The sequence below is a fragment of the Pinus tabuliformis genome, chromosome 9 (genome assembly GCF_031772625.1).
Source record: "Pinus tabuliformis cultivar Carrire ecotype Pingquan chromosome 9, CPIR1, whole genome shotgun sequence".
Classification (NCBI taxonomy): domain Eukaryota; kingdom Viridiplantae; phylum Streptophyta; class Pinopsida; order Pinales; family Pinaceae; genus Pinus; species Pinus tabuliformis.
The window spans coordinates 408,385,262-408,457,350 of NC_142307.1; positions in this window are offsets into that span (position 1 = coordinate 408,385,262).

A 72,089-nucleotide genomic window follows, 5' to 3' on the forward strand; every position below is an offset into this window, starting at 1 on the left:
CCATTCGTCAAATTCTGACACCATCAAAATATGAGCCTTTGGGAATCTTGAAGATTCCCTCAAAGATTCATCTCCATTGAGGGATTGGAGATATGTTGCTCAAATTACAAATCTGATCTCACCATCACAATCCTTGCGAAATTCTAAGTAGAATGAGTATAAAGTCGACTACATTCCGACACTAGAAAAATTTAGCCTCCAAGGGAATCTAAAGATTCCTCAAGACTCTCTAAAGATTCTCTAAAGATTTTGTGTTATAGGACACCTGCAATTTTGTTGCTCATATGGTGAATTTTTCTTTGCCATCACACTGCCTACAAAATTCTAATAAAAATGGCTATAAACTTGATAGTATTTTGACAATGTGAAATTTTACCTTTGAGGGAATCTTTTAGATTCCTTTCCGCATCAGGGAATAATCTTTGCAAAGATTATGTCTCAAAATCCATGCTGGCATAGTTCTACCTTAGCATCCGTGTCAAGGTTCCGCTCTTGGTTCTATTTCTCACGTCTCACTCAGCTGCCTTCATTCGGCCCTCTACCGCTTGCTCTCCCCCGTGCATCTACGAAAATGTTGGTTTAAATCGCATTTTGGGTGGATATTACAAAGTGACCATATGAAGTAATAGTAACGGAGTAAACTAGGTGTGTGGAGGTTCAGGTTTCAAATCCCCACGATATAATATTTTGTTTTTTTATACATATAAATAGTGTTGCAGTTGGAACCACCATTTGAAAGTGGAAAACAGTTAGCAACTTGGCGCAGCGGTTAATGATTATGGTTCCACCGGCATGTTTACATGATCACATATGGCGGGTTTGTTGTGGAATGCTGCCACTTGGAGCCACCCGAGTAGCGGGAGGGGTGGGTTCAAACCCCGCCGACTCCACACTTATTATATTTTCATTTATATTAGTTCAAGGACTAGGGGTGGTAGGGTTTGACCACCTACCACCCCATATATAATATTAATATATCGCTGGTGGGGTGGAAAGGTCTGACAGGACTGTCCCGCCCTATTTTTTAATATATTTTTTTCATTTTTTTAGAAACAAGTCATTTTTAAATTTGCCAAAAATAAGGGTCATCGGGAAAATTATGTAGGAAACAATTTTTCCCGCTCGGTGGCCGGGTCTCGGTCAATTTGTTGGATCATTAAACATGCCACTTGCCCAACTTTGACTAGCTCTATCTTCTTCATACGAACTCAAATTTGAGTGTCATTTGCACTGTTGGAATCAAGGCGATGAGCACTATGATCTTGTCGTAGTTTCACATGAATCTGACAACTTTGATTTTTGAGCTATTATAAGCCCTCTTTGACCTTTGAGTGTCTCTGGAGCCACTTGGATCATTACTATTATTTTCATTTGTACTGTTGAAATATGATTTATGTGCATCTGACATTATTGATCTACAACAAAGTCTTAGATCTTTAGCTTCTAGGCAGCTAAATATGCTCCCATGCTAACCTGAAGGGAGCATCTGGGGGTTTAACTACAATTGACCATCATTTGAATCTTTCTAAAGTTGTGGAAATAAGGCTTTTGTGATCCATATTAGGATTTTTAAGACAAGTTTTCGGTGATAATCACATCAAAATTCATTTGTCGACACGTTTCAAACCAGCAAGTGTGGTTCATCGTCAGGACAAGATGAAGAACCAGATCAAGGCAACAAGTTAAATAGAGAGATCGATCAGTCAAATGGCTAGAAAGGAACAAATACTTTTGACCAAAGGAAACAGTGACAATTGACTGGGAAACAACTATATTTGACTAGACTAAGAGTTAGGTAAAATCTAGTTAATTAATTAAATAATTAGTTAATTTGTTAGATCTATTTAGCTCCATTTAAATTTATATGTAACTAAACATATCTACTTATAATTAATTAAAGAATTTTGAACTAAGAACTATTAAATTTAATACGTAATTTAATATCATCTTTTTTATTTATAATTTAAAACTAAATTAACTTATAATATTATAGGATAAAATCTTATTATTTATTAATTAAATAACTAATTAGTTAATTAATTTTGATTACTAAGGCTATTTATATGTAACCAAATATGTATTATTTTCTTTTAAAAACTAAAAATATATAAATTCATATTAATACTTATATATGAGGTATTATGAGATAAATTGGGATAAAATTATATATAAAAGTTTATTAGTTAATAAATTAATTACTTAATAAGTTGGTTAAAATTATTTAATTTCATTTAAATGAAAGAAATATATAATGGGATAAATAAGGAATTGATTGATTAATTGATTATATGTGCATGTATGGGGGTATAAGGAATTGATTAATTAATTGATTGATTAATTGAGTATATGTGCATGTATGGGGGTATATTGAGTGTATAGGAATTATCTCCCACCTTTTCTAGTTTCTCAAAGGGACCATACCACAAATCCTTCATTTTATTACCAAGACCATGTAGCCTCTCCTTGTTCATCTATAACCATACCCTGTCTCCCACCTTGAATGACTTCTTTATTCTATGTTGATCATTATTGACCTTATATTATTGTTGTGAATTTAATAGTGTATCCTCTACTTGTATGTGGATTTTTCGAATATTCTCAACAAATTTTTCATCCCTTAAGTCTCCCCTTGTAATATCCTCCCTCTCTCCTCCTTGCTATGCATATGCAATATCCAAAGGTGAAGGTGGAAAATATCTAAAACAAGTTTCAAATGGGGACCTACCAGTATAAGTGTGGACTAATCTATTATAATAATATTTTATATATACCATATTTTCATCCCAGGTATTCATATTCTCTTGATTATAACCCATCAAAAGCAACACCAAATTATTTTTGGCTATTTTTTTTGCCCATTTATCTTTGGATGGAATGTTGTAGACCTCTTTAAATTCATGTCCATCTTCTCCCAAAATGTAGTCCAAAGTGCACTAAGAAATCTTATGTCCCTTTCTAAAGTGATGCTCCTCAGTATCCCAGAGTTCACCCAAACCTGTCTAAAGAAAAAGTTTGTTACTTCTTTCCCACTGATGGTATTTTTACAGGGAATCAAAACACACATCTTGATGAACTTATCAATTACCATGAACAAATAGTTGTTTCCCTTCCTGATTGTTGGTAAACCGCCCACAAAGTCCATGGGAATGATTTCCCAAAGACAAGTAGGTATAAGTAAGGGATGATAGAGACCACGTTTCTTGTATCCAGGATTGTTAGTACAACAAATCATGCATCCTCTTATGAACCTAGCTATTTGTTATTGCATCTTGGGCCAATATGCATACCTCTGCAAGTTGGTCATTATCTTCCCTACACCAAAATTCCTTGCAACCTTGGAGGTGTGAGCCTCTCTAATCAACTGGAATCACTCCCCTATAGGAACACATAACTTATCCAACCTATAGAGTAACTCATCCCAGGGATGGTAGTCAATGGTGTTGTCACCATCGTGTACATGACTCTGGCTCTACAACAAGTAAAACACCTCCTTGAAGTCCTCATCCTATCAATTGCCTCTTTGTATACAGCATGGGTGAATTGTTCCATGTGCATTAGAGTTCCCAAAGCTGTGAACTTTAATGTAGGTGGCCTTGAAATCTTATCGAAAAATGTATTTATGATGTTATTATTATACTTGATCACTAAATGAAACTATTGTAGAAACCCTATCCACTTGTAATGACCATTTTTTGTAGCTTACTTTTGGCCTATAGATACTATATAGGTTGGTGATCTGTGTGGACTATTATCTCCTTTCTCATAAAATAGTGTTTCTACTTCTTCACGGCTCGTACCAGTGCATAGAGATCCTTATCGTAGGTGGGGTAGTTAATAACAACCCCATGAAATACTTCAGAATAGTAGCATGCATGCCTTCCTCCTTACATAGAACATATATCTGTGTTCCTTTAACAACTCTTCAATTTGTTTTTTGTATTTCTTAATACACCCATCCAAGGATGCATTTTCTCTCATTGACTCTTCTACAAACTATTTTTCTCTTAAAAATAATAAAACATACTTCTTACTAGAACTGATCAATTTCTTGGCTTGGTTGGCACTTACCAAAGAAAATTTTGACTTGCCTTTGTGTGCATTGATGGTGAATGATTTTCCATCCTTGACGAACTGGTATTGATTGGACCTTCACATGAATATTACATCCTACATGTACATGTAGGGACTTCCAAAGATGACTCCACATACATCAAGGGGAACTACATATAGTTCTACTTCATCAGTAAAATCAACCCCAATAACAAATCTAATTTTCCACTATTTGGTTACCTTTATTTATTCATCTTTATTTACCCAACCTAATGGATATGGAATTGGATGATCACAAATTTCCAATCCAAATTTTTTCACCATCTCTGTTGCAATGAGATTTGTCTCTGATACTGATTCAAACAAAGCATCAACCTTGGTATTTGTAACCTTTATATTTATATCGAAGAGCTTGGTCATTTCGTTCTCTTACTATTTTTGAAGGCTACTTAGATTCACTTCGTTTTGAACTAATATATAGATAATATTCTCATCCATGTCTAAGCTACTTTCAACCTTGTTGCTCGAATCTGTGACCATGATATTTTTCTTCTTATGATATTTCTTTTTTTCTTCTTTAGGTTAAGCTATAAATGCAACTTCTAACACTTCACCTTTGTATGAATATCAATGTTACAATGGTTTAAATGGTTGTTTGGGTCTTTACACTAGTGTGATGTGGTTGTCGTCTTCTTCAGGCCTGTTTTCTCAAGGTAATATGCCTGTACAGAAGCCTCACCCATCGTTTTTGGCTTTAACGACATCACTTACTTCTGTAGGTGGTTGTGTAGACTTATAGCCATATTTATAAATTTTGTGCTATACTCTTATACACTTTTCCCCTGCTTCTGCCTAAAGTAGTGCCACTAGATCCATTGGTCCTCTACATACCCGATATGGTAAAATTGTGACTTTATGAGGGTTTTAAATTCCTCCCTCTTAGTCATTGGAGCATATATCTCCAACCTCAAGGTATCCACGTTGATTTCCTACCAAGTTAGTGTTGGAAAATACTGAGAGGGGGGTGAATCAGTATTCCTTAGCAATTAGCACTTTTAAATATTTTCAGAGCATTAGTTAATATTCAATTATTATTAACATTTATGCCATAATAATAGTAAATAAAAGAACCTAGAAGGCACAAACACTTTAGGTGGAAAACCCCCTCCAGTTCAAAAACCACCAAACACTTTTCTAATAAATTCTTTAATCTTCAGCCCCAACTGAAATGAAAGCAACAACTTCCTAGAATTCTAGAAAAGCATTCTTCTCCATCTCCCACTGGATGGATGCTCCAACGCTCGAGATTCTTCAATAGTCAACTAAATGGATGCCCCAACACCAATGAGCTACAACTCACCCTAGCACCACCCCACCACCCTAAATGTTTCACAGGCTTGAACCTGTTAGTGACTTCATGCACCAGCCTAGCACCACCCTACCACCCTATAGAAGAATAAAATAAGAATGGACTCCTGTACCAAGGAAAATGGTCCACTTTACAATGATACAGAATGATGTAGAAGAAGAAGACACACTAGACCATAACCCCAACTATGACACAAACACCTAATGATGATCCTAGACATCCCAACACTGCCTCTTCAACTCTTGGCAGATAGACACTTGTACAACTTTTACAACGATGCTTTTACAATGACTCTATACAATGATACTTTTACAATGATTGTATGCAGTGCTTCCCACTTGAAGACTTCATATGGTGAACTTCTTGTTGTTGTTCTACACCTTGATTTTTTCACTTTTCATGCTACCCTTTCTCACTCTTCAGAACATTAGATTATGCATTGAGTCTTCTCTTGATGAATATATAATACCTGCAAAAAGTCTTCAAGGAAATACCCATGACATGATAATAGCAAAACTTACCTCATCCTGCAAAGCATACGTCAGTGCTAAACAAAAACAACAAATTAGAATACAAATAACCTAATGCAATTAAGAAATGAACATGCATATACAGAAGATACTTACCTGTAGCTTACCTCTGCTGCATCATTTTGCTGCACCTTGCTCTTTGCTGCCCTAGAAAGTCTAGTCCTTTGCACCCCTTGACAGCGCTTGATCTAGTTTTTCTCGCCTTCTAGGATCACGATATTTAATCTGATGTATCTCTATGATTTCAGATCCCCAATATGTGATCTTTGGTCTTATAGTATCCCTCTGAGTCTTCTTTCCAATACCACAAGTCTGACCCGATTTGGACTCTTCAAGATAAAGTTATGCCCAATCTCTCACAATGACCTAATTATGGACTAGTTCAGTAGAGCGAACTTGCACGGCGTGCCACGTGTTACTATTTCCTCCTTCGGCTCTAAAATTGATACACAGAAAACTACAGTCTATTCACTATCTACCACATTTTACAGAATTCCAATCCTCTTCTCAAAGAGCAAGTTATGATGATTTTCCCAGGGTCACTTCTTTGATATGAAATTCAGGAACCTGCAAAAACCCTAACTTCCACAGATCATATCTCTGAACATATAGTGAACCAAGATTGGAAATTTGGTCACGACATTCATCAGGATTGTGAATCAAATGGGATTTCATTTTAGAACCTAAGACTTTGCAAAAATGAAGTTATAGCGAAAATGTCACGATCACATCATTTGGAGGATATATGAGATTTATTTGTATAGAGTTGAGAGGGGCTTCTATAGAGAATGTTGAAGGGATTTTAGGAGCTTAAAAAATTATTAATTATTGACTATTCAATGACCAAAACCAATTATGAGTGCCATGCCACAACCCCATATGGTTTTAGCCCACTAACTGGGGTTACTAACTTCAAATATGAATATCTCTCAAACCGTGAAGAATTACTTGGCGTGCCATATATCAATGGAAACATCTCGACAAGTAGAATCCATATAGAATATCCTTGACTCAAAATAGAGTAAGTTGTCAAGTCAAAATTCCCTTGAAATATCAAGGTAGCCACTGGTGCTACTTGGGTTGACATTAATGACAACCTCAAATCATCTTTAGATCAATAATCTCCTCCTTTGGCATTAATGGCAACACAAGTACTCCCCCTGCGATCAGGGCACCTCTTCCTATTGCCTTATCTCCCCCTTTGACATAAATGGCAAAGGGTAACTCCCCCTGAAACAAAACCATCTTGCAGACCTGTACACACTTCCACTCCCCCTTTATTTTCTAAATAAGGAAAATCTAATGAGAACTTGGGAGAATCCCAAGCTTTTGGCGAAGATATTCAAATGCTTCACGAGGTAAAGGTTTAGTGAAGATATCAGTGATTTTTTCTTTTGTACCAACATATTCAAGCTTGATATTGTTTTCGACAACTTGCTCTCTAACAAAATGATATTTAATCAGAATGTGCTTCGTTTTGGAATGCATCACAGGATTCTTGGAGATACTAACGACGCTGGTGTTATCGCAAAATATGGGAATAGGCTCATCAAACTTGACCTAAAGATCTTGAAAAGTTTTCATCATCTAGAGAACTTGAGTACAACAAGCTGCTACAACGATATATTCTACTTCTATTATGGATAACGAGATTGAGGTTTTCTTTTTTCTCAACCATGATACGAGACAACCACCTAGATAGAATGTTTCTCCACTAGTACTCTTACGATCATCAACGCTTCCTGCCCAATCTGCATCTGTAAAGGCTTGAATAATGAGATTGTTTCCCTTGGGATACCACAAGCCATATTCTATTATGCCCTTTAGATATCGAAGAATTCTTTTCACGGCAATAATATGTGATTCTTTTGGTGTTGCTTGGAATCTTGCTACTTGTCCAACTGCTTGCATAACATCTGTCCGAGAGGCTGTTACAAATAGAAGACTACCAATCATAGATCTGTACAACCTCTGATCCACATCCTTAGATGTGTTGTCTATGCTCAATTTGCAACCTGTTACCATCGGAGTAAGGACGGGTTTGCAATCTTCCATTTTAAATTTCTTGAGCATTTCCTTGATGTACTTGGCTTGACATATAAATATTCCTTTCTCTTGCTAAGATATTTGAAGCCTTAAGAAGTATGCCAACTCACTAAGTAAAGACATATCAAACTCACTTTGCATCTTTGTAGCAAAGTTCTTACTTAGTCGATCATCATTGCTACCAAAGATTATATCATCCACATATACCTCAACGATTGTTAAATTATATTTATCTATTTGTACATAAATATTGCTATCAGAAATACCTTTCTTGAACCCTTGTTGACGTAGATATCCGTCAAGACAAGCATACCATGCTCTGGGAGCTTGCTTGAGACCATACAGATCCTTCTTTAACCTGTAAACATAGTCTTGTTTTTCTGATAGTAGAAAACATTTAGGTTGTTCGATGTAAACTTATTCTTCTAATTCTCCATTCAGAAATGTTGACTTAATATCCATTTGGTAGACTTTTATTTTTCTTGAACATGCATAGGCAAGAAACATCCGGATGGCTTCCATTCTGGAAACTGCTGTAAATGTTTCGTTGAGATAAATTCCTTCCACTTGTGCACATCCTTTGCAGATTAATCTTGTCTTGTTCTTGGTAACCTGTAATCCTTCAACTGTTTTTCTCCTCCTGAACCTTTAATGAAACTACCATCTTCTTCAAACTACCTTCATGTCAATCGTAGACTTGTGCCATATACTGCGGCATAGACTCCTCTTATACAAATATTAAGGAGTCAATAAACCAGTTTGTTCAAAATAGTGAGTCACCTAATGGGCCATCTTGACTTGAGTCATTATCTGAAGCAACTGCTAATTCCTCATGACCTTTTGCTTTTACAAATCCTGAAAGCATAACTGCTGAAACCTTGTTATCTGCTTTGTCTTCCTGTACCTATTTCCTTTTCCAGACCTTCTTATTCCTGCAATCTCGAGCCATGTGCCCATAGTTATGACACTTGAAGCATTCAATGTTGTCCATAGGCGATTCCATATGATATCTGCAACCACGAGTGCTATGGCCATAGTTATGGCATTTGAAACATTCAATATTTGGCCCATCTAGCACGTATTCTCTTCTGACAAAATCATTGTGGAACCTGTCTCGTGATCCTACAAACTTGCTTCTAGGGTTTTGCAGATAATGATTGTACCTGTCAAAAACTTCACAATCCCTAGCCATATGTCCATAGTTAGCACATAAAAAGCAATAACCATTAAATAAACGAACATACCTCAAAGATTCTTCATTCTTCTTTGGAGGTGGTGTTGTATTTTCTTGTTGTCCTTTGTTCTTGATTGCTTTGGTCTTGTTCTTTGGAGTTGCAACATTCTTCTTTGGCTTTTCACTTTGATCAACTTCCTTCTTAGAATCATCCTGCGAAGCTGTGGAGCTTGTACCTTCATCAACTGGAGCTTTACCATCTTTAATTGCCTTCATTTTCACTTCTTCATCTGTCTTATATTATAAGTATTCTTTTTGTGATCCCTTGAGTTTGTTGATCTCATCACGAGTTGCATCAAGTTCTTCTTGCTTTTGGAAAAGATCTTCTTGAAACCATATTTTCAAGATCTTCCTTCTTTTTTCTACCTCCTCAACCTGTAGCTTGAGAAGAGTGGTCTTCTCTACTTCTCTGTTGAGGACCTATATCTGTTCCTTCTGCTTCTCATTTTCAATCCTAAACCTGCTTATTTCTATTGAATATGTTTCTAATTCCTTTTGCTTTTGGTCAACAATGGATATGCATGTTTGATCAGATTCCTTCCTTTCAATTTTTGCTTCTTGCATCTGTTGTGTGATCTTGCTAATATCTGCAAATGTTGTGTCGAGTTCTTGTTGCTTCTGTTGGACTTCTCTCTTGAGGTCTTGTGTCATTGTATTATTGATTTCTTCCAACTTATTTTTAAGTGACTCTTCAATACATTTGTGTTCTTCAACTTCAATTTTGAGACATTAAACTTGTTCTTCAAGAGTATTGGAACGGATCTTCTCAGCCTTGAGCTCTTTTATAAGTTAAGAGCCTCATAAATGGATGATTATATGGGATCATTTTACCTCCTAACCTAGTGAAATCAACCATTCTCTTCGCTTATTGTACGATTTTATGATTATATTTATGCTTATAGGGTGAGTTGAGTTAGTTATTATGCCATGTGGTCTAACATGTATTTAATGCAGACTATTGATGGATTTCGAGGTCAAAGTCAAGGATCTAGTGGTCAAACTGTAGCAATAACTCAAAGTAGATAGAGGAGAGGACTTATAGGAGGGAATCCCCCTCATTTTCTGCTCCTCACTTCAAATTCCCCTTCATTCATCTCGAAGTACAAGCAGCCAAATCATGCACTAGAAGGCAGCCGAGCAAGTGGAAGATGATTGATAGTTATCTCGATTTTTGGGAGAAAAGCCTCCCTGATTTTAAGGAAGTTGTTGGTAGCTTCAAATGTATAAGTAGAGAGGCTTAGGGCCTCACTAGGGTCGACTTTTTTTTTTTGCTTATGTAAACTCTGCTCAAATTTTGAGAATACTATTTTATGACAGTTTTATGTAATCTTTCTAATTTTTGATAATGAAGATGGAATCCTTCTTGAGCTAGCACTGAGTTACCTCAAAGGGCTGAAGCTCTTGGGTTAAGGCCCAATCCAAGCAGCCAAGCTTCTCTTTACTTGTATTTGTATGCTTTACTTCAGTTTGTAGATTAGTTTGTTGTTAGATGTATTTCTCTTATGGTTAAGAATAGGTTGCATTTGATGATTTAGTAGCTTTCTTTCATTTGTGCTTTCTATAGTAGGTTAAGCAGTGATCAAAGAAGATTCAAAAGGTTAGCAACAGTTCCTTGGCCTCTCTTCCTCCCTTTGGGACCATGATTTGAGGTAAAGACTCTCTTGCTGCCCCAAAAACACAGATTTTCCTCATTCCTAAGACTTCTAGTGTTTGCAGCTCTCTAATAAGTTGATAGTCCAATTTTGCTTTACTTTAGATCTTCTTTATCATGTTCACTTCCTGATTTGAAATAGTCCTTTTGCATGCTTTCCTTTCTTACAACATTTCCTTCTATACATCATATTTTAGGCCATTTTAATGCAAAACTCTGTTTTTCCTAGGATGCACTCATTTCATTGGTTGCTTGATTTTCTTGGTTGATTGTCATTTTCTATGCAGCAGATCTCTTCCAATATTAGGCCAGCTTACCAACAATCATACCCTCCATCTGATCCATGCCCTATAGGTCTCCCAAACCTCACCTCAATTCTGCCCTAGTTTCCTTCATTTTTCATAGAACTTCTTCCTCTCTCCTTGAGCAAACCCAGTCATCTTTCTCTCTCCTGGTGATTCATGGTAGACCTTAGGCACCCTAACACCTCATTCCAACCTTCATCCACCTTTTCCACCCACTCTCACACCCTCAAAATAGCAAAAATTTCTCTTGGCCTCCTCCTGTAGGCCTCCTGTAGTTTCCCTGTTTTCCTCTTGTAGTTTTCCTGTGTCCTCCTGTAGGTTTTCTTTTGAAGGCCGAGCATGGGAAATCCTCCAGAAGGCCACCTAAGACCCCCTAGGACCCATACACACTATACTACATCTTCCCAAGCTCCAAAATCACCCTCTAATGCCACATGTTCGCTGCCACACTCACACACAATAAATTAGATGCATGTTAAATTCACATCAAAACACATAAAAATCCAAAAATATGTTTTTTTCTTATTTACTTCTAGAAATAGCATGGTTAGATTTTTTTTACTTCCTTGAGTATGTAATGGAATTTCTTTCATGGTTTTCATAGTATTTTTTGCAAAAGTAGAATTAGCTTCTTAATTAGGGTTTACTAGGTTTTACTTTACATTCCAGTCTTTCTCCTTTCTACAGTTAGAATAGCATCTGTAGATAATCTTTCTTTCCTTTCATCACACATAGAGCTTCTTCTGAAATCTATAGAATTTGGCTTGAGCTCCTAGTGATCTCGCGCCGACTAACCAAGTGACAACTTGCAGTGAGAACTAGTACTTGTGCATATTGCACCGACGCTTCCAAGTTTGTTACGAATTACCAGGTTGATAAAAGTAAAGTTAGCAGCCTAGGAGTTGCAACATTCTTGCTGCAATACTGGCACTCACCACTTTTTGGCACCATTGGCGGGAAGCATCAGAGTATTCTGTGATTACTGCTTTCTTCTATTTCCTATTGCAACATTCTGCTAATAGTTTATTTCGGCAAAAGTAGACTAGTCATTTCTTTCCTTTCAGTTTTGCATTTCCTTGCTTTCCTTTTCAATTCTACAAATTTCCATTTAGCAAGTTCATTTCAGCTAGTTGCAATTTGTTTTTTTTAATCACAATTTCAGTTTCTGCAGGTACTTTCTATGTGGGGAAAAAGAAACAAAAAACTAACCAAAAATATTTCCTTTCATGCCTCGTAGGAGTAGAGATAACCTAGGAAATTTTTTTCCCAACACCCCCACTGCTTCACACAGCCAACCTTCTCTATTCTTCAGTGGCTACAATCAAGAAGAACCCTTAGGTGAACATCTAGACATATTTGAAGAACCTATAGGGGAAGAAGAAAAAGAAATTATTCCGAGAGAGTTGGTCACAGACCAAGGCAGTCAGTTCACTTCCAACCTGATTGAAGACCTACTCACACATCATAAGATCAAGCACAGGACTTCCACTCCTTACCATCCACAAGCCAATGGGAAAGTGGAGGTCACTAACAAAGCATTGGAAGGGATCCTAACCAAGGTAGTGAGCAGCAGAAGAAAAGACTGGGCAGACAGATTAGTTGAGGCCACTTGGGCCTACAACACAACATGGAAGACCACCATCGGGTTCACACCCTATGAATTAGTCTATGGGAAGAAGGCTTTACTATTAATAGAGTTTGAATTCAATACCCTATGGATGGTAGCTTAGCAGGACCTAAACCTCAGCCATGCACAGAAGGAGAGATTACTTCAGCTCAATGGATTGGATGAATACAGATTGCAAGACCTTCTCCATACAGAGGTAGTTCAGCTTCAGAGAAAGATATGGCATGACATAAATATCAGGGAGAAGCAATTCCAAGAGGGATATTGGGAACTACTTTATGATTCAAAATACAAGGATGTCAAAGGCAAGCTGAGGACAAGATGGCTGGGACCCTACACTGTGGAGAAATGCAATGACAATGGTTCAATTCTGATCAAAACCATTGATGATGAAGCCATCCCCATGCTTGTCAATGGACATTGGTTGAAAGTCTACAAGAAACCCCTCTCCAAGTGAGAGTTTATTGAAGATTTGAATAAAATAGTGATGGTAGTGGAGCATGTCTTAGCTTCCACTTCACCCACTCACTGAAGAAAAAAGAGAAAAAATAAGGACTCAAGTGAAAACCTCCATGAGGTGCTTGAGTCCCATCATTGGGTTGAAAACCTCTTCTGAGGCGGCCCAGTGATGTCAAAAAAAAAAAAAAAGGGAAAATAATAAGATCCTTGGGTGAAAACCTCCCTTGGAGACACCCAAGGTAGGCAATTAAGGTGAAAACCTCTATGAGGCACCCTAGTTGTTTTCAAAAAAAAAACAGAGAAAAAGAAAAAATGAATTTTTATTGCATTGCAGGTTTGCAGGAGGACTATAGGGAGCAGAAGAAGGTGCGAAGGGGACCCTGACATTCATAACAACATCCATCTCATCTTCTCCACACCTTCCTCCATCATTTTTGGCATCTCTTTCACCCCACTGTACCTCTTCTTCCAAAACTGTGTTTTCTACAGGAGGCTCTGTTTTTTCTACAGAAGGCTCCTGTAGGAATTACAGAGAGCCAAAAGTGTCTACAAGAGGCAATTTGAGGGACAAGAAAAGCTTCATGAGGAACCTATAATCCCTCTTACCATCTTCAAACCTCCTTGCCATCATTTCCAAGCCTGCATCACACTCCAAGCATCATTATTATTTTTTTCCTTTCCAAGAAAAAAACACAGAAAAATAGTTTTTCAGTTTTGAAAAAAAAACAAAAATAAAAGGAAGAAAAGGCACCATTAACTTTACCTGAAGCTTACCTACTATTCCTCCATCATTCATCTCCACCTCTAGCATCATTCTCGAGCTCCAAGCACAGAGAAATAGTTGAAGTTTCAAGGGGAGAAGCAGCTATAAGAGCTCCTGTAGGAATTCCTGTAGCAACTGATCCCATAAAAGTCCAGCACCAACAGTAAGGGACAGCACATCTAAAGGTTGAAAATGCACATGTAGCTCAGCTCCAGCAAAAGAAGAACCTACAAAAACACACAACAACACATCAGCAAGAAAAGACAGCATGCATGAAGGAAAATGAAGGCATGCAGCAGAGAAAGCCATAGCGCCTCACAGTGGATGGTAGCAAATACACTCGGATTACAGGTAAGTAGCTAAGTCACTCCTCTATCTACATTTGTGTAATTAGGAATCATAGAAATGAAATGAGATGGTTGGAATCGAAATAGGGAAAGGTGGCCAGTTAACTTGGCCACCTTCATTTAGTTGACTCCACTTAACCAAGATATCAGCCACACGTGTGCACAGTCAACTCAAGCAAAAGATACGAAGGACAGGTAGTGGGAGGAAGAGTTAACTCCAATGCAGTAATGAGGGAATGATTATGAGGGGGGTCATGATGACCAAGCAGGTGGGGACCAACAGCGCTAATCTGGGCAATGTACACCTTGCCAGCTCAGCACTCATAACCGAAAACAACCATAAAAGGTAATGAGCACTCCTCCCTGCGCATTCTCACCACATTTTCTTCAGTTTCTCCTCGTAACTCAGCCACATAGCAGTCTTCTTATGCCCCCACAGCCTCATATCCACCATCCTCCATCGATTTCCTCCATATTTTTTCTCTCGGCATTTTCTACAGGAGCACCTACAGGAAATCTACAGGAGGGACAACGGGCTTCTACAGGAGGGGCAGTGAGTCATTTTGAAGGGAGGAAACATGATTTTTGGCACAAATTTCAGTTTGAAGAGGTAGGTTTCATGAATTCCCTCTATTGAATATCAAAATGTGAAAGAGTTGGTCTCAAATTGAAGATAAGATGAGTCTTTAAGAGGGTAGAAATACATAAAATAAAATAAAATAAAAATAAAATAAAATAATAATAATAATAATAAAATAAAAATTTGTTTGTTTTTTTTTTTTTTTTAACACAGTCCCCTCTGTTTTTCGATTTCACTAAAAATTCTTTGTCTCCAACTCCATATCTAGTTTTTCAAAAGAAGTACAGGTAGTATGACAAGGGGGTTTATGAGAAAAGAGCCCACTAACTACACTAGACTCCATGCACATCCTCAAGTGGTGGAAATATTTACAAGGGCAAACTGGATGAATTTCTTTGAGAAGTTTAGGGGGTTTGATGATGAAATTTCCCATGAATTTTCTCTCTCTCTGGTCCCTTACACAAGAACTCATGCTACTTTAACCATTAGAGGCATCTCCATTGAAATAACCTTGGAATTCATCAGTAGGGTCACTACCCTTCCTCTTGGGCTGCCTTAGAGTAAAGATGAGAAAATAATTGGCCAAGCTGCCAAGAGGAAATTTTTCCAAGATAATGAAACCCCTGTTGAAGACAAAAATGGAATTAGGAGGGCTAGTGTACCATATCCCTGGGATGAGGTTAGCTACCAAGTGATAAAATACATTTCTTGTGAGGGGAGGCACAACATTGTTTATGGATATCATTTCAGAATCCTCCAAGAATTGAGATATGGCATGGATACCCCAACACATCAAAAGCTCAGTATCCCTTACTTTCTCCTTTAGTCCCTCATTGACTCCAACACCAAGGTACAAGAAGGAAATTCACAGCAGCTAGCTCACCATGGCCTAATCAAGATCCTAGTAGAAGAAGCCCTCCATACCCTTACAATCCCTATAGCATGGGAAGTTTTCAAAAATATGACAGCTGAGGATGACTTCAAGGCATTAACCTATGATGTCAGCCCTACTATCAGTGAGGAAGGAGAACAGAAAGTAGGAGAAGATGAAGCCAGTGGTGACATCATAGAGCAAGAGACGAAGGAAAAAAGAAAAGAAATAGAGGAGGGGAGAGTTGAAGAGACAGAATAGGAGGTAGAAAAAGAGACAGAGCAGGAGGAGGCAAAAGAGACAGAAGAGGGAGAAAAGGAGACAGAGAGGGCAGAGAAAAGAGAAGAGTCCCCTGAAACTTTGGAAAGAGAAGCAGTAGTTGCCCTCACTACCCTCAGTACATCAGTCAAGAAGACACAGAAGAGGAAAAAAAAAACCTCCATGTATTTCAGGGCAAGGAAGAGTACCAGAATTAAAACAGGCAAACCTCAGCCCTCATCAAAGACTCCCATTAACATTGAAGATTCACCATCTACCAAGGTGAAAGAATCTCCTTCCAAGACACCCATAACCTATGAAAGGAGGACTACAAGATCTTCTACATGGAAGGGAAAGGAAATTCTATAGGACCCCAAACCAGACCTACAGGAGGCTAAAACAGTCCTACATGAGACACTATCCAAACTACAGGAGACACAAAAACTTGAGGAAAAGATAGGAGGACAGCCAGAGGTGAAAGAGGAAGCACAAGAGTTACAAGAACCTGACCCCTAGCCTAATCTTGACTCCTATTACAGACTACTTGAGGGAGGCAAGATAATCCCACAGAAATTTGCAATTCCACTGTTTTTCGAATTGGAAAAAGAGAGAGTGAGAACGCATAGGTGGATGCAGATAGCCAAGTCCAAAGGAGTTGAGGATATTGGCCACATGGAAGACAAACTCAGGGAAATGGGCAGGGAATTGAGTGCTCTCAGAGACAGAGAAGCCATTACAAGAAGCCACCTTGAGAATGAGAATGAATTACTAAGGAGGCAGCTGTAGGAGAAAGAGACTCATTTGGCATACATGGCCAACTTATCCATAGAAGCATTACAATGCAGAACACCAGCCAAATCTTATGGCCTCTATCTGAAGGATCAATGGCTTCAATTCCAAATAAAAACTTTGGCACAAAGAGGCATAATGCCTTTCCAAGACTACAGGCAGTTCATGGATTTGTGTGACCAAAGCACCTCCGAGGACAAAGCAAAGATGGTAGATTTCTATCTACACAACATGGCCCTCACAGACCTGAATGTGTGGGACCCCAATGCCAAGCTAGGGGATCTGCAATTAATGGCCATGGCATCATGGATGAACCATGAAGAATTGAGGGCATCAAAAATGAAAAGATTTTTAATAAAAGAGTAGAATGAACCATTGATGATAAGAGCTGAGCCATTAGATCCTATGGCACTCATCAGCACACACAACCTACTTGCCAATGACCCTCAGATTGCCCCTAAATATCTAGCCAATCAGGCACAAGCCATTGCACACTTTGAAGATATTCTTAGGCTACTTGGGGATGATTGTGTGCATGCATGCATGAGAAGATGGAACACCCTACCCCACAACTTGCAAATCAAAGAATATCATTCCCCCATGAGGCTGAAGGAGGCATTGAAAAGAGTGCCAATGTACAAGTGCTCCATGCAAAGGCTGAAGGTCAACTGGATTGGCCTCAAACTGAGTCCTCCACTCATATTAGGCATGCTGGAAGGCAGAAGAGAAGAAGAAGAGAAGGAGCAGTGGAAGGACATAGACAGAAAGGCAGGATTTTATGGAGAACATGAGCAGACCACATCAGAAGCCTAGAATGCTAGGGAGGCCACCAGGGCCATGAAAGACCAAGAGATTGACTAGGTTGCTCAGAGGATGAGCAACACCTTCAGTAGGGGGGTGATGATGAGCCTCATAAATGGGTAATTATATGGGCTTATTTTACCTCCTAACCTAGTCAAATCAACCATTCTCTTAGCTTATTGCATGATTTTCTGATTATATTTATGCTTATAGGGTGATTTGAGTTAGTTATTATGCCATTTGGTCTAACATGTATTTAATGCAGATTATTGATGGATTTCGAGGTCAAAGTCAAGGATCTAGGGGTCAAACTATAGAAATAACTCGAAGTAGACAGAGGAGAGGACTTATAGCAAGGAATCCCCCTCATTTATTGCTCCTCACTTCAAATTCCCCTTCATTCAGCTCAAAGTACAAGCAGCCGAATCATGCACTAGAAGGCAGCCGAGCAAGTGGAAGATGATTGATAGTTATCTCGAGTTTTGGGAGCCAAACCTCCATGATTTTTAGGAAGCTATTGGTAGCTTCAGATGTATAATTAGAGAGGCCTAGGGCCTCACTAGGGTCAATTTTTTTTTTGCTTGTGTAAACTCTGCTTAAATTTCAAGCTTACTATTTTATGACAGTTTTATGTAATCTTGCTATTTTTTGATAATGAAGATGGAATCATTTTTGAGCTAACATTGAGTTACCTCAGAGGTCTAAATCTCTTGGGTTAGGGCCCAATCCAAGCAGCCAATCTTCTCTTTACTTGTATTTGTATGCTTTACTTAAGTTTGTAGATTAGTTTGTTGTTAGATGTATTTCTCTTATGGTTAAGAATAGGTTGCTTTTGATGATTTAGTAGCTTGCTTCCATTTGTGCTTTCTGTAGTAGGTTAAGAAGTGATCAAAGAAGATTCAAAAGGCTAGAAATAGTTTCTTGGCCTCTCTTCCTCCCTCTGGGACCATGATTTGAGGCAAAGACTCTCTTGCTACCCCAAAAACACAGATTTTCCTCATTCCTAGGACTTCTAGTGTTTGCAGCTCTCTAGTAGGTTGATAGTCCAAGTTTGCTTTACTTTAGATCTTATTTATCATGTTCACTTCCTAATTTTCAATATTCCTTTTGCATGATTTCCTTTCTTACAGTATTTCCCAGCATTTCCCTCTATACATCATAGTTTAGGCCATTTTAATGCAAAACTCTGTTTTTCCTAGGATGCATTCATTTCATTGGTTGCTTGATTTTCTTGGTTGAGTGTCAGTTTCTATGTAGCATATCTCTTGTAGCAGTAGGCCAAATTACCAACAATCACACCCTCCATATGATCCATGCCCTATAGGTCTCCCAAACCTCACCTCAATTCTGCCCTAGTTTCCTTCATTTTTCATAGAACTTCTTCCTTGCTCCTTGAGAAAACCCAATCATCTTTCTCTCTCCTGGTGATTCATGGTAGACCTTAGGCACCCTAACACCTCATTCCAACCTTCATCCACCTTTTCCACCCACTCTCACACCCTCAAAACAACGAAAATTTCTCTCGACTTCCTCTTGTAGGCCTCCTGTAGTTTCCCTGTTTTCCTCCTGTAGTTTTCCTGTGTCCTCCTATAATTTTTCCTGTAGGCTTTCTTTTGAAGGTAGAGTGTGGGAAAAGCCTCTAGAAGGCCACCTAAGACCTCCTAGGACCCATCCACACTATCCTACATCCTCCCAAGCTCTGAAACTGCCCTCTAACGCCACTTGTTCGTTGCCACACTCACACACAATAAATTAGATGCCTGTTAAATTCACATAAAAACACATAAAAATCCAAAAATATGTTTTTTTTCTTAGTTACTTCCAGAAATAGCATGGTTAGATGTTGTTTACTTCCTTGAGTAGGTAATGGCATTTCTTTCATGGTTTTCATAGTGTTTTTGGCAAAAGTAAAATTAGCTTGTTAATTAGGGTTTACTAGGTTTTGCTTTACATTCCAATCTTTCTCCTTTCTGCAGTTAGAATAGCATCTGTAGAGTAATCTTTCTTTCCTTTCATCACACATAGAGCTTCTTCTAAAATCTATAGAAGTTGGCTTGAGCTCCTAGTGACCTCGCATCAGCTGACCAAGTGACAACCTGTAGTGAGAACTAGTACTTGTGCATATAGCACCGACGCTTCCAAGTTTGTTACAAACTACCAAGTTGATAAAAGTAAAGTTGGCAGCCCAGGAGTTGCATCATTCTTACTGCAATACAGGTGCTCACAAATAAGCTTGATTGCCTCCTTAGAAAATTATTATATGGTCAACCCTTCTTCATCATACTCAGAAGGATCCGAGTTTTCAATAACATCTTGACCTGATTTCTTTGTTGAATAGAGATTATGAAGCTTTTTCCAAAGAGCTTTAGCCATTAAACATTGACCAACTTTTGTTTCCACAGAATTTGGCAAAACATTCAAAATTACATTCATGGCCTTTGAATTGTACCTTTTAGCTTCATCGATAGATGTGTCTCTAGAAACAATTGATTCCCATACTCCAAGTGCCTGCAAAGATACTTCCATCTTGGATTCCCATATCTAGTAATTATCTGCATCAAAATCAAGGGTTGTTACACAATACTCACTTTCTTTATATTTGTTGTACCTATACTTTACTTTGAAATCCTTGTAACCTACTTCTTTGACTTTCCCATCTCTATGCTCTGAAAACTGACTTCCAGCGGTTAAGCTGTTACTGAAGCAACCAAGCTCTTATACCAATTGTTGGAAAATATTGAGGGGGGGGGGCTGAATCAGTATTCGTTAGAAATTGGCACTTTTAAATCTTTTCAGAGCATTAGTTAATCTTCAATTATTATTAGCATTTATGCAGTAATAACAGTAAATAAAAGAACCTAGGAGGCACAAAGATTTTAGGTGGAAAACCCCCTCCGGGTCAAAAACCATCGAACGCTTTTCTAATAAATTCTTTAATCTTCAGCCCCAACTGAAATGAAAGCAACAAATTCCTAGAATTCTAGAAAATCATTCTTCTCCAGCTCCCACTAGATGGACGCTCCAATGCCCAAGATTCTTCTGTAGTCAACTGAATGGATGCCCCAACACCCAATGAGCTACAACTCACCCTAGCATCACCCTACCACCCTGAAGTTTTCACAGGATTGAACCTGTTGGTGACTTCATGCACCAACCTAGCACCACCCTACCACCCTATAGAAGAATAAAATAAGAATGGACTCCTGTAGCAGGGAAAATGGTCCACTTTACAATGATATAGAATGATGTAGAAGAAGAAGACACACTAGACCATAACCCCAACTATGACACAACCACCTAATGATGATCCTGGACCTCCCAACACTGCTTATTCAACTCTTGGAATATAGACACTTGTACAACTTTTAAAATGATGCTTTTACAATGACTCTGTACAATGATACTTTTACAATGATTGTATGCAGTGCTTCCCACTTGAAGACTTCATATGGTGAGCTTCTTATTGTTGTTCTGCACCTTGATTGCTGCTCTTTTCATGCTACCCTTTCTCACTCTTCAGAACATTAGATTATGCATTGAGTCTTCTCTTGATGAATATATAATACCTGCAAAAAGTCTTCAAGGAAATACCCATGACATGATAATAGCAAAACTTACCTCATCTTGCAAAGCATATGTCAGTACTAAACAAAAACAACAAATTAGAATAAAAAGAACCTAATGCAATTAAGAAATGAACATGCATATACAGAAGATAATTACCTGTAGCTTACCTCTGCTGCATCATTTTGTTGCACCTTGCTCTTTGCTGCCCTAGAAAGTCTGGTCCTTTGCACCCCTTGACAACACTTGATCTAGTTTTTCTCGCCTTCTAGGAGCACAATATTTAATATGATGTATCTCTGTGATTTTAGATCCCCAATATGTGATCTTTGGTCCTATAGTATCCCTCTGAGTCTTCTTTCCAATTCCACAAGTCTGACCCGATTTGGACTCTTCAAGACAAAGTTATGCCCAATCTCTCACAATGACCTAATTATGGACTAGTTCAGTAGAGCGAACTTGTACGGCGTGCCACATGTCATTGTTTCCTCCTTAGGCTCTAAATTTGATACAAAAAAAACTACAGTCTGTGCACTAGCCTCCATTGTTTACCAAATTCCAATCCTCTTCTCAGAGAGAGAGTTATGACAATTTTCCCAAGGTCACTTATTTGAGATAAAATTCGGGAGCCTACAAAAATCCTAACTTCCACAGATCATATCTCTGAAAATATAGCAAAACAAGATATGAAATTTGGTCACGACGTTCATCAGGATTTCAAATCAAATGGGTTTTAATTTCAGAATCTAAGACTTTGTAGAAATGAAGTTATAGCGAAAATACCACGATCACATCATTTGGAGGATATATGAGATTTATTTTTATATAGTTGAGAGGGGATTCTATAGAGAATGTTGAAGGGATTTTAGGAGCTTAAAAAATTATTAATTATTGACTATTCAATGACCAAAACCAATTATGAGTGCCATGTCACAACCCCATAGGGTTTGAGCCCACTAACTGGGGTTACTAACTTCAAACATGAACATCTCTCAAACCGTGAAGAATTACTTGGCGTGCCATATATCAAAAAAAACATCTCGACAAGTAGAATCCATATAGAAGATCCTTGACTCAAAATAGAGTAATTTTTCAAGTCAAAATTCCCTTGCAAGATTAGGGTAGCCCTTGGTGGTTCTTGGGTTGACATCAATGACAACCTTAGATCATCTTTAGATCAACAGTTAGGGCATGGCCCTCAAATTTCAGCAGCACAAATGAAATCTTTTGTTCTTACTCTATATGATGAACATTGAAATAAGATCCTAATTGTTGCAACCAGTGATTTAGCTTTAGAGAATTGATATTGCCTTGATAGGTTTTGATATCGACCTTTTCTTACATTTAAAATAGGGACTATGAATGGTTCATGACACTCAAACTGAGTTGATCTTTTTCAGGTCCTTTCTTCGTCCCACTCTCTATTTCATCCCATTCTCCTAATATCCCGTCTAATCAAACCTTTGTGTTAGAACCCATGTCTTCTTTGAATAACCAAGTATTATTAGTAAATTTCACCATGAGGATATTCACGTTATGTTTTATATCTATAACTTGTGCTTTCAGCCGCGAAAACCTCTCATCTGCAAAATCACGAGGATTATTCACATATTCATTGGCCATGACTAGGGTTTTATGACTTTTGGCTTAATCAGACACTATCCCCTACAAATCTCCATAATATACCTAAATAAACTTTCTACGATACCAATATGATCCATAAACGTCCATGTATATTCCATTGTATAGCTCATCACAACATATTTGATAAATTATACTTAAAAATCCAAAATATACACTATGAGGGTTTATTTCTTTTTATATTTCTAGAAATATAGATTACTCAATTTATTGAATATGCATGCAAATTATAATTATGCATAAAATGGATAAGAATTAAATAAAAATTCACAAATCAATATTTATAAAAGAGACAATCTAGGAAACCCTTTTGGTATAAAACCCAATTATAAGGTGAGGTTGGTTTGCTCTCTTTCCCTCAATAGAAAATTGTTGCAAGTACAAAGAATTAAGGCTTGTGACCTGTGGGCTACTACAATGCACAAATACTCTCTGTATTATTTTCCCATATCCCTCTCGATTACTCAGCTCATCTATGGAACAAAATTCACTCAAAAAGAATGGAACCCTTTTTCCTCCTAGTGGCTTGGTTATAACACTACTCGATAGCCTACTAGTGGTTAGGTTTTACTCCTTCAACTCTTAACTAGAGTCACAATATGGAATCTTAAAGAGTAATGTTTATCATTAGCACATGGCTAGCACCTTTTCCATGAGTAATGGGGGTTGATGTGGCATCCTCTTGAATTATGCTAGTCAATTTCAATAGCTCAACTTTCAAGAGGCATAACTTTCTCATACAAACTCTAATTGAGATGATTCTTGTTGTTAGAAACTCATCGGCACATGTATTATGGAATATATATCCATCGTAAGGTCTTAACCATAAAAATTGTTAAATTAAGGCCTAAAAATGGTTCTTGAATTTTTTGACCCAAATTTTCCGAACTAGGAATGCTAGTAAAAATGGTCGTATGAACTGATTCCTCCACTTTTTTCACTCCAAAAGCATCAAGATGGATGAAAAAAAATATAATTGTAACCACCCCTCCCACATTTACCCACCTTAACTGGTAGGTTAGGGTAAACATGAGTTTATGGATACTATGACAAAACCCAACCTCCTAAGCATAGTTAAAGAAGTGGAATCGATAAACTGGAACTTTACTGACCTTCCTTAGGGGCTATAGGACACCCAGGAGATAAACAACTACTCCAAGTGCCCAAAACCTTAGATATATTACTTTTTTAGTGACATGGGCCCACAATTGCATGCATGACAAGGCCTCCATATGGTTATAGGCCTCTAACCGCAAGCATAAGCCTGCAAGGGTGTGGTTATAACCCAAAACTTCTAGTTCAGAGGGTGCGGTCCTGGATTCTGAGCCACCTTTTCAGATTAGCCTCCATACCACTACCCAAAACTCAATGATACTTTCCAAAATGATAAATAACATCATAAAAAATCCATTCATAGAAAACTTGATCAAGTACTTGAACTAACCAAGCCTAACCATGACAATCATTTCGTCAAACATATGTTGAACATATAATCTACAGGTCATGAATGCGTATCTCAACATAGGGGTCTGAAAAAAATTTGACAATCACCAAGAAGGTCTAATGCCCTCTCGTAATAGTTGTAATAAAAAAATTTAGCTCATGCATTCATTAACCATTCATCAACTAATCAAAACATATGAAGAACTGTAGCTAGAACCTGTTATGGAACTAGGCTTATAACTAGCATATAACCATGATAGAACAACCATCAAAACCACATAATAAAAAGTACAAGTACTCACATAATAAAATAGGAAAAAATCCCTTATTAACATATGAAAAATCCAATCAACTCAGGGACTTCCATGTACCACCCGAACATAGATTAAGCAGAACCAAATCTTTCTTTCATCCAATCACCCCTATGCCATATTCTAAGCATGATTGTATGATCTAAAGACATAAACAACCAGGGATTCCTGGAGAATAAACCACCTCCACCCTCATGCTCTTGTGATCTCTCCAAAACATATCAGTATATCACATAAGAAAACTAAAACAAAAACAAACAGGGCTTCCCGAAGATTAAACCACCTCCAACCTCAGGCTACCGCAATCCCGCCAAAACCAGTAAATAGATCACAATGCCCAAAACAAGCTTGGATTACTCAGAATTTATTCACAAATACCTTGAGGAATTTTCTTGTCTCGACCCTCCTGTCAAGGGATTCCAAGGGACTAAACTACCTCCACCCCCAACACTTGGGAATTTTCCTCAGACCACCTCACCTAGTTCCAAAATCTTCCAAAAATCCAAAGCTCAACCAAATAAAAGAACCCCGTCACACACCATGGCTATCCAAAAATGGAAAGGAAAGGTTGAAACCACTGTCACACCTAGAAAATCCCATGTCAATAATAGCAAGAGAACCAAATACACAAATTCATGTACCATGCACTCACAAACTAGCTAGGAAATCACACATGCAACCTATTACCTGCAATTGTTCCTACTGAAGCTACTTGATCCAACCTTCCTTATTTTTCCTTTTCTTTCATTGTATTTCCTTTGCCTTCCTTTTCTTGCTTTATTTCTTCCTCTTCTTGGTGCTCTTCTCTCTATAAAATTAGTTCCAAAGCCAATCTGACAAAAAGTTGTGAATTGATCCTCAGAAGCCTTTTTATCATTTAGGCCTCTATTTTCTTCAATTTCCTTTATTTTTCCGTAAATGTCCCTCTCATGCAAACATGTTCCCTTTCGTCTCCATTTTCTTCTATTTTCTTTTATTTTCATAAATAAAATTCTAACTAGTGGCTCTTTTCCTTTGCCAATTTCCTTATCTATAATAAAAAAACAAGTGATGACCACTAAGATGTTTTTCCCAACATTCAACTTACAATATGTGTCCCATGACCTTGGTCTTATTTCAACTTTATTAACTTTATTACATGAACTTTTAACCCCGGGATGTTACAGACCCCTCCTGCTTAGGGGAACATCGTCCTCGGTGTTCTATGACACCTATAACTAGCAAGACTGCTGAAAACAAAAACATACAGCACATGTAGCTTTGTAACTTAGCTCAATGCAGTATTTACAATGAACAACCTATTGAAAAGCAAAACGAACATGACAATCATACTGCTTATTGGAGATTTATAACATAGCTCATTGCAATATTTACAATTAAAACCATACATAGATATGTAAATATACCAAAACTCCTTTACCTCAACTGGAAAAAAATGAAGGATACATAGCCTACATTTGATTTGACATCTCACATGTAGCTTCATCAGGCCCAAAGTGTTTCCACTTACACTTTAACTTGCTCGATTGCTTGGTTCTAGAGCATGAGTTTTTTCTGCTACAATATGCACTAAGGTTATGGCTGGTATTCTCCTTCTAGCTCCACCTACAATACATACCAGTCAATCACATGATCAATATCCTCCACATATCTTTTAAGCAATGAACCATGGAAAACATCATGGACTTTCACTGTCGAAGGCAATGAAAGTCTATAGGCCACTGGTCTAATCCTCTCAAGGATCTCGAAAGGCCCGTAATACTGAGGTGCCAACTTGGAACATGATCCAATCCTCAAGGAGCTCCTCTTGGGCTTGATGCACAACTACACATGTTCCCCAACCTAAAACTCCTTAAATACCCTATGTTAATCTACATAACTCTTATGTCTATCATGTACTTCCTTTATATTCTTCTTGATAACCTTAATTTCCTATTCCATCTATGCCAACAATATGTTTGGTCCTATCAGTACCCTGTTCACTGGATCACTCTAGCTGATGTGAGCGTTATAACTCTTACCATAAAGTGCCTCAAGCAGACTCATGCTTAGTGACTCCTAATACCCATTATTGTAAGCAAACTAGACTAATGGAAGATACTCCTCCCACCTCCTCTGCTGGTGCATAACATACATTCTCAACATGTCCTCAAGAATCTTGTTGACCCTCTTTGTTTGTCCATCTGTCTACAAATGATAAGTTGTACTAAAGGTCAACTTTATACCCAAACTTGAAAATAACACCTCCTAAAACCTGGAAGTTTACTTGGCATCTTTGACGGATACAATATTCTTAGGAATACCATACAATCTCACTATCTCCCTCATGAATACCTTTGTTGCCTCACTAGTTGAATTAGTAGAGTTCACTAGAATGAAGTGAGCTACCTTGGTCAACTTGTCAACCATGACCATAACATAATCATGCCATCTAGATGTCCTCAGCAATCCTGTGATGAAATCCATGGAAATTCCCTCCCATTACCACTTCAAAATTGCAATCGGCTACAATATACCACCTGGATGGTTACACTCTGCTTTTACTTGTTGACAATCCAAATACCTAGCAACAAACTCAACTACTTCTTTCTTTATATTCGACCAATAATAGAACTTATTCACATTTTTTCAAATCTTATGATATCATGGATGACATGAATATGACTTAACATGAAATTCCCTCAAGATAAGCTTCTTGATTTCACTATTGTCCTGCACAAAGATCCTATCCCTAAATCTCACCAAACCATCTAACGTGAGATGATAATCCACATCATGTTCACATATACCCTATTATTGTAACATCTGCTTAAGATGTTGGTACATGTCATCCTATTTTCCTACCTGTAAGATCTGATGTTGTAAATTTATCCCATATGAACTCATAGTTACAATGTGATTTACCTGCACTCTTATGCTAATAGAATCTGCAGTCCTATTCTCCTTACCCTTAATGTACCTGATCTCAAAGTCAAACTCACTGAGCATGGCTAACCATCTAGTTTGCCTTACATTCAGATTAGGTTGGTTAAAAAGGTATCTCAGCCCACTACGATCACTCATCAACACAAACCTCTTGCCAAAAACATAGTGCCTCCACATCTTCAATGTATGAATGACCACTTCCAACTCAATATCATGAGTCAAATAATTCTACTTATGCTCATTCACTTCCCTTGACTCGTAACATACCACATGTTCCTCCACCAAGTCCTCTCTTGTAAGCATTTGTACACACCAAAAACTCTTTATGTGGATCTGCAATCTTTAGAACTAGAGTGTTTGTAAGAAACTACTTCAACTACTTAAAACTAGTTTCACATTCCTCTGTCCATTCAAATTTATTTCCTTTCCTCTGTAATGACGTAATAGGATAGTAAATCCATGAGAATTTCCTAATGAACCTCCTGTAATAACTTGCTAACCACATGAATGATCTAACATAATCCACATTTCTAAGAGTTTCCTATTCAATGATAGCTTTGATCTTTTCTGGGTCCACTACTATGCCTTCCTTGGAAACAACATGTCCCAAGTAATGTACCTCTATCTGAAAGAAAATTCACTTTCTAAGCTTGGCGTACAAATGATGCTCCCTTATCAACCTCAACATTGTTGCTAGGTGTTTTGTATGCTCTTCCTCATTCTTAGAATATATCATCAATGAATATTATCAGAAACTTGCCTAGATAAGGACACAACACACTATTCATCAAACACATGAAAGTAGTTGGAGCATTAGTCAAACCAAAAGGAACCACAACAAACTCACAATGCTCATACCTAGCCCGGAAATCAATCTTGTAGATGTCATATTCTTTGATGTGTACCTGATGATATTTTCATCTCAGATAAATCTTCGAGAACATTATTGCTCCCTTCAACTAATCAAGTAAATCATCGATCCTCAGTAATGGGTACATGGTCTTGATCGTCAACTTGTTCAGCTGCCTGTAATCAATACACAACCTGAGAGTACAATCCTTCTTTACAAACAACATTGGTGCAAGCCAAGGCGATACACTTGGCCTAATGTATCTCTTGTCAAGCATTTTCTTCAATTGCAACTTCAATTCCACTAATTCTAGAGTGCTCATCATGTAAGGTGCCTTTGATGTTGGTGCTTCTCTTGGTACCAACTCAATAGAGAAATTCACTTCCCTATGAGGAGGAAACTCTGAAATATCTACTGAAAACGCATCCTAAAATTTCTACAAAACCATATACCTCTTCAAGACTTCCACATCCTCAACATCCTTACCTTTTTCACTAGAAACATTTACTACAAATAATACACACCCTTTCCTACAACTACACTTTGCCTACATAGTTGTAACCATTCTCACTAATGTAGGATTCTTCTTACCCTGTAATATTCTCTTCTCTCCATCATCATCCAAGCACTCGATAGCCTTCTCATAACAATCCACCTTAGTCCTGTGAAGGTACAACCAATCCATACCCAAAAGCATATTATATGATCCCAATGGAAGCACATTTAGATGTGTTGATGTAGGCATATTGTTCAACTCAAATTCACAATCTTTTACCCGATGATGAACTATTTTCTTAGTACCTGGAGCCAACTACACCAACCAAGACTTTGCATGCACTTATTTTCTCAAACCACACTTATGCACCAAGTTAGGATTAAAATAACTACAATTAGATTGAGGGTCAACCAAAATAGAAACTACTCACTCAAAAAGTTTACCTTCCATCTCAATAATCGATGCCTGGCGATCCAACTACTTGTTATCAAATGTTGCATAGATCTGAGGAATGCTCTACCCAACATCCCCAACTTTCTATGCCTCTTAAGCATTGTAGATCTAAGGCCTATCACCCTGATACAATGTTAAATCCTTCTTGTAGTGATCCTTGCCACATATCCAACACTGCAAAGGACCACTACCTATGTTATGTTTCTCTCCAGGTTGCGACCCATGTCCCTTCTCAACTGCATTAAACTTCTTGTTAGGAGAAACATTTTCCTTCTCATTTGCATATTGAGGTCTTTCCCACTTCGTTAGCCATTTTCCTTTAGTCTTATCATTCCCTTTATAACCTTGCTTAGACCTAGTCTTACACTTCAATTTCTCATAACAATGCTTCAACTTTCAAATGACTTCCTCCGGTGACCAAGGCTCATCATACTCAATCTGATCTTTAAATGCAAATAGAATTCCACTAATAAATATTTGAACTTTTGTATTCTCATCCTTAAGATACAACACATACCTCAACAACTCCAAGAATTTAGTCATGTACTCCTCATATGTCTTAGATCCCATCTTTGGCTCATAGAACTCCTTAGCCTTACTGTCATAGTACCTTTTGACAATACTTCTTCCTGAAGAGTCTCTAGAATATATGCCAACTCAACTCCTTTGTCCTAATGTCTCTAACGCACTTCACATATTCCCACCAGATGTCTACATTCCCTTTGAGACTGAAAATAGTTATCCATGCCTTCATGTTCTCTATATAGTCATGCAACTCAAAGAATTTCTTCATTCCAAGAAACCATGCCTTTGTATCTTCCGATTTCTTTAGCTCTCCATAGAATGTAGGTGTCTTGGCTTTCTTGAACTCATCTAGGAAATATCCCCTCTCACTCCCCCTGTAAGGATGATAACGATGATGACCATGATACTTGTATGAACGAGAATTAGAATAGGACCCATAGCCACTAGCTCTTCTATCAAGTGTATCTAAGAACCTACCATCTCTGACTGTGTCATCCATATCTGACATGTGCCCACTATGAGACATGTTACCATATGCCCCATTAGTCTTGTACTCCTATCCATAACTAGTATGTGGTTTTCCCTGTCTATGCAAATCTAACAAACTCTAAAGGATAACTACATTGACCTCTACTTGTTACTCATGTGCCCTAGTAAGTATTTCCTTTGATTTAATGATTATGTCATTATCTACTTTGCAACTTCTGGTTTCTGCCTTTAACCTTCTCAAGGTATCTGTTATGTCTGGAGAGTAACCATATTTGTGTTGCTCATCTAATATGTAAGGGGAGTCTCATGAACTGTAATCCACCATTTTTCTAGTCATATCTAATCTTGTTCTTCTTGCAAACATACCATGTCAAATAAACCAAATATAAGCATAATCCACATACCTCAGTGAAGTTCAAGGGAGGTTGTCTCATCTGTAAAATCAATCTAGATTAGTACGATACAAGTATATACATAATCATATCGATATATCGACATCATGCATGATAATAAAAAAACACATACAATGACCTCATGAACAACAATGATAACCATGACAATGCATGCATAAGAACCACATAGACAAATGACATGAATGAATGACAAACACATTTTTTTCCATCTAGTCCAAGTGTTGAACTTGGGAGCTCTGATACCAATCTGTAACAACCCCTCCCACATTTACCCACCTTAACTAGACTACCAGGGTGAACATGAGCTGAGGGTTACTATGACATGACCCAAGATCCTAGGCATAGTTAAGTAATTGGAGTCAACAAACTTGAACTTTATTGACCTTCCTCAGGGGATATAGGACACCCAGGAGCTAAACAACCACTCCAAGTGCCCAAACCTTGAGATGGATTTCTTTGGTAGTGACTTGGGCCCACAACCGCATGCATGACAAGGCCTCCATGCGGTTATAGGCCTCCCACCACATGCATAATCCTACAAGGGTGCATTTATAGCCCAAAACCTCCAGCTCAAAGGGTATGGTCCTGAATTCTGAGCCATCATTTCAAGATAGCCTCTAGACCATTACCAATAACTCAATGATACTTTCTAGAATGATAAATAACATCAAGAAAAATCCATTCATACAAAACTTGATTAAGGACTTGACCTAACCAGGCCTAACCATGACAGTCATTTTGTCAAACATATGGTGAACATGTAATCTACATGTCATGAATGCATATCTAAACATAGGGGTCTAAAACTTATCTGAGAATCACAAAGAAGGTCTAATTCCCTCTCATAATAGTTTCAATAACATTTTTTAGCTCATGCATTCATTAACCATTCATCAACTAATCAAAACATATCAAGAGCCATAGCTAGAACCTGTTATGGAACCATGCTTATAACTAACATATAACCAAAATAATAACCATGATAGAACAACCATCAAAGCCACATAATAAAAAGTACAAGTACTCATAGAATACAATAGGAAAATATCTCTTATTAACATATGCAAAATCCAACCAAGTCAGGGACTTCCACGTACCACCCGACCATAGATTGAGCTGAACCAAATTTTCCTTTCAGTCAATCACTCCTGTGCCATATTCCAAGCATGATTGTGGGATCTAAATATATAAACAACTAGGCTTCCCAAATATTAAACCACCTCCATCATCATGCTCTCACAATCTCAGCAAAAGAGTCAATAGATCACATAAGCAAACCAAAACATAAACAATCAGGCCTTCCTGAAGATTAAACCACATGCACCCTCAGGCTACTGCAATCCCACCAAAACAAGTTAAGAGATCCCAATGACCAAAAAAAGCTTGGATGCCTCATAATTTCTTCACCAATACCTTGAGGAATTTTCTTGTATCCACCCACTTGTCAAGGGCTTCCTAATTATTAAACCACATCCACCCCCAACCCTTGGGAATTTTCCTAAGACCACCTCTCCTGGTTCCAAAATATTTTGACAATCCAAAGCTCAACCAAATAAAAGAACCCCATCACACCATAGTTATCTGGAAATGTAAAGGAAAGTTAGAAACCACGGTCACACCCAAAAAAACCCATGCCAATGATAGCAAGAGAACCAAATACACAAATGCATGTACCATGCGTTCACAAACCAACTAGGAAATCACACATGCAACCTATTACCTACAATTCTTATTTTTGAAGCTGCTTTATCCAACCTTCCTTACTTTTCCTTTTCTTTCAATGTCCTTCATTTTCCTTCCTTTCCTTTCTTTCTTTCTTCTTCCTGTTGGTTCTCTTCTCTATATAAAAGTAATTCCAAAGCGAAACTGACAAAAAGTTGTGAACTGATCCTCAGAATCCTTTTTATCATTTAGGCCTCTATTTTCTTCAATTTCCTCTATTTTTCCTTCAAATTCCCTCTCATGAAAACCTGTGACCTTTCATCTCCCTTTTCTCATATTTTCCTTTGTTTTCATAAATAAAATTCCAATTACTGCCTCTTTTCCAATACTAATGCCTTTATCAATTTCCTTAGCCATAATAAACAAGTGATTCCCACTAAGATGTTTTTCCCAACATTCAACTTGGAATAAATGTACCATGACCTTGGTCTTATTTCTCATTTATTAACTTTATTACATTAAATTTTAACCCTGGGGTTGTTACAATAATGATCCAATTTTGATCACCCAAGATTGGTCGGGACCATTATTTTATTTTTTCGATATATATATATATATATATATATATATATATATATATATATATATATATATATGATCTCTCATTTTATAAAAATGGACACTCGGAACTCAAGTTAAGACCTTCAGAAGTTCATGACTCAAATGTCGTTGATCTATGCAAAATGACTCAGCAACCATTGATCTAATCCACATAAATATTTGTTTTTGATTTATAATTCTACCCTATTCATCCCACATGTATTATGGAATAATATCAACACCCAGTTACAAAGAAATGGGCCTCTTATATTTCTTGTGTGTAAAGAAGAAAGGGTCACGAGACCTTAAGTAGCTCACACATGATGTATTTTTTGGTTGCCATCCAATTTCCCAATCCTCTATGTCCAATTTCTTCCTTCTAAGTGTCACTCCATGATATGTCTAATTGGATACCATTTTTCATAAGGAGATATGCCAAAGGTACTTAGGATAGAAGTGATATAAGAAATATTAATAGTTTAAAAGTGAGGTGTGACAAATTAGACGATAAGATGAGTGTGAAAAGTAAAAGTAAATGAGGATAAGATTGGCTAAGTAATCAAAGGTGTGTAGAGAAAAGGAATGATGGTAAAATAACTAAGTAATTGTTGATGGTAATGGAACCCGCCAACATATAGGGGATCTCCCCAATATGAGGTCCCAATTAGACCTCACACCATTTGGTGTAGGAGTCCCATCTAGAAATATGTCCTAGATGCCATTAACTTAGAGATTTTCCTTAGCTTAAGCAATTAGCATGAGAGAGTAGTGTGCATGTTCTTTTGAATATGAAAGAGAGTGTGCCTTGTGAAATGTTCTATTGTAAATGTATCAAGGTTCTTTCACTGCAATGTAGAAAATTAAGTATATAAAAGAGAATTAATAGTACTAATTTAGTAAAGGCACATGCACATAAAAAAGGAAGAATCGTTAGACATCAAGTGAAATATTTCACATAAATTCTACGATAATTAAAATCATCACAACAAATTTCCAACAAGTTGAGCACCAAAATCACTGAAATAGTTCAATTACTTCAGTACATATGAAATCCAACATAAATCGAAAATATTAGAATACTAGTCTCAAAACATCCACGATCCATGCATGAAAATGTGTTGCCATAATGGATTCAAGTATTAAGAAAAAAATCGAAGATACGTGAGTACAATGAACATCACTAGCTCCAATAATGGAGCATTAGAGCCACTACTTGCTCCCAAAAAGTACTATCTTTATCTCTATAACTCCTTGTGGGAGAAGCCAAGGTGAAAATAATTTTTATTGAGTAATGAGGCTCCTTTTATAGCTTGAGGCATGACCTTTCATATCCTCATGACTCTTAAGTTTCTCTTATGACTTTCAAAATTCTAATTAACTTTTGACTTCTATATAACTCTTGGACTTCTAAATGAATTTTGGAATTACTTATGACTTTTGGACTTCTTCACATGGCTCTTTTGTCCATACATGACTCTTGGACTTCCACTCCTTTTTATTTACAATAATTACATAATTACATCACGATTTCCACATCATCATGTGGTGAGAACATGACAACTCACTAATGTTGATGACTTGGACTCATAGTGACTGATGACATGGAATTTCTTCATAGGTGACAATGCTACCACTTGTATCTTTGATATTGCATGAAAATTCCATGTCGTTGATGTCTTCACCCAACAAAAGGGTCTTTTATCTTATGGAGTCTTTTGGGTTGCTAGTGAGCACCAGTATTGCAATAAGAATGCTGCAACTCCTGGGGCTTCCTACTTTACTTTTATCAACCCGGTAGTTCGTAACAAACTTAGAAGCGACGGTACTGTATGCACAAGTACTAGCTCTTACTGCAGGCTATCACTTGGTCAGTTGACACAAGATCACTAGGAGCTTAAGCCAACTTCTATGAATTCTCAGAAGAAGCTTTTAGCTGTGATGAAAGAAAGCTAACTCTAAAGAGGCTATTCTACTTGCAGAAAGAGAAAGAAGACTGGAGTGTAAAGAAAACCCTAGCAAACCCTAATTCTTCCAACTAACCCTACTTTTGCAGAAAAAGAGATGAAAATTGATGAAATGAATGCCATTGACTACCAAGTAAGTAAATTACATCTATTCAAGCCACTTCTGGAAGGAAATGAGAAAAAACATCTTTTTGGGTTTTTGGAGTGTTTTATGTAAAATTGTTATGCTTGTAATTTATTTTTTTGTGGTTGTGGCAGAGATTTGGTGGCGATGGAAGGAAACCTTGGGGTTTGAAAAGGTGTAGAAAGGTGTGGAGGAGTCCTAAGAAGCCTTTGGTAACCTTCTAGAGACTTCCTCTGCAATCAGACTTCAAAAATTAACTTTCAGGAAATTCTACAGGAGGCTGCAGGGGATCTACAGGAGGATACCGAGAGTTGGTTTTAGAGGTTTTAAAGGTGGAAAAATGGTGGGAAAGGGTAGCTGAAGATTAGAGGGAGGTTTAAAGGTGTCTAAAGCTTATCAAGGATGATTAGGAAAGAAAATGATGATTGGATTTGTTCAAGAGACAAGAGGAAACCTTATGAGAAAAATGTTGAAACTAGGGCAAATTCGTGAAGGGCTATGAGTGACTTGTGAAACCTGTAAGAAAAGAGATGATGATGGCTGCTTTATTGATGTATTATGAGCAGAGGTGTTTTGTAAGAGAGTTGCAAGTCAAAATACTGAAATTGAGCAAAAAAAAAACTAGTTATACCAAAGGAACAGAACTATCTCTTATGTTAACCCAAATTCTGACCTAGAAGAATAAAATGTTGAACAGTGCTATATGAACAGGAAAGCATGGAAAGAGATTTATTGTAGAAACATAAATGAACATGGAAAAATGGATCTGAAGCAAAGCATTAACCTCTAAATCAAATTGTAGCACTAGAAATTGCATGAAGGAAGAAAAACTGTGTTTTTATGGCAGCAAACAGATCTTAAACTCAATTCATGGTCCCCAAAGGAGGAAAGGAGGTCAGGCTTTGTTGATGGCATTTTTTTATCTTTCTCTTACCACTATTTAACCTACTTCAACAGCTGAAATGGAAACAGCTATGGAAACCACCAAAAGCAACCTATTCTACTAAGGAAGAAATCTATCTAACAGCAACTAATTTATGAACTGTAGCAAAACATATAACTAGAAAACAAGATGTGCTGGGTAGCTTAGGTTGGGCCCTAACCCAAGAGCTTCAGCCCCTTGAAAGAACTCAGTGCTGGCTCAGAAAATATTTCATCTCCATTATCAAAAATAATAGTCACATTACATAAAACTGGTTCACAAAAGTAAACTCGAAAATGAGCTGAGCAAGAGCTGCAACAAAAGTGCGAAAAATTGACTAACAACCAAGTAAACTACTGAGTACCTAAGCCCTCCTATTTATACAACTAGAGCCTCCAATAGCTCTCCTGAAATCAAGGAGGCTCGGCTCCCAAGACTAGAGATAGACAACAGTTCTTCTTCACTTGCTCGGCTGCCCCTTTGATGCATCAATGTGGCTGCTTGTGCTCCGAGTTTTCTAAAGGAGGATTCGAGGTAGGGAGTCATAAATGAGGAGGACACCCTCCTACAAATCCTGTCCCTAATTTTCCTCGAATATTGGCTGCCAAATGCTCATTAATCCTTTGACTTTGTCCGAAAATTGACCAAAAATCTGCATAAAGCACACATTAGACTTCATGGCATAATGACTAACCCAATTCACTCTGTTAGCATAAATATAATCAAAAAATGAAATAAACTAATGAGAATGGTGGATTAAGTTAAGTTAGAAGGAAAAATGAGCCCATATAATTACCCATTTCTGGGGCTCATCATCACCCCCCTACTGAATGGGTTGCTCATCCTCTGAGCAACTAGTCTATCTCCTCATCTTTGATGGCCTTGATGGCCTCCCTGACATTCCAAGATTATGTTGTGAGATCCTCTTCCCTATCATGGAATCCAGCCTTCCTGTCCACATCTTCCCATTGCTGTCTTTATTCTTCCTCCTTTGTGCCCTCTAGCAGTCCTAGCAACAATGGGGGACTCAACTTGAAGCCAATCCAATTGGCCTTCAAACTTTTCATAGAGTGATTATACAGTGGCACTCTCCTCAAGACTCCTCTCATCCTGTTTGGGGAGTGATACTCCCTGATCTGTAGGCTATGTGGCAATGTGTTCCAACTTCTCATGTAGGCATGAATGCAGTCATCTCCAAGCAGTCTCTCCATGTCCTCAAAATGTGCAATAGCCTGGGCCTACTCATTGATGTACTTAAGGGCACCTTGAGGATCATCTGCAAGTTGCTAGTGTGTGCTAAGGAGAGCCATAGGGTCTTCTGGATCTGCCCTAATCATTAGAGGCTCATTTTGTTCTTTTTCCATCAATTTCTTAATTTCTATGACCATTTTCTCCTCATGGCTCATCCATGATGCCATGGCCATCAACTGCAAATCCCCCAACCTAGCATTGGGGTCCCACAGGTTCATATCAATGAGGACCAAGTTATGCAAGTAAAACTCTGCCAGCTTTGCTTTATCTTCTGTTGAACTGTGGTCACATAGATCCAGGAATTGTCCATAATCCTAAATGGGTATGGTGCCAGATTCTTGATTTCAAACTTTTTGATGCCTCAAAAATCGCTACATCAACATCAGGGAAAACCACCCGATCCGGACCTTAAAAGCAACTCCTTTTCCATTTAGTATGGTGGCTCCAATTGGATATAATGGGACCAATTTCCCAATGATTTATAAATGGGATGGATAAGTGATCAATTTTCTAATATCTAATGGGAATGATGGATGATTTATTCTAATATGCAACAATATAAATAACTAATCTATCCCGGGAAGTCTTTCTCTTAGTGCAATTTTTTATGATTCTTATTGACAAGTAGGCATATAGATGACTCTACTTATAAACAAAAATATTTATTCATATGATAATTACTTTGTTCAAGTAGTTGAACAAAGTAATAATTAAAACGTTATCACACTAATCTTTATATATTACTGATACATATACATATGAAAAATAACAATTCTCAAACATTCAATAGTGATAAGTGAAAGAATTGCTATAAGAGCATATACATATATCAATAATAGCAAAATTAAATAAATGTTGATTCACATAAAAGCATGAAACAAAAACATAGATAATAGTACTATATATGTTTGAGTCTCCTCCAATATGAATTCATATCCCGCTTTTCAACTTGGAAACACTTTCACAAGAAGCAATAGTGCATATCACATAAAAGTGTTCATCAAAACTCAGAATTCAAGTCCAGTTTTCATAAAAATAAATATATTGGAAGTACAGTAGTGCAACTTCCAATCCAAGTCTTAATACAAAAATTTAAGGACGCTTTCCAAAAACATGAAAGGGTCTATAAATACTATCTAAACTAACAAACTATGAAAAAAATGCTAGGTGTTGGTATAACCAAATCACAAAAATTGTGATAATCTTCTCAAAAATAGGCATGTTGTAGTCAGTTAGAGTGGTTCATTGTTTTGGATGAGTATCTTGTGACTTGAGCTGGCAAATGGTGAGCATCGATTGCAGTTTTGGCGGATGACTCATGCACGAATGTAACTGGGCAGTGTATGTGGCATCAGTAATTTCGGGAATCATATAACCGATTGAATCAGTGAGGCATTTCATTGTTGTTTGCTAACTATGTGGTTTAACAAGGAATAACCAAAAGGTTTCCCATGTCAAAGTTTGAATGCCTGCGATTAATCTTTCCCTCTTTTCCAGCTCTTGTTTCCATGTCTGTTCTAATGCTTTCACCAATGGGAGTTTCCCTGGAGTACATTCTGTGATTAAATTTGATAAATAAAGAGTATCATTAATCAATTCAACCAGATTACTTGTTGTCGATCTGCATCTTGATGTCGCCCTTTCTACTTTCATTAGTTGAGATTGCCATTCAAGGAATAGGATTTCTTTATGTGATTCTAGAATTTGGGGTAGATTTGCAGCTTTTCCTTCTTTGGTTTCTTGCCAAGAGAGAAACTCTATTAATCTTTCATCTACTTGCTCCAATTTCTGTCTCGCATCAACTGACTTATCAATCATGGATGACGAAATTTCACATAGGGAAAGAACAAGAGAGATATTATGACATAATAAGCTCAATTGATTAGACAATGTTTTGGTAATTTGGAGAGCCTCCGATTTGAATTCTCCCACTTGGGGATATCCTTTGAATTTTTCTATTTGCAGTGACAATTGAGTGATCTGTTCTTCTTTTGATTTGCTCAACTGTTCATTTAATGATAACAACTTGCTCAATGCTTGGGATAGCTCTTGTTGCTTCTGAATTGCATGTTGATAAATCCTTTGTTTTTCTTTGAGTAGTTACTCGTTCAATTGATCATTTGACTGTCTCTGGGCTGCTAACTGTTGTTCCAATTGCTCTATCTTCTGTTGCTTCTCTTGTACCTGTGTTTCCAGCAAAATGATCGCTTGGTCCTTTTCTTTAAGCAAGTTGCTTACCTCTGATGCTTTGTCCATTGTAGCTATTGTGTATGCTCCAGCATACTGAGAGAGTTTAGTGAGATCTTCAGAAGGGTTGACTTCTTCTCTCCATACCACATTTGTTATCTCCATTTGTGAAGTTAAAAGAGGAGATTGATCAATTTTCCTCTTTTTCCTTTGTCTCTTGATTACAGTCCTATGCTTAGGGCTATAGAAGACATCTAAGGGTGGTATTTCTTCTATATGTAAAACAATTTCATTGGTTGGATTCTCGGGTATTATTTCTACATCCTTTTGAGTTATGGGTGGACTGCAGTTCCCTCAGTTGGAACTATATTGATTGCTGATCAGTTGTTACCTCAGGTGTGTTTAATCTTTGTAGACTTTCAGTATTGCTGATGATAGAATCAAATTGTTGCCATTCTTTGAGCAGTTTAGGATCAACATAAATGTTTGAATCAATGTGGTCACTGCTTTTTCCTTGTCCTTTCTCCCACTCTAGCAATTTTTCCTTTTCGTGGATCTTCTCCATTACAGGAGTCTTGTCGGCTGCTTTCTGTTCAGTTTGACTTGGTGGCTGAACTATAGGGGTTGTAGCTAATAGGTCCAAAGGCAGAGTTTGCAACCTCTGGGCACTGAGCCTGTTGAACGTTTCTAACCCTTCTTCTCCATATTTGATTCTAGCCAGTCCTTTAACCTAAAAAAATATTTTAGCTGAAGCAAATAAATCATCAAAAACATCTACTTCATGATCGAACTTGGTAAGTTTAGCTTGAGAGGTGACATTATGGGCAACCTTGTGTGGGTCATATTGCCTGTTAGGAATGGTGGCAAGATTCAACATTTGAATCTTTTCTGCCTCTTTTTCTGCATGCTTGTAGTCATGTAAAGTGAAAAGGCCACATCGTAGGGGGAATATAGGCCACATCTATTTCTTAGAATCTCTAAGGGTTCTAGATGTCCCTTCAACAGTTATCTGATATGCCAATTCCCGTGCTAGCAATTTATTAGGCACATATAGAGGGAGAACAAGGGGTTTAGTGAGACTACCAAAAATCCTTACATAGGTAAATTTCTCTTCTCCAAACCACCTACCTACTACTGTCAGATCAGTTGTTGCATCCTAGGATATCCTGGGAGCAGGCTTATTGAAAATAGAATAATATACAGGTGAAACAAAACCATTGCAAATTCTATACAGGTGATTTTTATAGTGTGCCTTCCAGAACTGCTTATGATAAATATGAATTGGGTTGGGATCTTGGGAAGTCCACTTCCATCCAAGTATCAGGAATTCAGAATTAAAACAAATAATGTCCATAATATATGCATTGTAGTAGAAAGGGGGAATGGTCCAGGTAGTTGTATATGCATTCCTTCTGTATGCTAATATTTTTGTGGCTAATCTATCAAACAAAATATTTGGCCAGTCCATAACATAACCATTAATCGCTGCTTCCATTAATGGGACCATCTCTATAGAAACTTTGGCGGAATCATGTTGTTCCCACAGTCTACACATCATAGCCTGATCATAGCAATAAGGAGAAGTTAGTGAGTCGACAAAATACTTACCCGATGAATCATGCTTGTGTTTCTCCGGGAAATGCCTCCATTGCTTGATCAGGTCTAACTCCAAGTCGTTTTCCTTTGCAAATGCTTCTAGGAATGCCTTATTGTAGTGCTTCTCGGGCTCCGGTAGATGGTACATTTGCTTGAGATATTCAGGCTTGAATGAGCCGAATATCCTTCCATCTGCTGTGGAAAATGTTCTATCTGAAGTTGGGATTTTCTCAACCACCCATCTAACCACATCAGTGTATGGCAAGACTTTGGCCCGTGCTGCTATCCTGTGAAGATAAGAACAAGCCAATTCTTTGAGAGTTCCCTCTGACTTGTTGGTTGAATCGACAGTGGCTTCCTCTGATAATTCTTTGGGCTCCTCTGCTTCTATCAAATTATAAATTCTTTCCCAGCTAGTATTTCCCAGACCGAGACATGTTGTATCTGATATTATTCCTTTCTTGCTTGGTCCTAGGTCCTTGGCTGTAGGAGTTGCTGTGGACTTATTTGATTTCTTCCTCATTTTCTCTGGATTTAAGGATTCAGAGAAACTCTGCACAAACAATTACAAACCGTAACACAGAGATTTCGCCACTGAAAGCCAATATGACAATGAATATAATTACGATGATTGACATACGATAAATCAAATGCAGTTAAGAGTTACCACGAATGAAATCTTTTTGAAGAATTTATTCTTAACTGTCAAATTTAATAGCCATTTGAACCGCCAATCGTGGTGAATTAATATCATAAGTATCCATCTCGTCGATCGTATACTGAATGATTATTTTAAGCGTGTTTCAGATTTCCTCAATCAGTGATCGGCGATAAATCGCAAATCGCAATCGGGAGTTTCAAAGGGAGAGGTTTTAGTATTGGCAATGAATATCTCCGATTGCCAAAAAGCGATATTATAATGGAGCGGAGTATTATGCATGCAAACCATATTATCGTATGTTTACCTTTTTTGAGATGTGCACCCAATTGATTGATCGGATATCGGGGTTTGACTTACACTTTATCCCTTTTTCATTTGATTTCTCTAATTGCCGATTGCAATGTCTTTATCGGATCGGAGGATTGGATGAGGTGTATGTTTGTGAATGTTATTTTGTTGTTGCGATATGCGATCTCCGATCACTTTATCGCAGTGTAAAATTTCTTATAATATTTAAAAAGAGCACTTTTATCAAAAGCCTTTATAAAATGATTTATTTACCTTGGGCCTTTTAATAGAGATTTTTCTTGCAATGAGTTCAATACCATTTTATTCATTAATTCACAAATCTAACTAGGTTTATTTAAGAAAAGGGAGCCATTTCTTATTGAAAGTTTTGTGTAAAAATTTTTATAGAAATGGGGGCTTGTTGTACGGCACAACAATTGGTGATTCACTGGGAGAAACAGTTATCTCTGAGAAAATAATATAATATTTTAACTTTATTAATCTGAAAACCTTAGTGGATAGAGAAAATCTAATATAACTAGATAATCATAAACTCTGAATATAATGAAAACTATTTGTGCTATCTCTTTCTCATCTCAAAATTAAATACATTCTAAGTTTAAGCAAACCTTAATTGGTTGATAATGATAAAGCAAGAGACTTTTCGAACTTAGCTTTTATAATGACTCCTTTGTCACAAATAGAGCCACTGCTACTAGCAAACATCTATAGTCTCGGCAGGGTTACCTTTTAACCATTTGATCATTCATTGTCCCATCCATTTCAAAGCATAATTTAAAAGAATGAATGCAAAAGATATGTTTCCACAATTTTTGTATTACATTTTCTTTTTTCCTTATTTATTTATTTTTGAAGATAAAAAGCCATTGTCCTAGTTTGGTGGCCAGCTGTTGACAATGCCATTCACTGGTTGTAATTTAACTGAACATGTTGGCTCGTGATGAGACCCCTTGTCTTATAATTATAAGCCATTACCCTGTTTTAGTATGCAGTGTTGGTAATGTCAGTTGAACTAGTCACCTATGATCATGGTAAGAAGGCTCGTGATGAGACCTCTTATCTTTTATATCAAATATATTTTGGAATTACACTCTGAAAAATCATAAACTTTGATGGATGGTGTTAGTGTCAGTCTTTCCAGCTTTCCTCCAGTGATCAAATATGCTCTTACAAAGTGGTCTCAGAGTGTCAAGGTCAAATTTTGTCATTTCAAAGAGTTTTCAAGCAAAATTTGGTCACTAGGCATTAGGTCTAGGGTTTGCTCCCACTCTTTTCAAAGTTGCCCAAATGCCCATCTATGTCACTATTCATCTGATTCTATCATCATTCATAGGGTTTTCATTATCATCTCAGTGTCTAATGAGTCATTTTACACCTTGTTCATGCTTCAGTTGCGCCTAGGTAAGGTCATTTCCCTCTCCTAGGGTTTTGAAGGCGATTTCTCGTGGACGGTCAAATCATTGGCAAAACTTGTATCCAGATGTTCATACACCTTCCCCTATCCTTCATGTACCTTATCAAATGCTTCCCATCACTGAGATCCCCCAAATTCCTCATTTTTGCACAAACCCTAGTTTCTAGCTACAACCTGGCAATTTTCTAGGTTTGGCCTGTGTTTTGCCCTTTTGGACCCCTTCCCCTCGCTCAATATCTGAGATTCCACTTTCCCCTACTTCCTAACATCCCTCCCCACTCCCAAAAATTTCCCCAAGAATTTAGAAGCCCCCTATCCCCTTCATTTCGCTCCATTTCGACAAAATTCCTTGTTTCACACATCGGGACAAGTCGCACTCAAATGATGTTCCAGAGCAATAAAAGATGAATTTTGGAAAACTGAGAGAGGTTTTTGTCCAAAACATGCCAAAGAAGAAAACCCTCCTTCACTTTTTGCACAGGTGTCATGGTTTTAGAGAAATGTCAAAATTGCAATCGCCAGATCCAAGGAGGTTGGCCAAGGCACTAAAACGACGGAAAAGGCCCGATCCACTCCAAATTTTGGCCAAAGCCTCTTTGACTGAGCATGGTACTTTATTGGGGACTCCCAGCCCAAATTTCAAGAAATTTGGAGAAAATGTTGTCAATTGTGAATTTTTTGTGCCAAACACAGGGTTTTCCGCTTGACAGGTCTCACCCCCCGCGCGACCCTTTCACTTGGCAACTCTATTTTCAAAAAACTTAGCATTTCTGGATTTGGCATGAAAAGTTACACATGCTCACCCATTGCCAAGAGATTTTATGAAGTTTTGGGCCTCCTGAAAGTCAAAAAACAAGCAAAAAATGACTTTCTGCCACATTTTTGACACACAGAAAGCAGTCTTGGGAGATTGCAATTTTGGAGGGGTAAATGACAACCAAATTCAGAAATTCCAGTTGGGTTAGAAAGTAGACTCACAGACCTTTCCAAAAAGCCTACTATTGCCTCATTTGGACACCTGAAAGTGCCCCAAAAGTTCTCTCAAAGGCACGCGACCCGTCAGGATTTGGCGCGCGACCCGTCAGGCAAATTGCTCAGGATTTCAGCCTACAGCTCAGCAAAACGCAGTTTTGACTGTGTTTGACTTTTTGGAGTTGATTTTTATCCTTCTTGTTGTAAATGATGTAAATTTATGACACTTTTACACTTATGTATCTCTTCTGGAAGATTCATTCATGAGATAGGTGAAAATTAAATGAATGAATTGGTTTCCTAGTTTATAGAGGCAAGTTGTTTTGACTGCCTAGTTTTCAGTGCTTAGTTTAGAATTGGTTGAAACAGCTCCTATGATAGTGAGATCGACCCCTAGAGGCAGGGAAAGATGTTAGATGATCTATATTATGTACTCTCTTTCTCATTTTCATGGTTGGACTCTTGAGGGAGAAGCTATCATTGTATTATTCACTGTATCTCTGCAATTTTTGGCTAAGGAAGACCAGGGTTTTGCAGTCCTCTTTGGGATTCTTGTGGACTCATGTGTTGATGGTGTGTTTCTCAATGTACTTGTAAGCTTGTTATGTGATTCATTTCCTTTCTTTTACTTCTTCACATTAAACAAATGAAGTGTTAAAGTAAGAATTCATGCTTGCCATGCTCTGCTTTTAAGTTTGTTTAATTTCAATGTTTTCTACTGTCTAAAGAGAATTCAAAGTTATTGTTTGCTCTCTTTAGCTCTTCATCTTTCATTCCTGACCATCCACCTCAGTTAAAGGCATCAACACTGTCTCCTACCTCGCCCCAAAGAACCCCATGCAGAAACTGTGTCCAATCCCCGCACCCAAAATTGCCCTATCCTCAATTTGCCACCAAAAACCCAAAAACCCCAAATCAAACTCTTTGATCAGTTTACTAGCCTAATATCAGTGTTACCTTATTGGTCATCTTATCTATTGAAGATTTCACGAGATAGACCGGAGAGAGCCTTCTCCTGCCCCGTAGGGCTAGCTACGAGGCTAAATGGTTTGATGTTGCCTTGAGGTTTACCTTTCTCAGCCTGAGGTGAAATTTCAAGCGCTAACAGATGGGGTGAATAATTTTCTCCTTAAGAGAACATGGGTGACAATTTCGGGAGTTGAAGATGCTAAGATTGAATCAGTATTTGCTTTCTATTGATAACCTTTTTAGGCTTCTAAAACTTAGAACGATTTACAGTATTTTCAAGTTTTTAGAAAATTTCACAAAAATAAAAAGGGTTTCACGGTTTACTTATACCTAATTTCCTAGAATTTTCCTTTTTCTTCAAGGCTTCCATCTATCAAAAATAAATATTAAGACTATTTTCTTTTAAGTAACCTTTTCAAAATAGTAAAGACCAATAGAAGGCTATTTGTTATCGCTCCAAACCTCACTCTTGATGTTTGTGATGCTGCACTCATGGCCTAGGGCAACCCCTCCTTCCAGACCTGGTCCAAAATTTAAAAAACAGTGTTTTATTCCCTATACGCGACATTTCCCTGAGATAAATGCGTGTGTATGTGGATTTGTGTATACCCAACCCACGTATATGTCTTAAAACACTTAAAAAAAATTAAATCTCCTTAATTTCAGGCGGATATCACGAGTTTTACCTGCTAATTACCTATTAGTGCTCGTGGCCCAACTGTTCCCAACGAATTCCCAACTAAAAAACTACTTTGGGAGAAGTATAAAAAGGCTTCAATGGGAAGGCCTAAGGGAGGAGAGAAGAGAGAGAAAGGTTACTATGCTGAGATTTCCCTGACCAGGTCTGAAGATCCTAGTGCCTCCTGCACTTCCCCCATTTATAGGAAACCCTTGTTTCCTTGTCTTATGATGTTTATCTACTACTTGAGATATCATGGAGTAAGTCATGGAAGGAGTTTGTTAAAGACTTGAGACTGGACGAATCCGGAGGACAATTCTGCTTGGAGCCTGCAAAAGGACGAATCAGGTGAAATTATTCATTTCTGTACTTTATTTGTCTATAATAAAAGAAACACTTGTCTTTGTTCCTGATATAAATCTTCTTCATGTTTATGATATCCATGGTATGATTCATATATGAATGGTTATTTAATTGCATAACTAACTACCTTTCAATATATTATGAAGATGATTTCTTTATGATGTTTAGTCCATATACTGTTGTACTTTCTTGAATTGATTGTTTTGCAGGTTGAAGGAGCAAAAGGAACTCCAAGAGGGTTTGGACCTTGGTAGGATCTTCTCAAATGAAGGACCCCCAAGTACGCCTCTTATCGTATAGTTTTCTTATATTAGCATTATGGCTGTATGGAATGTGTGTTTCTTTTTATAGACAACCTCTGATCTGCTAGGGTATCAACCCAAGACCCTAGGGGAATTTATCCCTTAACATAATTGGCGACTCCGCTGGGGACAATAGTATTGTTGTTTCTAGTTTGGGTTTATTCAAGCCAATCAGGGCTCAGCTATCTGTTTGCTTGCTGTTACTATGTAGTCTATTCCTGTAGGAACTTGAATTGTAAGTTTGGTCAGTTTCTTCAGACTGTTTTTTGTTTTTCTTGAAATCTTTTATATACGCTTTTTTTCTTGTTTACAAAAGCGTATACACGCATGTTTCCTTAAGTAAACCCACATATACACAGTTTCCTTAGGCTCAAACGCGTATACACGTAGCTGTACATCAATACAGTAGCGTATACCTTGTAATTTTCAAGATTTTTCAAATGTTTCTATTTCTGAAGGTTTGTCTGTTGGTTTGATTCAGTCTTGAACAGTTACTTTTCTGTGTCAGTCTTTAGTTTTACAGCAAGTATCTGATTTCAAATTCTCTCTGATTGTGGAAAGTGTTGGTCTTATTTGTTTTTCTTGCAAACGTCATTGTTTTTGCTTAAGCACACAAGATTTCTTGCTAGGAATCTTGGCTGCTTTGTGTTTTCAGGGTAGAAAGATTGATTTCAATCTTTGTGTCAAGTTTTGTTTTGGTGACTTTTTGGTTTGCATGTCAAAACTGTACCTTTATGACCATCTACTTTTCTTGCTTTCCGAAAGTTGTTGGTTCACACTTTCTTGAAAGTTGTCTTTTCAATCTTTTGGTCTTTATTTCCAAGCTCTTGTTGCTCCTTTTTTATTGTTAAGAGCATTTTGAAACACATTTTTGTTGAGTTCTCACTTGTTTGGTGTCGCAAACTCACAAAGTGTTTCATTGCCTATTCTTCGATCATAAAGTTTCAGTCTTGTTTAGAGCACTTTTGAAAAGTCATTTTTGTTTTGCTTTTGAAGAAAACTTTTGAAAAACTCAGTTTTTCTTTCTTGAACTTTGTTTTGATTTAATTTCCTTTTAGTGAATGAAAGTGCATTTTTGTTTGTCTTGAAACTTGCTTTTAGTGTAGAGACGAAAATGAGCATTAGAAACTCATATTCCATCTAAACATTTTAAGTGGCAAATCATATTGATAAACAAGTTACTTTCATTTCTTGATTTAGAGTAGTCTTAAGTCTTGCATTAGCATGTACTCATTGCATTAGGATAAATTTGTGCATCTTTTTAGGCATCCATAGTTTTGTTAACTTTTGTGAGTGTGAAGTGTGAGTAAAAGAAAAGAAAAGAAAAATTTGTTGCTTTCTTTGAAGTTCCTCTGAACCTAGTAGAAATTTCTTTCATCGAAAAACGAAAACAAGTGCATTTGCATATAGTTTGGTTTTTATTAATTTCTTTTGCATCAAAACACCACTAGTTTCACTTCCGCTTATCCCTTGACTTAAAGAAAAACCCATTTAAAAACAAGCGCTAATTAAAATATACTAGAACTTTTTATAATTGTCAAGTTAGACACACCAACAAGTTTTAGGATATTTTAGGGCCTTGGATTAGGCGAGTGGAGAGATAACTCTCCAAGGCCATTTAAACTGTTAAACATAGGAGTCTGAATAGTGAGTGAAAATCCAATAGCGTTAGGGAGACCAGGAAAGCTCCGGATCTGGGAGTTAAGCACGAGGGTTTTTGAAGATAAGGAAGAGAGATACCCCCTCTCCTACTTATCGGATCTTACCTCAAGACTGTTCTGCCTGGCTTCTGATACGAGTTGGTAACCTTAGTTGCTACTCCTAGGGATCTACAGAGGTGGTTGTGGAGGGGAATCCCATGGCACTTGAGGTTGACGTTGTATCACTCTCAATGGTACTACTAGAGGGCACCCTTGCGAAGCTTGGGGCCTTGCACCAGCGCAGGCTGTTGTTAGGAGGTTAGCGTAACTTCCTCTGTTACCTTCATTGGTAGGACTAGGCCGTCATTATCCCAGACTATCTTCGGAAGGTCCCTTACTTCACTTTCTTGTATTTTGGTGTCCGGTCCTAATCACTCAAAGTAGAAATACTTGGAAGTTGTTTGGCTGGCTGACTTCTTTTAGGGAATTTTTAGTGAGTGCTCTTTGCTCCTTGTATATAGTTGGCTTTAGGTATTTTTGTCTAGTCACTTTTTGGACTTTGTATCTTGAGTGACTGACTTGCCACTCCGCTGATCTTGAAAGGAATTTGGTCGTTCTTTCGAAAGTTGTGGAGTTGCCTCCTCAAGGGCAAAGGTTTTGATTGCATATCTATCTTCCTTGAAAAGAAATTTCTACATTCCCATAAGGGAAGGGTCTACAAATCAGTTAGATATGGCCAATATTCCTGTGGAAACCAACCAAGGTACCCTCCCAAAAGGGGATCCTTGTGCTTTTCCTTTCTTTGGAAACGTTGGTACTCCCTTGATGGCCACTTTGAATATTCCTGGATTGAATGTTGGACTACCAGTTTGGCTGTGGTCCACTCTGAATATTCCAAATTCTCTTGAAGCTTCTCAGATGAATGCTTTATTTCAGGGGCATCACATGGGTGCTAATTGTTCATCTTCTTTCAAAGAGAAATATGGGATTCCTTCTTCTCCTCCTTCTTGTAACAAGAAATCTAAAAAAAGGAGAAAGAGGAAGTCAAAGAAGAAGAATAATTCTATCCATTCATCTTCAACCTCTGCCAGTCATGTTGGAGATGAGCCTTCAGCCACTGCAAGTCATGCTGGGGGCACAAGTCTAGTCACTGCAAGTCACACTAGCACTTCATCCTCAACCTCTGCCAGTCATGTTGGAGATGAGCTTTCAGCCGCTGCAAGTCATGCTGGGGGCACGAGTCTAGTCACTGCAAGTCATACTAGCAAAGAGTCAGGATCCTCTACAAGTCATGTTCAGGACTCTCCGCAAACCACTACTAGTTATGTTGGCGGAATGGAGGTTGATAAGAAACCTGGATGTGGAAGTTTTAAACCTAAGTTCCCTTGTAATATATGCAAGGGAGACCATCTTACTCATTTATGCCTTGGTATTCCAGAGGTTCAAAGGATATGGTCCGAGTCTAAAAGTACTTCTACTCCTAGATCTAATATGGTTTCTCATCAATCCCACCAACCATTGGTTGATAATGTGGTTGAGCCAGTGCAATCGTTGGCGGATTACACTCCTCTTTTTGGGGGTGAAGTGCCTAACAAAAGAGTCTGTTTGATCTCTAGTACAGAGTCTTCTGGTATAGGGGGCATTCCGGTCTCTTCGAATGTTCCCCCTCCAAGTTCTAGGAATGTTTCCTTTGATTGGGATAGTCTTGTTGAGCCTTGTCTTCCTTCCACTGCACCTTTCCAAATAAAGGTCAGAGTTAATTCCACAAATGTCTATCAATGTATGGTGGATGAAGGATCCTCTGCAAGTATTATATCCTCTTTGACTTGGAAAGCTTTGGGTTCCCCAAAGTTGTTGACAGCTCAGAGTCAGTTGTTAGCCTATGATAGAAGACCTAGAGAATCTATGGGTGTTCTTCCTCAATTTCCTATCACTTTAGGTGGGAAGACTGTCTTAATCAATATGATGGTGGTTGATAGCCCTTTAGACTTTAATATGCTACTTGGGCGTGATTATGTCTATGCTATGAATGTTGTGGTGTCTTCACTCTTTCGAGTAATGTGCTTTCCTCATAATGAGAATATTGTCACTATCGATCAGCTTGCATCTGATAATTACCACCCTAATTCGACTTTACTGTAGAATACCCCTTGGTTTGTTCCAAGTGTTCAAGTAGACTCTACCCCGCCACAGGTCAATTATGTGGCATTGAATCCTCAATGTTCAATTGCTTCTGAGAATGATCCTTGGACCTATTGTTCTCCTTCTTGGGACTTGATCCTAGCAATTGACCGAGAGATTCTTCCTATAGGGATATGGGACCCCTTAATTCCTTCTTTTGATCCTTGTAGTTCTCATGATTTCTTAGAACTTGATTTGCCCTCACAGGAGGAACTCTTTGAAGCCATGAGTTTTGACTATCAAAGGAGTCCTTGGTCCGATCCCTGCAAGGGGTTTGTCCAAAAGAGCTATTATACGTAAGCCGCAAGGTTGCGTGGTTCCCTGTACCATATTGTATATATAAGGTACGCATTTTCAAGTTTTGTACTCTATCACACAAGATTTTATATGAAGTCTATATGTGGGATGTATTAACTTCTTGTCTAGTGTTCCTATTTATGTTTACAGAACTTGGAAGATTTCTCTTTTAGAAGTTTATGGTTGGTCCATTCCGACAGGTATTGGTTCTCGAAATTGGCATATAGGTTAGGTTTTTCCACCTGCATTGTGCACTTATCAGTTTCCTTTCCCATTTGGCCTTAGGATCGACCCCACCAAGTTATGGTGCGGAACCTTCTCATTGCTTAGAAGTATCATGACTTGTGTGGTAGAGCCTACCTTATCATGGGTGCCCTAGTTAGTACCTTGTTGTCACTTGGCACTCATGCTGATTTTTTGTCCCTAGGCTCGGGAGTCCTCTTTAGTCCCGCCATGACTTATGCGCTGAAGACTCATTCCTCTTTGCTTCTTCGCTTCGTTCTGGCCTTATACCCTAGAGGCTCCTTTGTGTTGAGTTGTACTACTACATTGCATTTTGACCATTTGCACCTTTTGGCCTTGAGCCGGCTTCACTTGGACTCGTGTTTAAGCCAACTTTTGACCATGACGACTGCAAAATCAAACTTGCATACCTTTAACTTCTGCAACTTGACACACCTTGACCCATGGAAGGAACACACCTTTGAGTGTCATTAACTAGTTTTCACCTCCTTGCATTGAGCATAGGAATGTTCCAATCCCAGGAACTAGATCATTTGTTTCACCGACACTCGTTCTTTCCACTATACTATAGCATTATTTTATTCTTTTTCCAGCTTAAAAGAAAAAGACAAAAAAATTATATTTTCCAAAAAAGAGCAGGAACGAGACAATATTTCTATTTATTATTGGCAGCTAGAGTTAGTCGTGTCGCCCTTGAACAAAGCACTCGAAAACAAAGTCTCCTCCATTTGGGCGGGATTTAGTTTGACTTAGGTACGCCTTAACCTTGTTATTGATTTAGTTCTCCCCTGATTGGTTACCTCTTCCAATCATATGGAGGGTTCGTTCGTGCCTCCTGCATGACGAACTTATACAGAGTCATCATATGCTACCACATAGTCACATTGATTCATGCTTTTGTTCAAGGGAAGTTAGCCTGAGTCGGCCTCTCTGCGGTGTCTCTTGACTCATTTTTCAGTCGGCCATCCCTAGTTGTCAGTATCATGTCTATCATCACATCAGCTATATTGGTCCTTTACTCGTGCCAGTTTGAGAAGGTCTCCATTGACTTCTTGCTGGTGGGTCTTGTCCTTATCGACGACAACATCTTGCTCTGAGGACAGGCCTAGAGCTGCACCCTGGCCCTATTTTCATTATTGATAGGTCACCTTATGCTCAACATCGATCAGTATCATGGGTCTTTGACTGAGTGGTTTCCCTTGTGTTCGACATCAGCTTACATTATCACACATTGGGATTTGTGTAGTACCTTGGTTTCCATTTGACCCTATTGGTGGATACCTCGCCTCTGTGTCAGCTTTCATTATTGGTTGGTTCAGAGGGTTTCTGTTGTGCGCTAGCCACATCTTGTGTACGTCAGAAAAGTACTTCGGTCGGGTTACTACATCTTTTTCGTCTGATTCCTTCCACATTATTGGCCTACGGGTTACACTCGCACTAGATTGATGAAGGATGCCTTAATGCCTTCTTTCTAGTGGATCTTTCGCTATCGACTTCGACTCATTGCTCTGGGGCAAAGATCTAGAGTCCATTTGGCAGTACCTTGGGGTTTGCAGTCATTAGTGGCAGATCCTTCGCTATCGATAGTGGGAAACCATCATTGTCTCCTGATTGATAGATTCTTACAAGTGTTCAACTTCAGCTCATCCATTCACACTTGTTAGATTGTACTGGGTACCTTGACCCTCATTATCATTATCGGTGAGTAGTCTCACGTTTGTTAACGATATACATCAATGACCAGTAATCAAACAATTTCTCACATGGTCGACTTTAGATCGTTTATTCCCATGGTGTAGAAATGTACCATAGCGGTCGGTGAAGACCTCAGGTTGTATCAGCATTCATTGGTTCACTTGACAGTTGCTCTTGTTGCCGCTAGTTGATACCATTCCACCTTATATATTGTAGTCAGTCATGGCGACATTCTATATGCTGGCACCTGAGTTTGCAGTGTAGTACCATCCTATTCCATCATGTTCATTTGGTACCTTTTGTGATCAATCTTTGATATTAGTGATCGAGTTCATTCTTCAGCATCATTGACATTCTTATATGTGATATTCAGACATGTACTTATTCGATCGTGATCAGATGATCCATTATGTATTTTCTAGTTCTGTATACTTGTATACTTAGTGGATCCGCTTGTACTTGATATGCGGACATGTTTTACTTTCTCTAAGCATGGGTATGCCCGCCTCAGACAGTGTTTCTTTCTTATCTCCTTTTGTGGCTTGGCAGGTTGAACTCTGGTGAAGTCCTTCTCAGTTTTTGGTAGATTTCCTTTCCGTGAACTTGCTTAATACACTTCGGCCATCATGTACCCCTTTTGACCTTATATATTAGGGACATCTATTATAGCTCCAAACCTCACTCTTGATGCTTGTGATGCTTCACTCATGGCCTAGGGTAGCCCCTCCTTCCAGACCTGGTCCAAAATTTAAAAAACAGTGTTTTATTCCCTATACGCGACATTGCCCTAAGATAAACGCGTGTGTACACGGGTCTGTGTATACCCAACCCACGTATATGTCTTAAAACACTTAAAAAAAATTAAATCTCCTTAATTTCGGGCATAGATCGCGGATTTTACCTGCTGATTACCTATTAGTGCCCATGGCCCAACTGTTCCCAACAAATTCCCAACTAAAAAACTACTTTGGGAGAAGTATAAAAAGGCTTCAATGGGAAGGCCTAAGGGAGGAGAGAAGAGAGAGAAAGGTTACTATGCTGAGATTTCCCTGACTAGGTCTGAAGATCCTAGTGCCTCCTACACTTCCCCCATTTACAGGAAACCCTTGTTTCCTTATGTGATGATGTTTATCTACTACTTGAGATATCATGGAGTAAGTCATGGAAGGAGTTTGTTAAAGGCTTGAGACTGGACGAATCGGAGGATGGTTCCGCTTGGAGCCTGTGAAAGGATGAATCAGGTGAAATTATTCCTTTCTGTACTTTATTTGTCTATAATAAAAGAAACACTTGTTTTTGTTCCTGATATAAATATTCTTCATGTTTATGATATCCATGTTATGATTCATATAAGAATGGTTGTTTAATTGCATAACTAACTACCTTTCAATATATTATGAAGATGATTTCTTTATGATGTTTAGTCCATATACTGCTGTACTTTCTTGAATTGATTGTTTTGCAGGTTGAAGGAGCAAAAGGAACTCCAAGAGGGTTTGGACCCTGGCAGGATCTTCTCAAACAAAGGACCCCCAAGTACACCCCTTATCGTATAGTTTGCTTATATTAGCATTATGGCTATATGGAGTGTGTGTTTCTCTGTATAGACAACCTCTGATCTGCTAGGGTATCAACCCAAGACCCTAGGGGAATTTATCCCTTAACACTATTTACAACTTTATTTTCTAAGAAAGAAAATAAACTAATTATTCACACAAATATAGCTGAAAATTGAATATTTACAAAGTGAGAAGGGGTTACCTCCTCAATTGAAGAATTTTTTCAAAATAAGCCCATTGATAGGAAGAGAATCTCTCTTTCCTGGTAGATCTTGCAATATGAATGTTGATGGGCCTATCTTCTCACTGATCTGAAATGGACCAAGCCACATTTTCTGAAATTTAGTGTGTTTTCCTTTATCCTCATGGGCTTTGTCCCATTTCAAAATAATATCACCAACTTGTAAATGTTTTGAGCCACTTTAAGTTGTATCAAAAGAAGATTTAACAATTTGTTGATGCTTCTCATGTGTAATTCGGGCTTTCTCCCTTTCTTCCTCTAGTTTCAGGATTTGATTATGTCTCAATTGAATAGAAGATGAGCGATTTTCTTCAATAAACTGCACTAAGGCTAGTGATGGAAGTACTAAGTTTGATGGTATGACAACCTCCTTTCCATACACTAGATTAAATGGAGAAGTGCCTATTGAGGCATTCTGTGTTATATGGTCTGCCCACAATGAAAATATCAAACACTTGTGCCAATTCTTATGATTCTGATCAATAGTTCTCTTAATGATTCTGATAAGATTTTTATTGGTGGATTTTGCTAATCCATTACCCTGAGGGTAATAGTTTGCAGAATATTTCAATTTGAATCCTCTTTTGATAGAAAATTCAAGTATAGAATTACTAGAGAAATAAGATGCATTATCAAAAATAAGAGCGTTTGGGATACCAAACCTGGTAATGATGAACTGATCTATGAATTCAATGATCACCTCAGAGTTTGTTGTCTTCAAAGGAATTGATTCTACCCACTTAGTAAAATAATCAGTAGCTGTAAGGATATACTTGTGCTATTTGGATGAATGTGGAATAATTTCTCCATTGATATCCAATCCCCATTGTTCAAAAGGTTGTTCAATGTTGACTGGTTTCAAAGGAAAAGTTGGCTTCCTTTGCCTTCCACTGGTAGTTTGGCATGTTTTGCATTTCCTTACATATTAATGAGTATCTCTAAATAAGGTAGGCCAATAATACCCAGCATGAATAATTTTGTGGACTGTTGTTTCAACTCCAAAATGTCTTCCTGCTAGACCATCATGTAATTCCTGCAAGACCTTTTACGCTTCAAGTTTTTCTAAGCATCTTAACAAAATTGAATCATAATTCTGTTTAAATAACACATTATCAACAATCATGAAGTTTTTTTCTTTTAGTCTAATGGCACGTTTATTTTTATAGGAAAGATTAGAAGAAGCATATCCATTTTTCAAATAGAATATCAAATCTGCACATTGAGATTCAGGATTAATGGTACTTAACTCATTGATTTCTTCGATATTGTTTGTACCTTCATGTTCCTGAATATTAGAAGCTCCTTCTAATAACCTACAAAAACCTTGGCCTTTGATAATCTTTGTTGTTCTAGTGTTAAAATCATATTCTTGTAATGTTGTGACCCAGTTTGCCCTTTTTTCTCTTAATTCCCTTTGAACTAGTAACTATCTTATTGCTGAAAAAGGAACTATAACTTTTGTGTGAGCTTTTAAAATAAAGGGCCTAAAGTGTTTAATGGATTTGAATACAGCAAAAGCTTGCTTTTCAACTTCAGAGTAATTGAGTTCAGCACCTTGAAGATTTGAACTATAAAATGAAATTGGTGCTTCCAAGTTTTGATCATTGATTTGTGTCAGCACTGTTGCGTAAGATGAATCAGATGCAAGAGTATATAAAATGAAATGATTCGAAAAATTGGAAGTGCTTAAAATAGGAGCATTAATGATTGACTGCTTGATTGAATCAAATTCCTCTCTTTCTATAGGCCACCATTTAAACACTAAATTTTTCTTGATCATGGTTTGTAATGGTAAAACAAGAAAAATCTGGAACAAATCTTTTTACAACATTAATTTGACCTAAAAATGATTGCATTGATTTTTTATTATGTGGAAATGGAATATCAGAAATATCTTTGATTCTATCTGGATCAATATAAATACCATCTTTTGAAACAATAAATCCTAAGAGCTTAACTTGGTCAAGAGCAAAAAATGACTTCTTAGGATTGAGTGAAATGCCATACTTTTTGCAGCGTTCAAAGATTTGTTTCAAATCATGTAAATGACTTGATCTTTTCTTAGAAAAGACAGTAATGTCATCCAAATAGACAACTACTGATCTGTTAATTAGACCTTTGAATGTTATGTCCATCGCTCTTTGGAATGTAGCTCCAGCGTTGATTAATCCGAAAAGCATTTTTTGATAGGCATAAGTTCCCCACTTAGTTCTAAAAGTAGTCTTAAGTCTGTCATCGGGGTGCACCAAAATTTGGTTATACCCTGAAAAGCCATCTAAGAAAGACATTAGTTCAGAACTAGCCACTGAATGGAGAGTTTGCTCCATTGTTGGTAGAGGAAAATTATCCTTTTGACTTGCTTTGTTAAGATTTCTGAAATCAATACAAATTCTAATGTCACCATTTTTCTTCCTTACTAGCACCATGTTGGACACCCAATTTGAATGTCTAACAGGAAAAATTATCTTAGCCTTCAAAAGTTTGTTTAACTCAGCTTTGATTTGACTTTCGAGGTTGGGATGAATTTTTCTTAATTTCTGTTGCACTGGTTTTTCTTCAGATATCATTGGAATCGTATGTTGTATGATAGAAGTATCATATGTTTTCAAGTCATCATAATTCCAAGCGAAGACATTTTTATACTTATTCAATAATCTGATAAATGCAATTCTTTCTTCTGAAGTAAGTCCTAATCCCAAATTGATGTTTTGTGGCTTGTCCTCTGTACCAAGGTTTATTAATTCAAATCTCAAAGTAGAACTTTGGAGCTTTGAATTAGTAACATGTTTAAACCTATCTTTGATGTCATAAAGATCTTCAAGTTTGACCACTAGTTTTGGTATTGAATTTTCTTCAAACTTTTCCTTCATTTGAAGATCATGCTCACTTTAATCAATAATTTGATCATCATAGGACTTATCAGAAGTTAAGAAATTTAAAATGTCATCATCATGGTTGAATACTCACCAATTAATGACATTATCAGGAATCGATGGTCTGAAAATTAACTCTACTGAAAATCTATCGGGACTGTAATCTTTAGATGGAAGGAGCTTAGAAGCAACATTGGCTAGAAAATCCGCTGCTGCATTCTAAAATCTAGGAATGGGAGAAATATTAAATGCTAGAAAATAAGATACAAGGTCTTGCACCAAGGATTGATAATGTTTAAGGTGACTAGAAAGACAATGTATAGTATTTCTAACTTGTTTTATAACAATTTCTGAATCACCAAACACTTTCAATATTCAACAGTATTGTTTGTGCACTCAAATTCTAATCTACATGATAGCATGGTCTTTTCTCCTTCATGACTAACTAAAATACATCCTACTCCTGCACCTTCATTAGATTTAGACCCATCAAAATATAATGACCAAAATAAAGGTTTATCTACAATTTTATTTACAATTTCCTCAGCAATTTTAACACACCTTGATGTATCTATTTGGGAAAAAATTTCAACTTGAGATGTGAAATTATTAACTGAGAAAGGTGATGATTGAGTAGTAAAATTACCAAAGAATGATTCAGACGTGTAGTTACCAAGAATGTTATTGTTGAATGCTATAGGTTGGTTTTCTTGTTCAAAATCTGTCACAGTATGAGTCATATGCTTCTCCCGATCAATCTTAATCTGATTTTGCTTTTCTTTATAGGGCAGCCACATGTGAGACCAATTGGTAGAAATGTAACCATGAAGTTTCTTAGACCAGTCTCTGCTTAAAATCAAACCATAGAACTCAGGAATATCAGCGATTAATATGTCAATTCTCTGAACCACTCTTGGATCAGCTGATAACCTGATGGTAACCGAGTTGATTTCTCCTAATACTTCGACCTTAGTTCTATCCAACTGGACAATATGCACAACAGACTTTTGGGGTTCAATATTCAGTTTAGAACAAACCGATGCCGACATTATATCGGATGAATCCCCTGAGTCTATCAAGCAATTGTGCAGATTTCTATTATAAATCTCGTAGGTCAAGAGGAAAGGAGGAGTATGGGAATTTGATCTATCTCCAATTAGAACAGTATCAGTGGCTTCCACTCTACCAGCTGGTGGTTTACCTATATCATTAGCAGCTTTGGACAATACAGCATTCGAAAGGGGAGAAGAAGGTACTGCATCTAATTCCTTGAGCAGTAATTTTTGTTAATGTTTGAGTTTACTAAGTTCAAACATAGTGATATTTGCTTTCGTTTTCTTCATGTCTTCAATGATGTTGTAATCCATAGAGTCTGTAACTACTAATGTTTTAGATGTTGAAGGTGGATTGGAAGCTGATGTTTGATTTTGAGTAGGAGTGACTGTAGACTTCTTTGTGGGAGTCTTTTCCTTAGTAGTAGTACCCGTGTTCTTTTTCTTCTAAGTTACTTGAACAGGTTCTGGAGTGCCTTTACTCCTGGTACTTACTAGGAAAGCTTCCTATTCATTTTCAATATCGGGATCGGGCAAAATGATGTCCCACATCCCATGACATTCTACAGTTACCTCTTCTTCTAGTTCTTCAGATGATAAGACCGTATCTTCTTCTTCATCTTCTTCAGGGTCTGAATCTACATTGGATATAGCATTAGGAGGTTTTGATTATGGTTTCTTAAAGTTTCTAAAAGGATTTTTAGTTGAAGTCTCAGTTACTTGTTTCTTGATTTCTATCATTTCATTTGACATAGTCTTTAGAACTTTTTGGAGACCTTCCATATCGTATGGATCTTTAGCCATTTTCTTCTTTGAATAATCTTTGAAGGAGACTTTTTTAGATTTTCTATCTTCAAGAGTAACTTTCTTTTCTAAGGCAATGATACGTTTTTCCACAGCAATTGCCTCTTTCATGTTTTCTACTAGAGTAGGTTTTCCATCTCTATCTACAAAGATAGCTATGTTTGAAGGTAAAGCTGTTATATACCATTCACTTCTAACTTGTTCAGTAGGTTTAGAGGCACTAGAAATCTTATTTAAGAGTTTATTAAATCGTGAATTGAACTCTTTAATAAGTTCTTTAGATTCTGTTCTAAGATTTGAAATATCATTGATTAACGTTGCTACAGATCTGTCATCACCGTATTTAGTTAAGAACTGTTCTTGAAAAATATTCCAACTAGTAATGGATCCTGATGGTAGGGAAAAGTACCAAGACCCAACTGATCCTTGTAGGGTATAAGGGAAAAGTCTAACAACCACATCTTCCTCAGTAACTCCTTTTAAGTTGACTGACAACATAAAGTTGTTTATGTGTTCGTCTGCCTGTATGCCTGCATCTGGATTAAATTTTGGCAACCATTTTTCAGGATGAGCTGGCAATGGGTTTAAAGGTGTAGGCATGGTGACTGCACCAGGACTGCTCCATGGGTTCTGTGCCATTGTCGAGCTACTAATAGATGATAGCGCAGATGAAGTTCTAGATGGTTGGGAAATAGATGTTGAAGTTTGAGATGGCTGGGAAACAGATGTTGAAGTTGCAGTTCCTTGTTGAATGACAATCTGGAGTGGAGGAGTGGATGGTTGACTTTGCAATGGAGAAGATGAAATGGATGATGATGATGAGAAAGTTTCACTATTAGATCCTTTAGTAGTCTTCCTTGCTCTTTTCCTTTTAGGCAAAGGTAACTCAGTAGGTTCAATACCAAGCTTTTCGCTCTGAAGTCTGGTGAGAGAGTGAGAAGGAATGAATTGTGAAGTCACACTGCCTTGTGATGACTCAGATTTCTATGGTGAAATGGATAATCTTTGAAGTTTGTGGATTAGAGAAAGTACTTCATGAGATTCTAGAGTTGATTTATCTCAGATGTTTTGGGGTTGAGCAGTGGTTGTTGTTTCCTCAACTTCCTGCTTGAACACTGGAGTTTTAGCACGCAAGGGAGAAGTCGGAGGTGAGGTGGAGGGATATTTACTCTTAGAATGGATTATAGATTTGGATTTGCTCACCATTCGGAGGTTCATTCCCTCCTTCTAGCGCCAAAAATGTTGATGCCTCGAAAATCGCTACATCAACATCGGGGAAAACCACCCGGTCCAGACCTTAAAAGCAGCTCCTTTTCTGTTTGGTGTGGTGGCTCCGACTAGATATAATGGGACCAGTTTCCCAATGATTTATAAATGGGATGGATAAGTGATCAATTTTCTAATATCTAATGAGAATGATGGATGATTTATTCTAATATGCAACAATATAAATAACTAATCTATCCCGGGAAGTCTTTCTCTTAGTGCAATTTTTGATGATTCTTATTGACAAGTAGGCATATAGATGACTCTACTTATAAACAAAAATATTCATTCATATGATAATTACTTTGTTCAAATAGTTGAACAAAGTAATAATTAAAATGTTATCACACTAATCCTTATATATTACTGATACATATAAATATGAAAAATAACAATTCTCAAACATTCAATAGTGATAAATGAAAGAATTGATGTAAGAGCATATACATATATCAATAATAGCAAAATTAAATAAATGTTGATTCACATAAAAGCATGAAACAAAAACATAGATAATAGTACCATATGTGTTTGAGTCTCCTTCAATATGAATTGCATTCAGATCTGTCTTTTCAACTTGGAAACACTTTTACAAAAAGCAATAGTGCATATCACATAAAGTGTTCTTCATCAAAACTCAGAATTCAGGTCCAGTTTTCATAAAAATAAATATATTGGAAGTAAAGTAGTGCAACTTCCAATCCAAGTCTTAATACAAAAATTTGAAGACCCTTTCTAAAAACATGAAAGGGTCTATAAATACTATCTAAACTAACAAACTATAAAAAAAAAATGCTCTGTTCTGGTATAACCAAATCACAGAAATTGTGATAATCTTCTCAAAATAGGCATGTTGTAGTCGGTCAGAGTGGTTCACTATTTTGGCTGACTATCTTGTGACATGAGTTGGAAAATGGCGAGCATCGGTTGTAGTTCTGGCAGATGACTCATGCGTGAATGTAACTAGGTAGTGTATGTGGCATCAGTAATTTCGGGAATCATATAACTGATTGCATCAGTGAGGCATTTCATTGATGTTTGCTGACTGTGTGGTTTAACAAGGAAGAACCAAAAGGTTTCCCATGTCAAAGTTTGAATGCCTGCAATTAATCTTTCCCTCTTTTCCAGCTCATGTTTCCATGTCTGTTCTAATGCTTTCACTGATGGGAGTTTCCCTCGAGTACATTCTGTGATTAAATTTGATAAATAAAGAGTATCATTAATCAATTCAACCAAATTACTTGTTGTCAATTTGCATCTTGATTTCGCCCTTTTTTCTTTCATTAGTTGAGATTGCCATTCAAGGAATAGGATTTCTTTATGCAATTCTAGAAATTGGGGTAGATTTGCAGCTTTTCCTTCTTTGGTTTCTTGCCAAGAGAGAAACTTTGTTAATCTTCATCTACTTGCTCCAATTTCTGTCTCGCATCAACTGACTTATCAATCATGGATGACTGTTATGAAACCAGCTCAAGAAAAGATAGAAAAGATAGATCAACGCCTTAGAATTTAGCCTCTTTGAGGGGGCAACCTCCTTTACATTACATAAATGAATAATTCTTGGATGATACAAATGAAAAGACCTCCTTTCTATATATAGGAGTCTAAGGGGTCATAACATAATCAGAGCCGACATAACAATAATAATGTAAGGGCATAATAATAACAATAGTGGGCTTCTACGCCCACGGGGCTTTGGATTGACGGTGAATGGGTGCGCTGTTAAGGCACTCCTTGCGATAGGTCACCGGTTCAAATCCCCCGTGGGTACTTAGGTTAGTCTTAACTAGAAAAAAAAAAAAAAACAATAGTGGGCTTCTATGGGGCACAATAGTAACAATATGAGCACTACATGGGTACATCAATATAATAAGTGGGTTGTACTAATAACAATAAGGGTTTACACTAGTAGTATAGGGGCCTAACATGCCCCTCCCCTTCAAAAAGCGTTGTCCTCAATGCTTGAGTAGTTCTTGATGCTTCTGTATAAAATTCTTATCCTCCCATGTGGAATCTTCAGTGGGTAAGTTCTTCCTCTTGATGAGATACTTTGAAATTAATCGATTTCGTAGCTGTCGGGTTCTTGTTTCTGTGACTGCTCCAGGTTCCAATATGATTTTTCCTTCCTCTTCAATTTCTGGCAATATTGTTTGAATTGGTATATTTTGAAACTTTTGAATAAGTGGCCATACTTCTTCGTCCTTCTTCCATTCATCCCTTGCTTCGTTTATCCAATCTGGTTGGATAATAGAAATAGTACAAAACAATGCTTCCACATCCTCATCCTTGAAGAGTCTTTCCATTCGGTAAGGTCGCCATTTTTTAAGTGCATGTAGTATTGCCAACATTTCCTTCTCATAAATAACTTGCTTGAGATGTAGCAGTGAAAATATCCAATCACCTACATCAAAACATTTTTCACTACAATGTTGATCTACCTGTTGTTTCGTTTGATTTTGCACCGAAGTGACATTATCCTTTAAAATTTGGAGAACTTGTTGTTGATGCTCGATGTGATATTTCACTGCTTGAACCTTTTTCTTCTTGATATGTCCTTCTATATCTAGAGTTTGAGGAGTGGTAATTTCTTCCAATCCTTTACAAGATATGGTTGGATTGATTTCTTGATGCTCGATGTGATCTTTCACTTCTTGAACATTTTTCTTCTTGATATATCCTTCTATCTTGATAGTTTGAGGAGTGGTAATTTCGACCAATGAATTACAAGATATGGTTGGATTCATTTCTTCTTTCTCGATGTGATCTTTCACTTCTTGCACCTTTTTCTTCTTGATATTTCCTTCTATCTTGAGAGTTTGAGGAGTGGTAATTCTTGCCAATGCTTTACAAGATATGGTCTGATTCATTTCTTCTTTCTCTGGGGTGGGGTCCTGGCGTATATCTTCTTCTTTTAATGTTTCTTGATCTTTTTATTCCTCCTCTTCATATTCTATGTAAAATAATTTATTCTCAGCACACTTATGACCTTTAGTGCATTTGCTATCACAATTGTAACAAAGCCCTTTTTCTCTTTTTTCTTCCAATTGTTGTGGTGTAACCCTTGTAGGTTGTGGAAGGCTAGGAGAAACAACACTTCCATCTTTATAGTTGTGAGGGGTATGCTTCCTGGTTTCCATAATTTTGCTTTCCACTATGTCATAAATCCATTTTACTCTTTCCAATTATTGTGGTGTTGCTCTAAAGAAGGTGTTTCTCTTTGTGTCCTCATAATGTGCTATCATTTCCTCCGTGAAAATCGACCACGTAACAAGTCGTTTACGAGAACAAAGCCCTTCATACCATAAAAATTGATCCAATTCTAAATATGAAGATGCAATACATACCTTTTGTAACAATGGTACACCATGTAGATCAAAATATTGCTCCATCTGAAGTATCCAATTTACCGGATCCTTGCCATCAAACTTCCTCATCTTGCTTTTTCTTGATTTTAGGAGCTCAATCTTGAAACGACTGTAACTCTGTACTTTCGGATCTTTAAGTTCTGAAATTGTGACTTGTAGTAGCCCTATGTGTCCTCTTTCTAATGCCACTAGTCTGATCCAAATTGGATTCTCCAAGAAAGAGTTATGCGAAATCTCCCAAGATGACCTGATTATAGACCTTTCCAGAAGAGCAAAATTTTATGAAGTGCCACGTGTCACTATTTCGACCTTTGGATCTGAAAAAAGATATACAAGAAACTACAGTCTGTCCTCTTTCTATACCTTCTTACGAAATTTCAATCTAATGCTTAGAGATAAAGTTATGACGATTTTCCCCAGGTCACCTGTTTGAAATGTAATTCATGAGTCTGCAAAAAGACCAACTTCCTCAGATCATATCTCCGCAAAAATAGCACGAAAGGCCCTGAAATTCAGACCCAAGGTTCAGCGCGATTTCTTCTCAAATGGGTTTTTTTTTGCAACTTATGAAACGTCGCAGACAAAAGTTATAGCGAAAATACCACGATGACCTGTTTGGAGCAGCGAAACCCTAGAATCCAAAGCTCTGATACCAAATGTTATGAAACCAGCTCAAGAAAAGATAGAAAAGATAGATCAATGCCTTAGAATTTAGCCTCTTCGAGGGGGAAACCTCCTTTACATTACATAAATGAACAATTCTTGGATGATACAAATGAAAAGACCTCCTTTCTATATATAGGAGTCTAAGGGGTCATAACATAATCAGAGCCGACATAACAATAATAATGTAAGGGCATAATAATAACAATAGTGGGCTTCTATGGGGCACAATAGTAACAATATGGGCACTACATGGGTACATCAATATAATAAGTGGGTTGTACTAATAACAATAAGGGTTTACACTAGTAGTATAGGGGCCTAACAATGACGAAATTTCACATAGGGGAAGAACGAGAGAGATATTATGACATAATAGGCTCAATTGATTAGACAATGTTTTGGTAATTTGGAGAGCCTCCGATTTGAATTCTCCCACTTGGGGATATCCTTTGAATTTTTCTATTTGTAGTGACAGTTGAGCAATCTATTCTTCTTTTGATTTGCTCAACTGTTCATTTAATGATCGCATCTTGCTCAATGCTTGGGATAGCTCTTGTTGCTTCTGAATTGCATGTTGATCAATCCTTTGTTTTTCTTTGAGCAGTTGCTCGTTCAATTGATCATTTAACTGTCTCTGGGATGCTAACTACTATTCCAATTGCTTTATCTTCTACTGGTTCTCTTATACCTATGTTTCCAGCAAAACAATCACTTGGTCCTTTTCTTTAAGCAAGTTGCTTACCTCGGATGCTTTGTCCATTGTAGCTGTTGTGTATGATCCAACATACTGAGAGAGTTTATTGAGATCTTCAGAAGGGTTGACTTCTTCTCTCCATACCACGTTTTTTATCTCCATTTGTGAAGTTAAAAGAGGAGATTGATCAATTTTCCTCTTTTTCCTTTGTCTCTTGATTACAACCCTATGCTTAGGGCTGCAGAAGACATCCAAGGGTGGTATTTGTTCTATATGTAAAACAATTTCATTGGTTGGATTCTTAGGTATTATTTCTACATCCTTTTGAGTTGTGGGTGGGCTGCTAGTTCCCTCAGTCAGAACTGTATTGATTGTTGATTTCTGACCAGTTGTTACCTCAGGTGTGCTTAATCCTTGTAAACTTTCAGTATTGCTGATGATAGAATCAAATTGTTGCCATTCTTTGAGCAGTTTAGGATCAACATAAATGTTTGAATCAATGTGATCACTACTTTTTCCTTGTCCTTGCACCTGCTCTGGCAATTTTTCTTTTTCGAGGATCTTCTCCATTACAGGAGTCTTGTCAACTGCTTTTTGTTCAGTTTGACTTGGTGGCTAAACTGTAGGGGTTGTAGCTAATAGGTCCAAAGGCAGAGTTTGCAACCTCTGGGCTTTGAGCCTATTGAATGTTTCTAACCCTTCTTCTCCATATTTGATCCTAGCCAATCCTCTAACCTGAAAAAATATTTCGACTGAAGCAAATAAATCATCAAAAACATCTTCTTCATGATCGAACTTGGTAAGTTTAGCTTGAGAGATGACATTATGGGCAACCTTGTGTGGGTCATATTTCCTGTTAGGAATGGTGGCAAGATTCAACATCTGAATCTTTTCTGCCTCTTTTTTTGCATGCTTGTAGTCATGTAAAGTGAAAATGCCACATCGTAGGGGGAATATAGGCCACATCTATTTCTTAGAATCTCTAAGGGTTCTAGATGTCCCTTCAACAATTATCTAATATGCCAATTTCCATGCTAACAATTTATCAGGCACATACAGAGGGAGAACATGGGGTTTAATGAGACTGCCAAAAAGCCTTACATAGGTAAATTTCTCTTCTCTGAACTAGCTGCCTACTGTTGTCAGATCAGTTGCTGCATCCTGGGATATCCTGGGAGCAGGCTTATTGAAAATAGAATAATATACAGGTGAAACAAAACCATTGCAAATTCTATACAGGTGATTTTTATAGTGTGCCTTCCACAACTGCTTGTGATAAATATGAATTGGGTTGGGATCTTGGGAAGTCCACTTCCATCCAAGTATTGGGAATTCAGAATTAAAACAAATAATGTCCATAATATATGCACTGTAGTAGAAAGGGGGAATGGTCCAGGTAGTTGTATATGCATTCCTTCTGTATGTTAATATTTCTGTCGCTAATCTATCAGACAAAATATTTTCCCAGTCCATAACATAACCATTAATCACTGCTTCCATTAACGGGACCATCTCTATAGAAGATTTGGTGGAATCATGTTGTCCCCACAGTCTACACATCATAGCCCCAGCATAGCAATAAGGAGAAGCTAGTGAGTCGACATAATACTTACCCGATGAATCATGCTTGTGTTTCTCTGGGAAATTCCTCCATTGCTTGATTGTGTCTGACTCCAAGTTGTTTTCCTTTGCAAATGCTTCCAGGAATGCCTTATTGTAGCACTTCTCGGGCTCCGGTAGATGGTACATTTGTTTGAGATCTTCAGGCTTGAATGAGCCGAATATCCTTCCATCTTCTGTGGAAAATGTTCTATCTAAAGTTGGGATTCTCTCAACCACCCATCTAACCACATCAGTGTATGGCAAGACTTTGGCCCGCGCTGCTATCCTGTGAAGATAAGAACAAGCCAATTCTTTGAGAGTTCCCTCTGACTTGTTGGTTGAATCAACAGTGGCTTCCTCTGATAATTCTTCGGGCTCCTCTACTTCTATCAAATTATAAATGCTTTCCCAGCTAGTATTTCCTAGATCGAGACATGTTGTATCTGATATTAGTCCTTTCTTGCTCAGTCCTGGTTCCTTGGCTGCAGGAGTTGTTGTGGACTTCTTTGATTTCTTCCCCATTTTCTCTGGATTTATGGATTTGGAGAGACTCTGCATAGACAATTGCAAACCGTAACACAGAGATTTCACCGCTGAAAGCCAATATGACAATGAACAGAATTACAGTGATTGACATACGATAAATCAAATGCAGTTAAGAGTTACCACGAATGAAATCTTTTTGAAGGATTTATTCTTAACTGTCAAATTTAATAGCCGTTCGAACCACCAATCGTGGTGAATTAATATCATAAATACCCATCTCATCGATCGTATACCGAATGATTATTTCAAGCGTGTTTCAGATTTCCTCAATCGGGGATCGGTGATAAATCACAAATCGCAATCGGGAGTTTCAAAGGGAGAGGTTTTAGTATTGGCAATGAATATCTCTGATTGCCGAAAAGCGATATTATATTGGAGCGGAGTATTATGCATGCAAACCATATTGTCGTATGTTTACCGTTTTTGAGATGCGTGCCCAATTGATTGATCAGATATCGGGGTTTGGCTTACGCTTTATCCCTTTGTCATTTGATTTCTCTGATTTCCGATTGCAATGTTTTTATCGGATAGAAGGATTGGATGAGGTGTATGTTTGCGAATGTTCATTTGTTGTTGCAATATGCGATCTCCGATCGCTTTATCGCAATGTAAAATTTCTTATAATATTTAAACAGAGCACTTTTATCAAAAGGCTTTATAAAATGACTTACTTACCTTGGGCCTTTTAATAGAGATTTTTCTTGCAATGAGGTCAATACCATTTTATTCATTAATTCACAAATATAAATAAGTTTATTTAAAAAAAGGGACCCATTTTTTATTGAAAGTTTTGTGTAAATTTTTTTATAGAAATGGGGGGTTGTTGTACAACACAACAGAACTGTAGCCACTGATCTTTGAGGTATACTCCATATGATTTGGCTAGTTTCCTACACTATAGTGCCTCCATAGCCCAGCTGGCCATGCATGCTAACTGGGTTTCCCTTTCTTGCAGTTGTTTCCTCAACATTTCAATCTCTACCTGGGTTTCCCTTTCTTGCGGTTGTTTTCTTAACATTTCATTCTCTGCTTCCAAGTGAGATCTTTTGATTTCTTCTGCATGTTTTATAGTGGCCAGCTCTCTGCCCATCTCTCTAAGCTTGCTCTCCATGTGGCCAATGTCTTCCACCCCTTTGGACTTTGGAATTTGCATCCATCTATGGCTCCTTACTCTTTCTTTTTCTAGCTCAAAGAAAAGTGGGATTTCAAACTTCTATGGGATGATTTTCCCTCCTTCCAGAAGGTTGTAATAAGAGCCTAAACTAGGCTGAGGGTTAGGTTCTGGTATCCCTATTGTTTCATCCTTCCCCTTGGTCTTCTCTTCTACCCTTTTCTCAAGTTTCTCAGTCTCCTATAGCTTTGTCAAGGTCTCTTGTAGAGCAGTCTGCGCCTCCTGTAGGATAGTTTTAGAGTCCTGTAGTTTTATCCTTTCCTTCCAAGTGGAAGATCTAAGGCTTCCTCTTTCATAGATGATGGGGGTTTTGGATGGAGATTCCTCCTTTTTGGCAGTAGGAGAATCTTCAATGGTGATAGGCTCTTTTGAGGGTGGTTGTGGCTTCCCTATTTTTATCCTGGTGCTTTTTCGAGCCCTAAAATACCTGGATGGTTGCCTTTTTCTCTTTGGTTTGGGCTTAACTAGGGTGCTGAGTGCAGCCAGAACAGCTGCTGCCTCCCTTTCTAGTGTTTCAGGAGACACTTCTGCCTTCTTTACTTCTGTTTCTTTTTCTTTTGTCTTTTCTACCTCTGCTGGTTTTGTTTCTTCTATCCCTGTTTTAATTTCCTTCTCATCTTGTTTAGTTTCTGCCCTCTCTGCTTTAGCCTTGTTCTTCTCAGATTTAGTCTTTTTCCTTTCTGTTTTAGTCTTTTTCTCTTTTGTTCTAGGTTCCTTCTTCTTCTCTGCTTTGGTCCCTTCCTCCTCTGTTTCATGTTTTTCTTTCTCCATTTGGGTTTCTTCCTTCCCTATTTTAGGTTCCTCTTTCTCTATTTGTGTTTTCTCTTCCTCTTTTTTGGTTTCCTCCTCATCTTCCCCTTTTCGTTCTTCTCCCTCACTTTCAGATGGACTGAGGTCATATGTGAGGGCTTTTACATCATCTTCCCTTGTCATATTTCTAAAAATCTCCCAGGAAATGGGTATTGTGAAGGTGTGGAGGGCCTCTTCCACCAGCAGTTTAATTAGCCCATGGTGAGCCAATTGGTTTGGAGCTCCTGCCTTTAATTTAATGCTGGAATCTATTAGGGACTGGAGGAGAAAATAGGCAATACTGAGTTTTTGGGGTGCAGGAAGATCCATGCCATATCTCAACTCATGCAAAAGTCTGAAATATTACCCATAAACTATGTTGTACCTTCCTTCATAGGAGATGTATTTGATAATCTGATAACTGACCTCATCCCAAGGGTAAGGTATGCTTGTTCTCCTGATGCCATTTTTGTCCTCTACAGGATGCTCATTTGGCTGGAAGAAGGTTTTCTTGGCAACTTGACCCAATGGTTTTTCCTCCTTACTCTAGCGTAGTCCAAGTGGGAGAATAGTAACCCTACTAATGAACTCTAGGGTGATTTCCATGGTGAGACCCCTGAAATTAACAGTGGCATGGGTTTTTGAGTGAGATATCAAGGACAGGGCAAATTCATGCATTACTTCTTCATCATACCCACAAAGTTTTTCAAAGAATGGGATCCAATTGGCCCTAGTAAAAAGGGCTACTACCTCGGGGTGTTCATGTAGCCTGGCTAAGTTTAGAGGTTCCTTCCGCATAAATCCCCCTGTCATTATGTTTAGAGTCTTTGGAATGCCTCAGGTGGAGAAGGAGACAGCGATTTTCAAAAACCAGGAAACAAAGGAAAAAAACTGTGTTTTTCTTAAGAAACAGGCAGACTTTTTAATGCAATTTCTCTTTCCTTCAGGCTTAATTCTTCCTAAAATTGCATCACTCCTCGTATACGTGAGTATTGTTAGTGTCGGTATCTTCATCCCTCCGTCAGAGATCAAATCCTCTTGTTGCATTGCATATTAGGTGTCCTGCCCAGTCAACTGCATTCCATTAGGCGCATGGATCATCTGATGGTAGTGGCTTCTCCTACAGTTTCCCTCATGTCATTTACCTGTTGGCTCATGTTTATTCATCAAAATCATATACAATCACCGTTTTGTCTTTAAAATTTCAAGAGTCATTCTTCTAAGGTTTCATTGTCATTAGGTCTAGGGTTTCATTAGGGTTTCATCAAAAAAGGTTTCAAAATGTCCAATAACAGTCAGCAGGCACATGAGGAGGTTCTAGTATCAATAAATTTCATAATCAAGTACTCAGAGATGTATTTTTCCTCAAAACTCTGTTTTGAGGAAAAACAAAGTATTTTAGCTTTTATTGTACAAATTCATGTAATTTCATTTCCTTCATATGTAAAACAGTTTAATGGCAACCCTGGTCACTTTCCCTAGCCTTAGTAGCTCCAACCCCCTGCAAAGCAAACAGAAAACAATTCATTCAGTTCATCACAAGCTCAAATAAAGTGAAAAAGCTCAAAAACAGAGTTAAAAAAATAAAGTCATATTCCAAACATTGTAAAAGTGGGTTTTTATGCATCAAAAATTAAAAGCTCCTTGTATATAAATGATTTCTCCAATTTGAAAAGCCCATTTGCATTCAAAGAACCAAAAGTGAGCAAAGAAAGGCTATGTTTGAGTCAAGGGAGAACATTGGTGAGAAAACTGCCCAAATTCATAGGCGCGACACACACAGCAGGCGTGGCGCATAAGGCCGCGATTCTCAGTGGAAATTTGAACTAGCACGGTGCATACACAGTGCACGATGTGTTGGGTTTGAGGCGCGGTGCATAGAGCTACCAAGCCTAGTTTCTTCAACAACTCCCTCAAAACGCCAAAATTGCCCAAATCCTCCACTGAACAAGTAAGTGTAGCTCTCCTCTTGGCTAGTGAAAGAGTTTGTTACAAAGTTTATGGTGGATTGTGTAAACAAAAATCAAACCCTACCTCTTTGCATCTCTCAAAGAAAACAATGCCTAGGGTTTGCATTGATTATTTGGCTACCAAGTCCATTTTCCCATTCCCTCACCTTTCCACTCCCTCACTCATTTTCCCAGTTTATTCCCCTATTCTCTAACTCCCATATTCCCAAAAAAAAAAAAAAAATCATAAATCCCTATCTCCCATTCCCATTTTCCCAGACCCTTACTACAAATCCCCAAACCCTAGTGTTATACCCAAAACTCCCAAATCATTTCCTAATCCTTTGTTTCCCTAACTAAACCCTGTCCTAACAGTCCCAAAATCCTCATTGTTTCCTCCCTCCACAGTCCCTCACATATTTTTCCCTTGGTGGCAGAAAATCAAGAAACACCATAAATTTCCTATTCCTCATCAAGACAGCTCACCCACTAGCAGAGATGAAGTCTGATCCCTCATATGATCATGAAGAGGAGACACATAGTGACTCACCTACAAAGGTAGATGCACCCAAGAGACCTCATACAAGTGGCAAACACATTCGAGAAGAACCTACCACTCTTGCTGAATTACAGGCCTGCCCTCTCGCCATCACTTGTTTCCAACACCAGTCGTGCTATGAATTTTGTGAGA